Source organism: Ahaetulla prasina, chromosome 1, assembly GCF_028640845.1.
Source record: "Ahaetulla prasina isolate Xishuangbanna chromosome 1, ASM2864084v1, whole genome shotgun sequence".
Lineage (NCBI taxonomy): Eukaryota > Metazoa > Chordata > Lepidosauria > Squamata > Colubridae > Ahaetulla > Ahaetulla prasina.
This window is the reverse complement of record NC_080539.1, coordinates 257,323,895-257,395,983: the sequence shown is the minus strand read 5'-3', so window position 1 is coordinate 257,395,983 and position 72,089 is coordinate 257,323,895. Positions and strand designations below refer to the sequence as shown.

Below are 72,089 nucleotides of genomic sequence, written 5' to 3'. Positions count from 1 at the left end.
TGATTAATTGACTTTTAAAATGGCGTCTGAAAGTGAAAGTAAAATTTTTTAGTACAACAAAGTAGCGTTATTTGTGGATTGTTACAAATGGAGTTCTCTTATACTGAAAGGAGTAAAGGAAAGTTGTTAAGTTTAAATTCCTGATTCTTTTGAAGACAGAATGGCAGCTAAACCTTTAAAGCCTTCTGGAAGAAGGGGATCTGAACCAAGTCTTGAGGATATACCCACAAGATCACAAACTTAAAGAGGCTATAAAAATATTACAGAGTCAATTTAATATGTTAATGGCAGACCAGGTGGCAACGAATATACAATATGCTAAACATAATACCTTTTGTAATGCAAATAAACCTGGGAGATGGTTGGCATATAACTTAAGGAAAAAACAGAAAGCACGTGTCATACAAAAAATAGAATATAAAGGCAAAGAGATATATCAACAGGATAAAATTAAAAAGGCATTCTCAGAATTTTACACTGCTCTATATGCAAAAGACAAAATATTGAATAGGGACATTTATGATTATTTGAAAGATTATAAGGTTAATATTCTAACATTAGAACAGAGGGAGGAGCTGAATCGGCCGATAGCTACTGGAGAAATAGTGGAGGCAATTAAACAATTAAAAATGGGGAAAACCCCTGGTACAGATGGTCTTACAGCAACTTATTATAAAAAAATACAGGATGAAATATTAGGCCCACTTAAAGAATTAGTTAATCAGATACAACTAGGGTGGAATACCCCATCATGGAAAACATCTTTTATTTCACTGATACCAAAGAGGAGCAAGATTGCTCTAAACCCGGTAACTACAGGCTGATTTCACTTTTAAATAATGATTATAAGATTTTTGTAAAAATAATAGCAAATAGATTAATGTTAGTTTTACAACAAAGAATTCATACTGATCAATCTGGTTTTATAAAAGGGAGGCAGATGAGGAATAATGTTAGACAGATTATTAATATATTGGAATATTTGGAAAGGAAGAATACTTCAGCAGCACTTATTTTTGGATGCAGAGAAAGCCTTTGATCGATTGCATTGGGATTTTTATTTAAATTAATAGAGGAAATGCAATTTGGAGATTGTTTTGTTAGAATAATCAAAGCGATTTATGGAGAGCAAACAGCACAGATTATAATAAATGGTAGTTTGACAGAAGTTATTAAGATTGCGAAAGGAACGAGACAGGGATGTCCCTTATCACCATTATTGTTTGTTTTGACTCTGGAACCATTATTAGATAAAATCGAGAATTAATGAAAATAGAGGAATTAAGATTAGACAATATGAGTACAAAGTTAGAGCTTTTGCAGATGATGTAGTGGTTACTTTAACAAATCCTATAAATTCAAGTAGATTTTTGTTGGAAGTAATTGATAAATATGGAAAGGTATCAGGATTTAAAATAAATCAGAATAAAACAAAAGTGATAATTAAAAATATGTCTATACAACAGAAACAAAAACTAGAGGAAATGACAGGATTTGAGGTAGTAAAAAAGGTTAAATACTTAGGGGTTTATATTAGCTCATCGAACAAGAAACTTTATAAGAATAATTATGACTTGCTATGGCAAAAAGTTCAGAATGATATGAGTGTCTGGAAAAATTGCAGTTATCCCTATTGGGAAGGATTGCGGCTATTAAAATGAATGTGTTACCTAGATTTTTGTTTCTGTTCCAGATGATACCAATAATTAAAAAGGATAAAAATTTGGAAGATTGGCAGATTGGGATTAACAAATTTATATGGCAGGGTAAAAAGGCGAGGGTTAAAATGAAAATAATACAGGACGGGAAAGAGGTGGTTTACGAATGCCTAACTTTAAACTATATTATGAAGCAGTAGCCCTTTCAGTAATAAGTGACTGGTTTAATTTAACAGAGGAAAGAATTTTGAATATAGAAGGTTATGACATATGGATGGCATGAGTATTTATTTTATGAAAAAAAAGTGGATAGGGCTTTTAAGAATCATGTGTTGAGAAGTGCTCTTTTGCGGGTCTGGAAAAAATATTCCTATAAATTAGATTACAAGATTCCTATATGGGCGAGCCCCAGACATGCAATAGAGAATATAAATATAGAACAGAAACAGGAAATGATTACTTATAAAGAACTTTTGTATGCTGAAGGAGGTAGATTGCAATTAAAATCATTACAGGTATTAAATGAAGAATACTTGGTTTCAATATGGGCAAATAAGTGCTAGATGGAAAGAAGATCAAAAAATTGGTATAATGCAAAGGGAGGAAAATTTAATAAAGCAAATTAGAAATCAGACCCAGGAGCATATAAAGAGATTGTATAATGTGTTGCTTGAAATAGATTCGGAAAAGGATTTGGTAAAGGATTGTATGATAAAATGGGCACAGAATATTCAGGAACCAATAATGTTGGAAACATGGGAGAAAATCTGGGTTAGAAATGTTAAGTTTACACAAGCACAGAATTTAAAATTTTTATAAGATGTTTTATAGATGGCATAGATCCCAAAAATTATCATGTATGTATCCTAATATCCAAGCGAAATGTTGGAGGTGTGATTGTGATGATGCTACATATTTTCATATTTGGTGGACTTGCAAGAAAATTAAGGTCTTTTGGATAAGAATTTGGTGGATTATTCAAAATGTACTGAAGAAGAAGATAAAGTTCCTGCCACAATTTTTCCTTTTGGGAATTATAACGGATTGTACAGGGATTGAGACTAAATTGATTCTGAATTTAATAACAGCAGCAAGACTGTTGATTGGACAATACTGGAAGAAAGAAGAATACTTCAGCAGCACTTATTTTTGGATGCAGAGAAAGCCTTTGATCGATTGCATTGGGATTTTTATTTAAATTAATAGAGAAAATGCAATTTGGAGATTGTTTTGTTAGAATAATTAAAGCGATTTATGGAGAGCAAACAGCACAGATTATAATAAATGGTAGTTTGACAGAAGTTATTAAGATTGCGAAAGGAACAAGACAGGGATGTCCCTTATCACCATTATTGTTTGTTTTGACTCTGGAACCATTATTAGATAAAATACGAGAATTAATGAAAATAGAGGAATTAAGATTAGACAATATGAGTACAAAGTTAGAGCTTTTGCAGATGATGTAGTGGTTACTTTAACAAATCCTATAAATTCAAGTAGATTTTTGTTGGAAGTAATTGATAAATATGGAAAGGTATCAGGATTTAAAATAAATCAGAATAAAACAAAAGTGATAATTAAAAATATGTCTATACAACAGAAACAAAAACTAGAGGAAATGACAGGATTTGAGGTAGTAAAAAAGGTTAAATATTTAGGGTTTATATTAGCTCATCGAACAAGAAACTTTATAAGAATAATTATGACTTGCTATGGCAAAAAGTTCAGAATGATATGAGTGTCTGGAAAAAATTGCAGTTATCCCTATTGGGAAGGATTGCGGCTATTAAAATGAATGTGTTACCTAGATTTTTGTTTCTGTTCCAGATGATACCAATAATTTAAAAGGATAAAAATTTGGAAGATTGGCAGATTGGGATTAATAAATTTATATGGCAGGGTAAAAAGGCGAGGGTTAAAATGAAAATAATACAGGACTCACGGGAAAGAGGTGGTTTAAGAATGCCTAACTTTAAACTATATTATGAAGCAGTAGCCCTTTCAGTAATAAGTGACTGGTTTAATTTAACGGAGGAAAGAATTTTGAATATAGAAGGTTATGACTTGTTATATGGATGGCATGCGTATTTATTTTATGAAAAAAAAGTGGATAGGGCTTTTAAGAATCATGTGTTGAGAAGTGCTCTTTTGCGGGTCTGGAAAAAATATTCCTATAAATTAGATTACAAGATTCCTATATGGGCGAGCCCTAGACATGCAATAGAGAATATAAATATAGAACAGAAACAGGAAATGATTACTTATAAAGAACTTTTGTATGCTGAAGGAGGTAGATTGCAATTAAAATCATTACAGGTATTAAATGAAGAAGGGAGGAATTATACTTGGTTTCAATATGGGCAAATAAGTGCTAGATGGAAAGAAGATCAAAAAATTGGTATAATGCAAAGGAGGAAAATTTAATAAAGCAAATTAGAAATCAGACCCAGGAGCATATAAAGAGATTGTATAATGTGTTGCTTGAAATAGATTCGAAAAGGATTTGGTAAAGGATTGTATGATAAAATGGGCACAGAATATTCAGGAACCAATAATGTTGGAAACATGGGAGAAAATTTGGGTTAGAAATGTTAAGTTTACACAAGCACAGAATTTAAGGAAAATTTTTATAAGATGTTTTATAGATGGCATAGATCCCAAAAATTATCATGTATGTATCCTAATATCCAAGCGAAATGTTGGAGGTGTGATTGTGATGATGCTACATATTTTCATATTTGGTGGACTTGCAAGAAAATTAAGGTCTTTTGGATAAGAATTTGGTGGATTATTCAAAATGTACTGAAGAAGAAGATAAAGTTCCTGCCACAATTTTTCCTTTTGGGAATTATAACGGATTGTACAGGGATTGAGACTAAATTGATTCTGAATTTAATAACAGCAGCAAGACTGTTGATTGGACAATACTGGAAGAAGAAGAGGTACCTACAATAGAAGAATGGATACTGAAAGTCATTAATTTGGCTGAGATGGCTAAAATCTCAGCTTTTTTAAAAGACAATACGCAGGAAAGATATTTAATTGAATGGAAAAATGGATTGATTATCTACAAAATAGATATCAGATTAAGAAATATCAGATTGCCTTTGAATAATTAGAAAGTTATTTTATGTAATGGGGAGGGTTGGGAGATGAAAAGCTTTGGATGTGGTTAATTGGATTGGAAGGAAAATTTTATTCTATGTTTGGTTTATGTATAACAATACCTTGTGATTGACCCGGGAAGCCGGGGGCGGGAAGGGAGGGGGGAAGGGGTTTTTTTGGGAGGGGGGGGGGGAAATAATAAAGAAAAAAAAAGCTGTTCAAAAGAACAGAGCTAACAAAACAGGCAATAGAGTTGTATGTAAAAGATCACTACATCTCTACAGAAATGCATAAAAAAGGATGAAAGCTTCCTAGAATGCATAATATAAAAGGGAAAAAGAATGATAGTGCCATACAGATATATAGGACCAGTGGTGGGTTTCAAATTTTTTTACTACCGGTTCTGTGGGTGTTGCTTGGTGGGCGTGGCAGGAGAAGCATACTGTAAAAGCTCCATTCCCACCTCACTCCAGGGGAAGGTAACTGCAAAATCCCCATTTCCTCCCAATCAGCTGGGACGTGGGAAGCAGAGAATAGATGGGGGTGAGGCCAGTCAGAGGTGGTATTTACTGGTTCTCCGAACTACTCAAAATTTCCACTACCGATTCTCCAGAACTGGTCAGAACCTGCTGAAACCCACCTCTGTTTAGGACCTAAATAGGCCACATAGGGCCACCCAACCAAGCAGAAGAAATAGATGAACTTAATAAAATGTATGTAGGAAACACATCATGGTAGTAATGGGGGGACTTTAACTATCCTGATATAAACTGGAAGACAAACTTTGCATCAAGTGAGAGATCAGGTAGGTTCCTGACTAACCTAGCTGACAACTCATCCAAAAGTTTGGTGGGGGGGGAGATAGAGGGACAGCTATATGGTCCTAATTTTTACTAACAGAGAAGAAATGACAGAGAGGGTTGAAATTGCAGGAATTTTGGAGAAGAGTGACCATATCATACTGGAATTCAATATAATGCAGACATTTATTTATTTATTTATTTTATTATTCATATTTGTATACCGCCCTATCTCCCGAAGGACTCAGGGCGGTTCACAGGCACATAAAACATTTATATACAAGTTAAGATAATCATTAAAAAACTTATTCTAATGCCAGATTATTAAAAATATAAATATAAATATTAAAACCAATTTAAAACCCCTATAAATTTAAAATCTAAGCCAGTCCTGCACAGATGAATAGATGTGTCTTGAGCTCGCGACGGAAGGTTCGGAGGTCCGGAAGTTGACGGAGTCCTGGGGGGAGTTCGTTCCAGAGGGTGGGAGCCCCCACAGAGAAGGCCCTTCCCCTGGGCGTCGCCAGACGACACTGCCTAGCTGACGGCACCCTGAGGAGTCCCTCTCTGTGAGAGCGCACGGGTCGGTGAGAGGTATTCGGTAGCAGTAGGCGGTCCCGTAAATAACCCGGCCCTATGCCATGGAGCGCTTTGAAGGTGGTTACCAGAACCTTGAAGCGCACCCGGAAGGCCACAGGTAGCCAGTGCAGTCTGCGCAGGATTGGTGTCATACGGGAGCCACGAGGGGCTCCCTCTATAACCCGCGCAGCCGCATTCTGAACTAACTGCAGCCTCCGGATGCCCTTCAAGGGGAGCCCCATGTAGAGAGCATTGCAGTAATCCAGGCGAGGCGTCATGAGGCGTGGTGACCGTGCATAGGGCATCCCGGTTCAGAAAGGCGAACTGGCGCACCAGGCGGACCTGGTAAAAGCTCTCCTGGAGGCGGCCGTCAAATGATCTTCAAAGACAGCCGTTCATCCAGGAGGACGCCCAAGTTGCGCCCCCCTTCCATCGGGGCCAATGACTCGCCCCCAACAGTCAGCTGAGGACTCAGCTGACTGTACCGGGATGCCGGCATCCACAGCCACTCTGTCTTGAGCCTATTTCTCCCCATCCAGACCCGTACGGCCTCAAGCACCGGGACAACACTTGATAGCCGTTGGGGTGGCCCGGTGTGGAAAAGTACAGCTGGGTGTCATCAGCGTACAGCTGGTACCTCACACCGAAGCCACTGATGATCTCACCCAGCGGCTTCATATAGATGTTGAACAAAAGGGGCGAGAGGATCGACCCCTGCGGCACCCCACAAGTGAGGCACCGCGGAGTCGACCTCTGCCCCCCTGTCAACACCGTCTGCAACCGATCGGAGAGATAGGAGCAGAACCACCGATAAACGGTGCCTCCCACTCCCAATCCCCCCCAACCGGCGCAGCAGGATACCATAAGCAATAGAACACAATCAAACCATGTCTTAAGCTTTAACAGAGCTGATTTCTATAGACTTAGAAAGAGCTTAGGAAGAATTCCATGGATAAAAATCTTAAAGGGAAAGCAACCCACAAAGCTAGGAAAACTCTAAAAGCAAGATTATAAAAACCCAGTCCAATACAATACCACTCAAAAAGAAAAATAAGAAATCCAAGAAGAAACCAACGTTATACAAAGAACTCTCTGATAAACCAAAAGACAAAATAATATTTAATTAAAATAAATATTAATAAATAAATACTGTCTACTATTGACCTCACCCCATTCCTAAGAGGTCTGTAAGGGGCGTGCATAAGAGCACAAACGTGCCTACCGTTCCTGTCCTATTGTTACCTTTCGTTATACCCAATTAATATAGTTATTACATACTCATACTCATATATATGCTTATATATTGTATAGTTATTTCATGCTTATGCTTATATATACTGTGTGACAAATGGAAAAAATTTAAAAATGGAAAGAGGGAAACATAACGAGGGCAGAATACCAGTATATAGACTAAATCTGCAAAGACGAAATCAGGAAATCTGAGGCTCAGAATAAATTAATATTTGCAATAAATGTCAAAAATAATTTTAAAACTTTCTTTCAACATATAAAAAACAAAACAAAAGTCAAGAAAACAACTGGTCAACTAATAGTAGATGATGGCAAGGAAGTAACAGGCAGCAGAGAGAAAACAACTGCTTAATTCCTTCTTTGCATCTGTCTTCATGCAAAAAAGAAAAAATAGCCCAAACTATCAGAGACAGAATGTAAAAAGACATTTAATTTGTATTAAATTAAAATAAACAAAGAAATTGTAAGAGAACATCTGTCCAGTCTAGAAAAGGTCAAATCACCAGGTCATGATGGATTGCATCCCAGAGTTCTAAAGGAGCTAGCAGACATGATCTCAGAACCACTGAACCATATTTTTCAAAGATCCTGGAGCACCAGGGAAATACCAGAGGACTGGAAAAGAGCTGATGTGGTTCCCATCTTCAGAAAAAGGGGAAAAAACAGATCCGGGAAAAAACAGATCCAGGAAATTATAGAGCAATCAGCCTGATATCAATGCCTGGGAAGATCCTGTAAAAGATAATCAAGCAATAGTCTGAGAACACCTGGAAGTAAGCAAAGTTATAAGCAGTAGCCAACATGGGTTTGTCAAAAATAGATCATACCAAACAAATCTTATTACATTCTTTGACAAAGTGACTAAATTAGTGGACCAGCAAAATGCTGTGGACATAATATATTTGGATTTCAGTAAGGCATTTAACAAAGTAGACCACAATCTACTTCTTAGTAAGGTAGAAAAATGTGGCATAGATGTATTATCACCAGATGCAGCACTGTTTTGCATCATCTGACTTGTTACATAGAATGCATAGATTGGAACTGAAATATTTCTGCTTTTTTTAAAAAGGTATAGAATATGTTCCATAAATTGAAATCTGCAATTCAGTAAAGGCAACTCAATAAACGGTGATTTTCTTTTAATACTGCAAATTAATGCTTTTCTGGCCTAATGTGTGCATAGATAATGTCATTGAAATAAATATGCTCACACTGAATAAGCAAAACAACCAGTCGCAACAGATCAGGTTGCTTCCTGAAGAATTCCAAGCTAAATTCAGTATAATATAGTATAATATGACAACAACAGCTTTTGCTGGTTTATTATTAGGGAGTCGTGCTTAGCTGACCTTGAAGGATTTCAGAACCTAAACAGGGTCCCATCCAGTGGTGAAATCCAATTTTTTTACTACCGGTTCTGTGAGTGTGGCGTGGTGGGCATGGCTTGGTGGGCGTCGCAGGGGAAGGATACTGCAAAATATCCATTCCCACCCCACTCCAGGGGAAGAACATGGCAAAATCCCCATTCCCTCCCCACTCTTGGGGGAAGGATATTGTGAAATCTCCATTCCTTCCCCACTCTTTATTTATTTATTTATTTTATTTGTCAACAAATACAAGAAAACAAGTAACAGAGTCGACACAGACATGGACATATGAAAAAATTTTGGCACCAAAAAAAAAGGATATAAATTGGCAAAATATAGCCATAAACACATAGTATGATTACATATAATTGGGAACAGTAGGCCAGGGACGGTAGGCATACTGGTGCACTTATGCACGCCCCCTGAGGGACCTCTTAAGAAACATGGAAGGTCCATGGTAGACAGTTTATGGTAAAAGGTATGGATGGGGATTGCACAGACTAACAGGATCAGGTAGATTGTTCCAGACATTTACTACTCTATTGCAAAAGTCATATTTCCTACAATTAAGATTAGAGCAAATTACATTGAGTTTAAATCTATTGATGGCCCTTGTATTATTATGGTTGAAATTAAAGTATTCATTTACAGGTAGAACATTTTGGTAAATAATCTTATGAACTAAGTATAGGTTGAAACATAGACGACGTAGTTCGAGGCTTTCTAGACCTAAGATTTCAAGCCTAGGGAAATTTATAGGGAATTTTATTTTGAGCAGATGATTTGGGAACTCTCCCAGTAAAATACTCTGGGGCCAGCCAGAGGTCATATTTGCCAGTTCTCTGAACTACTCAAAATTTCCACTACTGGTTCTCCGAACTGCTCAAAATTTCTGCTACCGGTTCTCCAGAACTTGTCAGAACCCGCTGGATTTCACCCCTGGTCACATCTGATTAGTAGTTGGAGAAGAATTATCTTTTAATCCCAGGGCTAGAGACTGGGAAATCCCTCTTGCACACACCCCAAAATAGAAGAAGACTGAAGTAACTCACTTCAATATGGTTGCTAATCTGGACTTGAACAAGACTTCACTTTTTAAGACAGATCTATTTCTCTGCTTGATGCCTCATCAATAGGGACCATCTGTCACTCCTTTAATGCAGTGAAAGAGGATGCCATCTTCTACCCACTCCAAGTCCATCATAAATACACCTCCATCAATGTTTGAAGCTCTGCTATAAAACTGCCTAAAACTCTGTCCTACAATGATTTAAGCCAGTCTGAACAGATGGGCTCTTCATTTTAGTTTAGTGGCAGCCCCAGATTTACAACATCTTGCATGGAATCTCCCTTCCAGTAGCTGCTCTCTTTAAGTTGAAATGTGGGCATGTGGCAATTACAACGCAAAGTTTCCATGAATGCTACTTTGCTTCCATGAAGATGAACCACTAGTTCTTAATTGTACAAAAGTTCCATAGTCTTACAGTGGAAGCAACTTATTCTCTTTGTTCAATAATTTTACAATCAAATAACAATGACATAATCAAGGTGGAAAAGAAAGAAGAGGTTTGAGTTAGCATCAAAGAAGGTAATGTAGGAAGGGATTTGAAGGGATCCACATGTTCAAACATCTGGGAAAAGTGAAGAGGGAACAATTCTGCAAATAAAACACTGCTCTGGGAGATTAGCCATACAAGGGCTAGCAAGCTTGCCTTCCTTGCAAGCCTGGGAAGGACAGGAAGTGGGAAAACTACCAATCTGAGTTCCTTGTTGTGTACCAGTTAGGCCCCATTACTAAGGCACTGTAATCCAGACTGGCATTTTTGTAGTCAGCTTCACTGTTTGTTTGGGCTGTGCTTGCCAAGATGCTTTAGGTGGCTGATGAAAAAAATAATTGTAGTACAGTAGCAAAACTTTGCTATATACAGGATACATTTCAAGCTTAGTTATTTTGTCATTTTCCTTCCTTTCCTTCCAGACACACAGTCATTCACATTCTGAAATGCTTCTGAATTGTAAAATGCTTCATATCTTTCAAAGCGCTTTGTCATCATTGTCCCATAAGGTTGACAATCCTTCTGCCTATACTTCTGTTTTCCCCCACCATTATCCTGGTCTGTTCATGAACTGACATAACTAAGCGGTCAACCTCTCTTCTCTGTCCCTTTTGCTATGTCCTGTGTCTCAGCGTTTGAAGTTTTGGAAATAATTTAGTAAAAGTAAACAAAAAGACTTTGAAATTTTGTTAAAAAGACTTTGATTAAGGAATGTTCTGCATCCTATTTCATCCTAACTTGTTAACAGAGTGCTGCTGTTACTCTAAAATATTCAAAGTTGAAGTGGGGCTGTGTGTTATCAGCTGCAAAGTCTTATACTAATATAGCTAGGCAAGGTACATTGTCAAAAGGTCATTTAAAAAAAATTGTTTTCAGGCCATCTTCTGCCCAAATCATAGATTCCATCATGTCTAAAGGGGAATCTGTTTGTGAGTTCTCATGGTCTCAAGAGTTAGTTCTTCAACAAGATTTATTTTAGATATTTTAACCTCACTTTTACTGTTTTTTCATAAATAGAGAACATATCTACTACTCTTTCTTCCTATTTTTCACACAACCACCACCCTGTGAGCTGAGTTGGGCTGAAAAAAGTGACTGACCCAAAGTCATCCACCCAGCTTGCCTAAAGTGGGACTAGAAGTCACTATCTCCTGGTTTCTATGCCAACACCTTAACTGTTAGACCAAACTGGTTCTCACGGTGATTTCACTGGGATTTTTTTGAGGGGGGGGGGGCTGAAAAATTGGACTAGGATGTAATAAACAATCAGGAGAACTAAATATGAATTTTGTATCCTTGATCAAATCTTGACTACTTGTAATCTCCCAGGAGATTAAAAATATCAGTAATAGTTGTTTCTGTTGAGAATTACATTACCAGCTTCCTGTCCTAAAGGTTGCAAAGCAAGTTGTACAAAGCCTCAAGCATGGAAATGTATAATAAATTGTAACAGCTCATTCTTTCAACTTGTTTTAGCTTGTACATATAAAGGAGAGAGCAGGCTGACAGATTTAAAGGTCTGTAGGCATTATCAGTTGTCAGAACCTTTTAAAATTTTTAATTGGCATTTTGAAAGTATACCTTAATATTTATTGCAGTTATGACACTTTTTTGGGAACTAGTGTTAGCATAGCCTTTAATCACTTCCTTTGATATGAAATTGGTTAGAAGAAAAGAAGTTTTTTTCTCAGAGAAGCTATTAGCTTCTCATATTGCCATCATAATCAGAAGTGAGCTATTAGGGCTCTGTAAGGGGGAAAAAAACAGGATTTTTTTTCCTCTACTCCATAGGAATGTTATCTTACTTGGACCAATAAGAAATCCAGAAAAAAAAAGCATCTTAGCACTTCAGTCTTTAGACATAATCTGCCTGGCCTAGATCATTCAGGTTCTAAGTCATTCATTTCTCCTTGGTTAAGTAGCTCAAACTGAATAGATGGATCAGCACCAAATTGTTGGCCTTAAGAAATTGCAGAACTAGAACCAATAACAAGCAAATTTGTAACACATTGAATTAAATTTATCAAAAGACAACCAGAGAGGCTTTCTCTGGGAAAATGAGATGATGTGAGGAATATTGGAAAAGAAAAGAAAAATCACTCTCTTTGATTTCCAATTTTGTATGAATAAGTACATACAGCAGGATGGAAGTGTGAGAAATCTGATTAGAAGCCTGGTAAACCAGGTGTTACTTGGAAAGTATACTTGCTACACCCTATGCTTTCGAACATGGTTCATGTGAAACGAATTTGGGATGTGAAAACAGCTGACCATATGGACAGGACAGGACAGGCTTTGGAGGTAATGATCCAGTTTCTAGGTCACAGAAGCACTATGGATAGGAGACTCACTTTGTATAAGCAGCAAAGGGTTTCAGCAGACCATAGCGCAAAGGACATCTCCTGCCTTAACCACCTATTGTACCCAGCTAAATATTTAACATAGTGCAGGAAGCACAGGAAATAACAATCTTAGCAATAATCTGGCTGTCTTGATATTGCCTTGATTTTCTTTAATTCATTCCTTAATTCAGGTTTGGGGTACAATCTGATAGAATGGGAAATGTGGATAGAAGAAAAAATCCGTTTTCCATTTCCTGATTGATAGACAGGTTTATTAATTGCTAGTCAGCCATTAAACTGGTTTGTTCTGGAAAATATTTTGCATGCAATTTAAGATCACAATATGAAATAGGAAGATACGGAATTATTGAAAGCTGCTTTGTTATAGGGAAGCCACTCCTAATAAGAAGTTCCAAAGCTGCTTGCACTATGAAAAATACTTCTGTTCTTTTTTTTTTAGGTGGCATGTTTGTCAGATGAGGGCAGAGGGATGGGGATGAAGACGAGAAAAACAATGCAGGTTTTTGTTATGAAATAAATTGCACACTAGTTTATTAGTCCTAGACTTACAGGCACAACTGGGACCAGAATTTCCATTGCTAAATAAGGAGAGTAAGTCAATTGCATCCTTTTGTACAACTTTTTTTTGCCATGGTTGTTAAGTAAATCACTCCAATTGTTAATGAATCAGGCTTCTTCCACTGAATTTGCCAAGTCAACTGGGAAGGTTGCAAATGACAATCACATGACTCCGGGATTCTGCAAACATGCCAGTTGCCAAGCAGCCAAATTTTGATCATGTGACCATGTGAGGGTCATAAATGTGAGGGTTGGTTGTGAGTCACTTTTTTCAGTGCTGTTATAACTTCGGTCACTAAATGAATGGTTGTAGGTGGAGGCCCCCTTGAAATTAAATAATATGCAACATAATATTTTACATATTTCTCCTTTATTACCTGTAGACTTACACATAATAATATTCTATAGACTTTTTAAAAACCATGCAAGAACAAATAAATTAAACAACATAATCTCTGGGTTCAAATATCTTTGATTCTTAAATCAACTTCTTAGTGGGTGAGTTTGCACATGATACAACCACAAGTGAAGTGATAATGCCAAGTGGGCAGCCTATGCCAGATTCAGAGCCACTAGTGTTTTCAAGAGAAGAACTTCTACATTTGTCTCTTGATTCCTGATTGCTTAATTGTAGCCTATGACTATCATTAAGTGTTGTATCATTAAATGTTAAATTTGTACCCTAGGACTATCATTAAGTGTTTTAAGTGTTGTACCTTGATGAAGGTATTTTTTTTTATTTTATTTAATTTTGTCATAACAGTATACATAAACATTGTCATAATTAAAAACATATCATGAATATATATATATATATATATATATATATATATATATATATATATATATATATATATATAGAATATACATTAGCTATATTAATTTGATATAATAAAGGGAACAATAGGACAGGAACGGTAGGCACTTTTGTGCTCTTATGCACGCCCCTTATAGTCCTCTTAGGAATGGGGTGAGGTCAATAGTAGACAGTTTTTGGTTGAAGATTTTGGGATTTTGAGTAGAGACTATGGAGTCAGGTAATGAGTTCCAAGCATTAACAACTCTGTTGCAGAAGTCGTATTTTCTGCAATCAAGTTTGAAGCGGTTGACATTAAGCTTGAATCTATTTTTTGCTCTTGTAATATTGCGATTGAAGCTGAAGTAGTCATTTACAGGAAGGATATTGCAATAGATGATTTTGTGTGTTAAACACAGGTCATGTCGAAGTCGACGGACTGGTAAGTTTTCTAATCCCAGGATTTCAAGCCTGGTGGTATAAGGTGTTTTGTTGTTTTCGGAGGAGTGAAGAACTCTTCTAGTAAAATATTTCTGGACGCGTTCTATTGTATTTATGTCAGAGATGTGGTGTGGGTTCCAGACTGATGAGCTGTATTCAAGAATAGGTCTGGCAAATGTTTTGTATGCTCTAGTTAGTAGTGTAGAGTTTTTGGAAAAGAAGCTGCGTAAAATTAGGTTTACTACTTTTAGAGCCTTTTTTGCTATGTAGTTGCAGTGGGCTTTGGCATTTAGGTCATTTGATATGAGAACTCCAAGATCTTTGACAGGGTGAGGGTCGTCAGTAAGGTAATGACCATCAAGTTTGTACTTGTTGATAGGATTCTTTTTTCCAATATGTAAGACTGAGCATTTGCTGGTAGAGATTTGGAGTTGCCAAGTTTTAGACCAATCGGAAACTAAGTCGAGGTCTTCTTGAAGGGTAGAAGTATTGTTAGTGGTATTAAATAGTTTGACATCGTCAGCAAAGAGAACACAATAACTTGAGATGAGGTCGCAGAGATCAGGCCAACTGAGTCGAAACTGGGCCCAACAGGAAGGAGGAAGGGGCATGGTCAAAAAACTATGACTCATATTGTTCCCTTCATCATATCAAATTGATATAGTTGATGCATATTTTTATACATATATGTATATTTTCTTCAAAATATGTTGTTTTATCTATGACAATTGTTTGTGTATTCTGTTGTGACAAAAGAATTTTTTTTTTAAAAAAAAAGAGAAACATCTCTAGCAGATCTGGCTTCCAGCCCATTTCCGTTCGATTCTTTTAGAGTCACTGTGAGTTTTTTGACCAAAAAAATTACTTTTTTTCTAATCAGGAAACATACCGGACTACCAGGCTTGCTTCAGTCTAGCAGAGCCATACTGATCTACTTGCCTTTTTTGGCAAGCGCACCGGTCTACCTTCTTTAAAAAATAGAGGCACCGGTCTACTAATTGCCATTTTTTTGGGGAGCACACCAGTCTACCTTCTTTAAAAATAGAGGCACCGGTCTACTAATGGCCCTTTTTTGGAGTGACCGGTCTACCTTCTTTAAAAATAGAGGCACTGGTCTACTAGCTGCCTACAGCGCTGATCAGCTGTAGTGCGGCCCTTTGAAGCACAGCAGCAGATGCAAGACCGTTTTCATGAGGATGCGCAGCTGTGCAATGCACAGAGGCCAACCAACTCCAAAGGATGGGGGGCGACAGGTGGGTGGGGTTACATTCGGTGTATAAAACGCACTCAGATTTTCACCCTCTTTTTTGGGGTAAAAAGGTGTGTCTTATACACCGAAAAATATGGTATACAAAAAAGGAAGTCTGATGCCTAAGAGCTACAAGCAGGCTTTGAAAATTGTTGTCATACCATCTGAAGCACCTTCACAAATTTTTTATTAGTTTATCAGAATATAAAATATAAATGAAAATGAAAATATGGGAAACTAGGGAAGGGGAAAGGGGGAAAAGGGAAAGTATAGGATAGAAATGGGGAAAAAGATTGATTTCTGATTTTTAGCACAGTAAATGATAATATCATTACAACCTCAACTTTTTATTTTTTTTGCAATAACATATACTAACCGTTTTTATTCCATTTCTATCTAATCAGCAAAACCAAAATCAAAGTTTAATTTTTCCATCACAAACACAAAATCCAGAAGGTTTCCGAATAAAAACATAATTAGATATAGTCCTTTCTTTGAATAAAGCAATCAATTTAACCACCTCTACTTTTTTTTCTTGCTGTGTAGAATAATATATATTTCTACTTGCACTTATTAAACTTTATAGACTATCATTTACTTAAGCAAAATTCACTACACTCCTTCAAGTTCTTTAACCTTAAAAAGAAAAAAAACCTTTTTACACATATTTTAATACTAAACATTTTACATTCTTTTAAAAACTAAACATCATAGTAAAGATTGGTATCAGATTTGTATTCCAAAATTTCAGTTAAGTCCTTTGCAGTGTCATCTACTTATGAAATTACCTCAGTTATTTGGTAACTTTCTACACAGAACTGCATCTCTAAATTATTCATATTTCTTCCAATTATTTGAGTAGCTTTTATAACATCTTTAGGACATAATTGATTCATAACGTGAAAGGTTCTATTTAAATATTTTTTGAACACAATTGGTACAATTTGTTGAAATCTGTGCTCTTATCTTCTTAGCTCTCGTTTGTGATCACAGAGTAGATTTTTTCTAAATGAAGTAATAATTCCTGACCAAACAGAATTCATAATAATTGGAAAGTTTTAGCCACCCACAGCAAAGCAAAGCAAGCTACAGATTACTTAAAAATAGTAAAAGAAAACCACAATTTTCTCTCCTTAGGCTTCTCCTTCGAAGTAAAAAAAAAAAAGATACTTCACCCTTCCTTATTTTAGCTTGCCTTCAACAATCCTCTTCCTTGTTGTTTAACAATAAAGAAATTCCAAAAATGGGGCAGATCTTCAAAAAGGAGTAATAACCTATGGCTAAAGAGAGTCTCTTTGAGCTTAATAAAGATAATAATTCCCAAAAGTGATTAAGAAATGAAAGACACATTTGAAAAATCAATCCGAAAATGGCTTGTTTTTTCAACAAGGAAGAGATTGCAGCCCCATCCCCCCAGTGGAATAGCTCACTGGCTGGGCCGAAGCAAGGCCCCTGAGGCTTTCTGCAGACCACTGCTGTGTGGAGGATCTTTTGGGATGATTCTAGGACTCTCTCTAAGCTAGGAAAGGTATATAAATTAAAGGAAAGCCTGTTCCTTCTCTTCGTATGTTGAAAAAGCCACAGTCCAGAGAAAATCACTTCAGGGTGCCTCAGGGAGCCCTCCCTGGCCTTGTTGTCAGTTGGCCATCTTCACCAGAAGTTCCATCTGAAGCCCCTTCAAAAGGTGTCACCAAATTATATTTTAAAATGTTTTAATTATAATTTGATTGAAAACTTTTCATAAATAAAAGACAAATCCAAAGAAAAAAATAAAAAGAAAGAGAAAAGAAAAAGTACAAAACCAGGGAAGGAGAGAGGGAGGGAAGGAGGGAGGGAGAAAGGAAAGAAGGAAGGATTTCTGAACTTCTTTTCAACCAATATTAACAAAGTGAGTATTACTTCTCCCTCTTTAATATTACAGAAATGTCCCCCAATCTCTTATTTATTCCTTTAAATAATCAAGTAAATCACCACTTTTTTCTATTTTCAGCAAAAAGCAAATAAAAGGTTCCCAATCTTTTTTTAAAAAAAGTTCTTATTTGTTTTGTTCCTCACCAAACAAACTTGTTTTCCATTTCTTCCAATTCACATCTTGACAGGCCATTCCTCTATTGTGGGAATTTCAATATTCCTGTATCGTTGTGCATATAATAATCTTGATCCAGTTACCACATATAAAATCAATCTTTTTTTAGTCTTTTCTAATTGCCTGTTCTTAAGTCCCAACAGAGTTCTGGCATTTTCTCAATATTTTTAAAAGATAAATATTTAGAAAAAGCCAGAAATCTTTCTAATTTCTTTGTATCATTGTATGTATTTGTATTTATTCCCCCCCACACACACAGGTCTATCGTGCATTGTAAAATGTCCCTTCATGTTTTTCACATTCCAATACTTGAAGTATCTCTATACACCTTTGATAATTCCTCAGGTATCATATACCAACAATACATTATTTTTTTAAAATCCTCTAAAAATATAACAGAGTGTGAATTTTATGTCATTTACCTATATTCTATCCTATTTATTTATCGGTATATGAACCAAAATTAATAGTCCATTTATCATGTCATCCTTGACTTGTTCCTCTTCAATTTCAAATCTTAACAAGTTTTTACAGTTTTGCAATTACACCATTAATACCTAATACATTGTCAAATTCTGTCTTGTGTTGTTTCAGTTCCAATTACCTTCTTGTCTATGTTAAATCTTTCTCTTAATTGTGCATGAGAGTTATTGAAACTATATACTTTGCAATCAGTTATTCCCCTAATATTAATTTCTCCATCACCCTACATTAATAAATCTTGACATGTTAACTGTTTTTCTTTGTTGTTTCTTTTCTATAAAATGCTACCTGTGTTGGGACAATAAAATAAAAAATATTTTATTGTTTATTTATTTATCAGATAAAACTTGAGTTTGTATTTGTTCCATATTCTGAATATGGCACTCTGACATCATTTTTAAAATCTACATTAACTTTACCAAACCATAAAAATCCAAGCCAACTAAATCTCAGGTTGTGTTTTTCTAATTGTAACATCCTTTTATTTTTCAGCAACCTCCACTATTTTAACAAACCAAATAGCAGACTGTGAAATACCATTTAAAATGGAATAATATTAAACGTTTTCTTTTGTGTCTTGAAGAATTTTATATTTAACCCTTTGTTTCTTACCCAGATATATAAATCTGAGCATATATTTTTTGCCATTGCTTTCAAAAAGGTATTATTTGAAATAAAAGCATTATTCTATGTAATATGGACATTTTTACCACAGAGATTCTTGCAGCCATGATCGTTGTAACATTTTGCATCTTAATAAATCTTTCTTAATTTGATTTAATATAATTTTGAAATAATGTCCAATTCATGTTAGGCATAGTAATATTGTAATATCTGATAAAATATAATATATTTTTTCTCTATTTGAAAACCACCAATTATACTCTTTAGGGGACTGAAAAAGGAAATATTAAAAGCATAGAAGTTGTCATCCCAAAGGTGCTTTTTCAAAAGGCAACTGGACTTTCTGGTTTTTCTTTCAAGACATTTCGCTTCTCATCCAAAAAGCAAAACATCTTCAAAGAAAAAACAGAAAGTCCAGTTGCCTCTGGAAAAAGTACCTTTGGGACAGCCATGACCTGGATGACTGAGAATCTCCATAGACGTGGAAATTGTCACTTTAACGGCATTAATTTCTTTAATTATCATGCATAAGCCACGTAAAATAAATTAAATTTAGCTTTTCTTCTCTGACCTGGACACATCATTTTTTAAAAGTACGGCTTCCAGCATGCCATTTAAAGACCAAGTAAGTTCTACAGCCTGAAGAGAATTAACTTGGGAAAATCTTTTACAGATTAGCAGAACCCAAATATTACACTCATTTTGATGGACACAATCTCAATGGGGTTTTCTTTGGAGTATTTCTCTGCTTCATGTACCAGCTTCTTACTGGAGATTATCGTATCAGGAGCATAATCTACAGTGTGGAAAGTCCCCATTGTGTAAATCATGTACAATAATAACATTTTGATTTCAAGGTATGAGAGACATAACTATTGTATTAAAAAAAATCCAACTAGGTTTCTGTTGGCTTGTACAGAATACACTCAAAGATAAACTTTGGGTGGTCTTGGAATTAATTATTTCAATTTTCCATAAACCTTTATTAGATTGGGTGGGTGAGGGGAGACATGCAGTCATTCCCTGCTATGAGTTCTATTAATCTATTTTACTTGTTGGCTAGATTTATACCATATTTTCCCTCAGAAGGTCAATAGCGCATTCTCCTTTAATTTATCCTATAAAAGCCAACCAGGTTTGGACTATGTTGGATTAAGAGAGAATGAGTGACTCAAAGTTATCCTGTAAGCTTCGGAAAATGTACATTTCTACATTTTTTAAAAAATAGAATAAACAGGAAAAAGGTTATTGAAACTTTGATTATAGACAGTTGAACACAGATTAAGAGTCCAGATAAATTTAAAATAAATTTTGAATTAATTGTAAAGAATACTTCCCATGGAAAATGCTTTTGTTTTGATTTAATTTTTAAAAAAATGAATACCAGAAGGAACTAGAAAGAATCAAGAGTATCACTAAAGAAGAAGAACACATAAATTCAGCTTACAATTACAAAATGAAATAAAATAATCTAACATCAGGCATATTGAATGATATTTTTAAACAGTGTATCCAGACATTATTAGTGTTTACAGAAGTTATTAGTGTTTACAGACTCTTTCAGTAGAGACAGTGTCTAAAACATCTTTGGAAAAGGAACATATTCTACCCTACAAGATTGAGACTAAGTTGAAAGTAGGTTTTAAAATGGCAGGCTGCAAGAATGACAGGGAAAAAGATGTTATACTGAACATAAAAAAGAAATCAACTAATTTCTTAATAATTAAGAAGGTCCTACAAAATGAACCAAAAGCGATCTGGATAATTGTCCTATATTGGACAAAAAGAAGTTTGTTAAAGTTGTGGAAATCTTGTGAAAAGGGATAAAGAAATAATGAAACCATGTTCCACAAAATTACTTAAATGGATTAATGATTAAGTGTAGGAAATACATTGCAGGATCTATGGGCAGAATTACAAGAGGGATCAATCTAGAATCCCTACATAGCTACAAACAAAGTAAGTTTAACCTCCCTTGAATTTTTTTGACTCTTATGTAAGCAGATGCTGTCAGTTAAGAATATTCCTATACAAAGGCATCTGCAGCAATGAATCATTTTAATTAGACCTTCATGTCTAGACCTGACTTTTTGTGTCTGACATTAAGATTGATTGAAACAACAGGAAAAATATAAAGTTGGTTTATTTGATCAAAGTTAAAATAGATATGATGTGCTTTCTTGTACCTGACTTTTGCTGACATCAGGTTTGAAGTGATGGTGCTTTGTGGATTTGTTTATAGAAAATGGATGGGGTATAGAATAGAATAGAATAGAATTTTTATTGGCCAAGTGTGATTGGACACACAAGGAATTTGTCTTTGTGCGTATGCTCTCAGTGTACATAAAAGAAAAGATACGTTCATCAAGGTATGGGAACAAGACATTATTTACTATTTTTAAAGAAGACAATGTCACTAAAATTGTTTATACTTTTGATGAAGGTGGGAAGTCACATCTTTATGTATTTCCTTTTTTTTTCTTTACTAAATTTTACCTTCTTTTCTATTGCTATTTCATTTGTTTTCTGCATCTTCCACTATTCTTTTTTTGTTGTTTATATTAACTGTTATAATAACTGTTCTTGATTATGCATTTTCTGTGGAATGCTACTGTGGCTCTTCCCAATATATAGAAATAATAATAGATTTTATATACTGATATATTGTGCTGTTTATTTAAAAACTCTGCTGAAAACTATGCTTATTTATCCTGTTTCAAATGTTAATCAAAATACACATTGTGCATAGCAAAAGACTCTTATATCATTATGGAGAAATGCAATAGGAGGGAGGTTGTTTGTCTGGGGCAATAGGAAAATGAGGGAAGTGTATGTGATTCCTGAAGTCTATATAATGTTAACTGCAACATCTAACAGAAAGAAGAGTTAGAGTTGCCTCATCTTTCCACAGGATAAGCAGCAAACCTCAGGAGTTAACAGAGCAGTAACTCTCAGTGCTTCTAGCCAGGATGCCCCCTCAGTCAGGAACCAGTGCAGAGAAGCCAAAGGTTGAGCCAGGGGCCCCGCAGCTCTTCACCTGGGAGGAAGTTGGGCTCCGCACAGGCAAGGGAAACTTCAAGGAAGAGAGATGGCTGGTCATTGACCGAAAGATTTATGATGTCAGTCAATTCTACTTGCAGCATCCAGGTGGGCCTCGTCTCATCAAACACTATTCTGGACAAGATGCCACGGTGAGTCCTTGTTGAGGGGAAAGAAGACCTTGGAATGATTTGAAGGCTGCACAAAGCACTTGCTTTGCATGCACACATTCCAGGTTGAGGTTGTGTCTTCACTAGCAGAATGAGGGGGAAAGCATTCATTTTATCTGAAGCCATATGGAATTTCTGACATTAAAGAATACAGGCAGTCCTTGATTTACAACTATTTACAATGGCCCTGAAGAAACTGGCTTTCTTTTTTCCAGTTTTGCCTCAATGTTTGCCTGCAATTAAGTTGTTTAACTTTATTGACTTCTAGACGGTGGGAATAAAATGCAGCTTAGGTTTAAAGACCTGCTCAGAAAGTGTTTATGCAAAAGCATGGATACAGCTTACATATTGCCTAAGCAAAATTTAGTCAGGAAGACTTCTCAGTAGAAAATATATATTGATAAAAGAGAACTGTAGCCTCTATCAAGTATTGCAGGATTTTAGCATTTTTTCATAAATACAGCGAGGACTGAATTCCAGATAAGTTTAGGATCTTTAGTCTCTGTTGCATAGTTCATCATACAATGGTTTATACAACCAGAATTTATTGAAAAGAAATATTTTGATTCAATGTTTAAATAAAGCTATTTGAAGTAATCACATTATAGCAATAGGTGTTTAAATGCTACAGTTGGAGCACTGAGCTGTAGTTCACTTCATCAGATGCTAAGAGTGGCTAAACTGATGCAGAATTTATGTGCATGGAATATGACAATGTGAGGAGGGAAAAATGAGAAAGGAAAGGGAAAACTAGGAAATTAGCAAATGAGGGTTCCTTGGGAAATAGGTTAATAATCATAATGGGTCCACCATCATTATATTTATCCCAATATCATTTAACATGTTTTCAAGATCATCACAGGTGATAAAATTGTACATTTTGTAATGCAATGTCAGTTATTTCATAATACAATGGTTTAAAGACCCAGAATATATTTATAAGAATTATGTTGAGTAAAAGTTTAATTTTATTTATATACTGTATGAATAAAAATATATGCTGAATATATCCAAGCGAAATGTTGGAGGTGTGATTGTGATGACGCTACATATTTTCATATTTGGTGGACTTGCAAGAAAATTAAGGTCTTTTGGATACAAATTTGGTGGATTATTCAAAATGTACTGAAGAAGAAGATAAAGTTCCTGCCACAATTTTTCCTTTTGGGAATTATAACGGATTGTACAGGGATTGAGACTAAATTGATTCTGAATTTAATAACAGCAGCAAGACTGTTGATTGGACAATACTGGAAGAAAGAAGAGATACCTACAATAGAAGAATGGATACTGAAAGTTATTAATTTGGCTGAGATGGCTAAAATCTCAGCGTTTTTAAAAGACAATACGCAGGAAAGATATTTAATTGAATGGGAAAAATGGATTGATTATCTACAAAACAGATATCAGATTAAGAAATATCAGATTGCCTTTGAATAATTAGAAAGTTATTTTATGTAATGGGGAGGGGGTTGGGAGATGAAAAGCTTTGGATGTGGTTATTTGGATTGGAAGGGAAAATTTTATTCTATGTTTGGTTTATGTATAACAATACCTTGTGATTGACCCGGGAAGCCGGGGGGGTGGGTTTGGGAGGGAGGGGGGAAAAAGGGGGAAAATGTTTTTGTTTTTTAAAACTCTTTCAATAAAAATATATATATATATGCTGAATAATAAATTCCCAGAACAGAGATGGACATTTTTAATTTACCTTTTGTAAAATTCATATACATGAATCAGAAGCTGTGGCTCAGAAACATCTTCTGTGCTCAGGGCTTTCAATCATGGAAGAATCTGCAGCATTTGAAAAAAGATCATTCTTTCTACAGACATTCTGTAACTTCTAGACATATCTGATATTTCATGATATATTCTGCCCTGAGATTAACCTCTGACTCAAGGGTCTCTTTAAAATACACCATCTATTATGGGATATCCAGGCATTGATGGCTTACTTGTGACCAAGACCACCTCTGATATGATCAAAACTTCTACCTTGTCATTAAATCATAACGCTTTTGGCTTTATGAAAAAGAATTATACTGAATGGAAGAATCCATACGCAGTCACTCTATGAATGTGAATATCTTCAAGGATGAATCCTCAGCCAGCAATATTAATTGCCTACAAAAACATCACAGTAATGCAATTTGTATTAAACAAAGCACATAATAGCAAGTTTAGTCTAGTTTAGTCTCCTGGATGCCTGGTTTAACTCAATCGGGGTCAGAACAAATTTAATTATAACATAAGCCCTGGATGTGGATTGTGTATTTGATGGTATATTCTGAATGGAAAAAGGAAACATGTATTTATGCACAATGACCTATAAGCTTCCTGCTGTTTATGTGTCCTTTATGTAGTTTATGTGTCCATTATGTATTTATTATTAGAAAATTGGACTTGTTTTGGGATAAGTCTAGGGTTAGACTGATGATGGGATTAAAGTATTGAAAGTGTTAAGTCTTGATTCTATTTAAGAAGGGTCTGTTTTTGTGGATATAGATCATGAAAATATTGTCAATAAATTTCATATAAAGGAAGGTTTTCAGGGGATAAGGAGTAAGAAGATTTGAAATCTTCCATGAACATGTTGGCATATTGCAGAATCATGTATGTGCATGTAGGTGTTTCACTGATGTGCAGATATATTTATTACTAATGTAAAAATAGTAATGAGTGAGTTCATGAAGTCTGATGGCAAACTGTACTGTGTAGTCATTGGTTATTGTTTTCTTGATAATTTGAAGTTCATGTTTGTGTCAGATGTTGCATACGGTGCCTCAGCATCCTCAGTAGCTGATTGTGTTGTCAGGGATGTTGCCAGTGAATTTCAAATTTGTTAGGAAGTTTTCACCCTTGTATAGGTCGCTCTTGTATAGGAACACTGGTAGCATAAGGTTCTTGAAACATAATCTTCCAGATAAAATGTTTCCAGCACTTGAAACATGGGACAGAATTGCCTGTTTATGTATTTTGGGAAGAAGGTAGAAGATGCCTGATCAGGGTTACTGCAGGTTCTGCATATAGATTGACTGAGGACATACATACCTACAGTTCTTTCCTTCCTTCCTTCCTTCCTTCCTTCCTTCCTTCCTTCCTTCCTTCCTTCCTTCCTTCCTTCCTTCCTTCCTTCTTTCTTTCTTTCTTTCTTTCTTTCATGTGATGGTGCAATGCTTTCTAATAACTCAGTTTGGGATCTGAGAACAGGAGTTGGAACAATGTTGGAAAGTTGCCTTTAGCTTTGTTACCTTAATCAACCACATTCAGAATAACAACTGCCTCTCCATTGTTATTTTAATTACAAAATCATTGTTGCTCTGAAGGCCTCTCCTTTCTTGTCTTGCTTAATTATGAAGTCATTGTTCTGAAAGCCTTTGATGGTATCTTTTTTCTCTCTGCTGAGATTGTTGCATATAGGCTATTTTTTTCAATCGATGAATATGGCTCTGATTTGTTGTTGAAAGCACTTGATATAGAAATCCAATTTAGGGCTGTATTCATTTGAATGCATCCCTGAGGATTGGTTTGTTTAAAAATGTATGTTTGTTGTAGTTTTGTATTCTCCCAGCATTTGTTGGATTTATGATGTCTATACAACTGTATCCTAGTTCTTGTCTTGTCTAGGAAAGTATTCCTAGAGTTTCAAGCAGTGCAAAAATATCTGAAGATTCTGACAGAATTGTATCAATTGTTTGGGTTTAGTGGGACAAAAGGAGAAACCTGATAAAAGAATGGTCTGTGCTGGGTGGCTGGATAGGTTCACAATATTGTGGAGGGTCTCTGGACTTCCACTCCGTAAGCAAATCTTTGTAAAAGCTTGAATAATTTGTTTTCTTTCTTTTCTTCAAAGAGGCGAATTTTATAGTACAGGTTTGTTGTCTTGCCTTGGTGAACTCCTGATATTATTGGAGTTCCAGACTATTGATGACTTTGGTAGAACATGTACAAACAATCAAGCAACCTTGAATCACAAGGGGCAAGTACACCCTTCTAGGGAGACCTAAGAAATCAACTTTCCAGCAAACACAGGAAAAGTTCATTTGGACAAATCTGAATGAAGGATCTACATTGCAAGATGTAGACTGTTCTGATTCCTAGAAAATCTCACTGATTAGGGAGTTTAGCTTCTTGAATGCCTGTCTGGCAAGCTAGATGCCAATGGATAATTGCCAAAAGGTTTAACAGTTGCCCTATCAAGTTCTAACTCTATTTACTGCTTAAGGTTACAGCCCATGTTATCTCAGCAGAGGTCATGGGATTTTGCCCTGAGGTCTTACAAATGTGCAAGTGTCTTCTAGACAAATGACAAAATTAATATTTTATCTTATTTTAATATTTTAATTCTTAAAATTGTTTACCATTTAAGTGCAGCTTATCCAATTATTTACGTGCAGCTTTCCACTTATTTAAGTGCAGCTAGGCAAGGATGGCAAAGAAGTAAACAAAGCAGATAGCTTCCTCTATAGCAGGGGTCACCAACCTTTCGGACCTCAAGGACCACTAAATTCATAATTTAAAATCCCGTGGACCACTAATATGATCTGCCTAATGACCAGCTGGGTGGGCATGGCTAAGTGGTCATGTGACTGGGTGGGCATGGCCAACTCGATGCCACTCGTATCGAGGGGCGCCTCACTGGCCTCTACTTGCCCCTCCCCTCCCAACCACTCCTCCCCTGCCTGCCTGGGCTCCTTAGGGCCCCAACAGGAAGCAGTTGTTGGAGCTGAGCAGCCACCATGAGAAAGAGTTGGCAAAACAGCTGTCTCAGTTCAAATTGGATCTGACCGAGAAGGAGGCTCAGCAGAAGCACCTCACTGAGGACTAGGAGCATAGGCTTTCCAAGCAGAGGGAAGACCTGCGAGAGTGCAAGGCCAAGTACCAGCGCCTGGAGGCTCAGAGGGCTGAGATGGTCAGCCAGTTCCAGGCCATGATGCTGTCCCACTGGAATGAGGCCCTCCAGCTCTTTGCCACCAGCGGTGCTTCCCTCCAGCCTTCCCCCAAAGCCTCACATCAGGAGGCTGAAACAGACCCCAAGTCAGAATTTCTGCCCCCCACCGACCTACACAAAAAGACACCAAAGGGGGAGATTCTCTGCAGCAATACAAACGTTCATTGCACGTATCTGTCCAAGGGGCCGTAGATATTAGAAAGAGTGGCAAACTAGTTCCCCTCAACTCCTTAGCATCATGGAGGGTGGGGAAGGGTAGACTTGCAACTTTGTATTCCTATTGCCTATTTCAGTGAAATCATCCTGTGGAGTCAGTTTCCTTTTCTGTCTGTCTTGGTGGGCTGACTGATTCTTTCAAATAGTTTTATAAGTTTCGTAGGCTCTAGCTACTTTTTTATGCTATATAAATTTACATATACAAATATGTACATACATAACGTACGTACATACATATATACATACATTGAAAGTGTGTTTGGTGATTAAGGAATCAGGCCAGAAACCAGGAGATTGTTCTAGTCTCAAAGCCTAGAATTGCTTAACACAATGTAAGCCACCCTGAGTCTTCGGAGAAGGGCGGGATATAAATTCAAAAAAAAAAAAAAAGCCAACTGAATGGCCTGGGGCCAGTCCCTCTCTCTCAGCCCTAGGAAAAAGGCAATGGCAAGAAGAAATGGGCAAACAGATGATTTAACAACCTCCACCCACCCACCTCCACTCTTCCTGAGTTCTTGGTTAGCTCAATCAGCATAACTGGTTCACAGTTCGCCTTGAGGCACTTGTGGATGTGAGACTCCTCTTCCTACAGCCTCCACCTCCCATGACCCAGGTTATACTGCTTTTGGCACCTTCTAAATATTTTCTTCTCCTCCTCCTTTTTGGAGAAAAGAGGAAAAATGCTGCTTCTTCCAGAAGAAAGACCTCAACACTGAAAGGGGTTTGTGTGCCTCCATGGGATATTAGAAAACCACATTTTCTTCTTGTCTTTACCTTCCCACTTTCTCCATCCTTTCTTCTAACGCATAACCATGTAGTTAGACCTTTTTTTCTTTTTCTCACAGTCATCCCTGAACTCCTTTCTCCTTTCTTTCCAACTTCAGGCCTGAGAGCTCAGGAGCAGCTACACTGCCAAACCTTCTTTTTTGGACATAAATGCTAGATATGCTTCTGTTCTTTTTAAGGAAATAACCATAATGGGTTTCTCTGATGCTGGATCCCATAGAAAAGATGTTGCATATAGAATGCCAAATCAGATCTGCTCTTAGACTGTACTTCCTTGATACACCCCTGTTCTACCTCCCCATCTCCCTGCCTATCTTGCTTGGAGAACAAGGCAGCCCTTTGCACCCAGGTGGCTTTTCACAATACTGTAACAGTGGTGGGTTGCTCCGGGTTTGGTCCAGTTCTATAGAACCAGTAGAAAAACTGGTGGGAGGCTCCGCCCACCCACCACGACATCATCATGGGTGATCTGCGCATGCGCGTGTGATCCTATTGCAAACCGGTACTAAAGGTAATTAGAACCCACCCCTGACCTGTAACCATGGTTATGTGCTGTGGGAAAGAGCTCTGTATGGGGCAATTGTGAGGAACATGACTTGTGAGCGCCTAGCAGATGGAAAGTACATAAGGAAAAGGTTTGATGAGCATTTGTTTCATAATTAGAAGGTTTAAGATTAGACTTGCTGATAAGATGTCCTAATTCCCTCTCTAATATTGCTAGGATATAGTAGATATTTAGCAAGATCTTTGCAGTGGCCATTCTGAGAAGCAATGTGCACCATGGCAAAGCCAGGAGGGAACCAAAACACTCCAAGGGGCCAACATTGCAGGGGAGGAAAGTCCTGCCTTGCTCTTCGATCAGATAAACCAAAATAAGTCTCAGCCCCCAAAATGAGCCATTGTTATGGAGCTGGATGGAACATCCTTCTCAGTGCACATGAAGACGCACTCAGGATGTTTCATCTTTTTGAAATGACACCAAGCCACCTACCCCAGAGTTGTTTTTAAGGTGGACAACTATACAAATGTCATAAACAAATAAACACATAAATAAATAGCCAAATCTACCATATCAGTGCAACAGTCTTTCCCTTTGGACACCTCCTTTCTTTCTTCACATCAAACTGCAGTGCCATAAAGCTCTCTTATGTTGCAGGGGGGGTAGTGGCAAAAAGCACCCCAGAACTGCATTGCCAAAAAGTTATTTTGTACTGTGAAATAAAAACAACAACAACAAAAGCCAAAGACAGTCCCAGAGCTGTGGTGCCAAAAAAGTCCTTCACATTACAAAAATAAAGCAGTTGTATCTACCACATCAGCCCAATAACCTTTTCCTTTGTACATTCCTCCCCCCAAAAAATTTCTTAGGATCCCTTTACAGCTTTCCACAAAGATGAGGATCTGGTAAAGAAATACTTGAATTCTCTCTTAATTGGGGAACTAACACCGGATCAACCTAGTTGTGAGCCCACCAAAAATGTAAGTATTTCTCAACATTATCTTTAAAACTCAAAGTATATTGATGTGTGTCTGCATCTGAGAGAGAATAAAATCCATGCATAAATACACAAAATCCTCTATTACAGATAGAGCATGGGTTAGACAGAATATAATCCACAAGTAGTTGTGCTAAAAGTTGCCAGTTGCTAGTGACTTCTTCAGAGTTCTACTATTTGCAGGATAATTTCTGCCTTCCTGGGCAATGAACGATAACAAACCATTTGTCTTTTCCTAATTTAAACAACTAAAATGAAGAAACCTGTCCAAAACTAATATTTGCATATGGAAGAAAATGTGCTTGATGCTAACTCCCGTTTTGGGACTGAAGACAAATTCCCACATGTGTTCATATTTTGAAGGTGCTTGAATTTATGGAGAGGAAATAAATATTAGCTCTGTGTAACCTGTTAACCTCTAGTTTATCAGCTGATTGGAACTGATGCACCTTAATAAATCTGAAAATCGTGCCATTTATATATCACATGTGAAAACACATAATTAACTGTCACCATTTCTCATAGGAAATGCTGATACATGATTTTCATGAATTACGCACAAAAGTGAAGAAGATGGGACTCTTGAAGTCCAGTGTTCCTTTTTTTATCTTCATTTTTCTGCATGCTTTCCTGCTGGACGTGGCATCTTGGTTCACCATCTGGTACTTTGGAAAATCTTGGGTGCCTTTCCTTATTGGAGTAGCAATGTTCACTGTTGGACAGGTAAACTCTTTGTATTGCGGAACATACCAGGGTGGTAAAACAATCTTTAGCATACTTGATTTAGTAGTATACCTGTAGTAGTATTCACCACTCCACAAGTAATCAACTAGTGTCGTGTCCCCCTCCCTCTCCGACAACCGGGTCTGGGAAGTCTGTATCAAGCGTGGCCACGAAGCCTCTGCAGCTTTGACAAATCCCTTTCAGATTTCTCAGGGCAGGCAGGAATCCACGGTGTGACTTCAGCAAACCAGATGAGACTTTGCTTGACTCAAGGAATGTCAAAAAGCAGATCCTTTATATAGGCCATGGGATGTGGCTTCATGACTCAGCACTTATCCAGGCCTGCCCCTCCCTTCCTTCTGCTGACGTCGCCTCTCAGATCTCCGGAAGCGGGGATCCATCCACTGTGAATTCCCTTCCTCTGGATCTGCTGCCAGCAATTTTAGCACGTGGCTGGCTTCGTGCTCACACGCTGTTGGAGTGAGGCTTGTTTGTTCATTCCTGACATTCTGTCCGGGCATGGTGCCAGGGCTGGGGGCTGTTCCTCTTCATTATCAGACTCTGAATCTGATAGCAGGCCCGACAGGAGGAGGGAGGGGCCCGGCTGAGGAGAGGAGGGTGGGCGAGGCACAACAACTAGTGAATTTCTATCTCTTACCATGCAGACCAGAATCAATTGCAATTCCCATTGGATCCATTCATTCAAAATCAAGAGGGGGGTTTTGAATGTTAATCGAGTTTTTGGCACAAATATGCTTGGGCTACCATGGGGAGAATTGGCAAATAGAATCCCCTCTCGTGTGATACATCTACACCGCACACCTAAATATTACAGTTCAGCTGTTGGAGACCTTTTTTGTTAACTTCAACCTGCCTCACTGCTATAGCTTATAAAGGCTAACAACAATGTAGTGGGGTCAGCTATCTCAACATTTATCATAAATGGAGACCTTACTTGCTCTGAAAATGGTTACTTTTATGCTAAAAATTTGTGGATCACATCCTGTTCATATGGCCAGAGGCCTTATTTTTATGTCATCATCTCCCCTAAAAGATGACTTTGGACAGAATGATGCTCCCATCCTATTCCCATTATATTTAAAAGTTTCATTTAAATGTGTAGATGTCTTTGAAATGTAATGCAAAGCATTCTGCAGGACAAGCCTTACTGGGAGGTATAACTCTTCCTTCTTAGCCTTCTAGGAATCAATAACACTTAGGATAAATGTGCTTACAGTTCTGTTTAATTTTCTTTGCTAACATTGGTACGTAAATAGCTATTATTCCATTTATAAATGTAAGTACTTCCCAAATGAATGCTTAAACAAAGCAACCAGGCCTTAGAAACCGAGATCTTATTTGGGGGGAAAAAAATCATGAACATTTGGTGTTGCTTCTTGCTTTCCAGAACCAATATGGTTTCCTTCCATAGGATGAAGATACTTACATTTCCTTTGCTAATGTCATTGTATAAAATAGCTCCAATTGTGCTCCCCAATTTAAATTCTTCTAAAATAAATATCTCAGAATCTGGTTGCTTAAAATGAGCAATGAGTTCTTTAAAACAGAGAACTTAGCCAAAGAAAAGTCTCATATTATTTTTGCTTTCTAGACCCAATATGCTTTCTTTCAACATGATCTTGGGCATGTTTCAGTCTTCCAGAAGCCTAAATGGAACAGACTGGCTCACATTTTTGTGATGGGAGTCCTGAAGGTAAGAGTTTAAAATTGAGAGTGGGTTTTCTCAAATCAGCTTTGCTGAAGCTAAATTGTTGTGAGTTGCTCAGAGTTGTTGTGAATCAGGCTGCACAGGTATTTAAATTATTATTATGTTGTTTATTATTTTATTATTTATTATTTGTTTATTTGTCAAACATGTATAAAATAACAGATATAAGTATAAACATGATTATGAATACAGGAAATTGATATGAATAAATGAGGACAGTAGGACAGGGATGGTAGGCATGTTGATGCACTTATGCACGCCCCTTACAGACCTCTTAGGAATGGGGTGAGGTAAACAGCAGACAGTCTAAGGTTAAAGTTATGGGGGTTTGGGAATGAAACCACAGAGACCAGTAGTGCATTCCAGGCATTGACCACTCTGTTGCTGAAGGTGTATTTTCTGCAGTTGAGTTTGGAGCAGTTAACCTTAAGTTTGTATCTATTGTGTGCTCATGTATTATTGTAGTTGAAGCTGAAGTAGTCATTGACAGGTAGGACATTGTAGCAGATAATTTTGTGTACTACGCTTAGGTCAGACTGAAAGCGGCATAGTTCTAAATTGTTTAAGCCCAAAATTTCAAGCCTGGTGGCATAAGGTATTTTGTTATGAGCAGAGGCGTGGAGGACTCTTCTCGTGAAATATCTCTGGACTCGCTCAATTGTATTAATGTCCGATATGCCGTGCTGGTTCCAGACAGATGAGCTGTATTTGAGAATTGATCTAGCAAAGATTTTGTATGCCCTAGTTTGCAGTACAATATTATCGGAGAAGAAGCTTCGCAAGATTAGGTTGATAACTGTTAATGCCTTTTTGGCCATGCTGTTACAGTGAGCTCTGGCACTTAGATCACTAGAGATGAGTACTCCAAGGTCCTTGGCAGAATTAGGGTTGTCTACGAGGTCATATCCATCCAGCTTGTATTTGATGTTCTGATTTTTTTTGCCAATGTGTAAGAGAGAGCATTTGTTGGTTGAGATTTGGAGTTGCCAATTGTTTGACCATTCTGACACATAGTCAAGGTCTCTTTGTACGGCAGTAGCATCATCAGCAAAGAGAACGCAGTTGTTTATAATATGATCACAAAGGTCATTTATGTAAAGTATAAAGAGTGTGGGTCCTAAAACACTGCCTTGGGGGACACCACTGTTCACAGGTGCAGGGTTTAATAGGGTGCTCCCTATTCTGACTACTTGTTGTCTGTTTGACAGGAATGCAGCTGTCCACTTATGCAGTGATCCGGAAATGCCATAAGATTTTAGTTTTATAAGTAGTTTGTTCTGTACTACTGAATCAAATGTTTTACAGAAATCTATGTAAATTGCCTCTATTGCTTTGCTCTGGTCGAGTTGTGTAGTCCATATGTTTTTGCAGTGTAAAAGTTGCAGATTACAGGATAATTTTTTCCTGAAACCAAATTGCTTGTTAGAGAGTAGGTGGTTTGTCTCTAAGTGGAGGGTAATGGATTAGTTTATGATTGATTCAATGACTTTGCAGGTGATGCAACATAAAGAGATTGGTCTGTAGTTTTCAATTAGGCTGGGTTCACCCTTTTTGAAGATAGGGATGGCCACGGATAGTGACCATAGGTTGGGCAAGGGTCTGGTCCTGAAAGATATTTCATAGATTATGCTATGGCATTGGAAAAGTTTTTTAAGAAGTAGGCATATAATCCATTAGGTCCAATAGATAGAGATGGTTTTAGGCTGCATAGTGCCTTTTCAATGTTGTCTTCTGTAAAATCAATATGTAGTAGATTGTTGCAATTAGTTGTGATATGACTAGGAAATATGGGGCATGAGCCATTGCTGTTTACAAAGACTGAACCAAAGAATGTGTTAAAGAGGTTGGCTTTAGCAGCTTCATCATTGCAGTCTTTCCTGTTAGATCCTTTTAGGCGTGGGGTGGATCTCGAGTCTTTAAGTTTATTGTTTACAAAATTATAGAAAGTTCAGGTGGATTTCATGCGTAGAAGGTTTTCCTCTTGTTTGCTATGGTAATTGGTACATTCTGCCTTTATTCTGCGGCATAAGGTTTTGTAGCGGCTTTTAAAGTTATCTAAGTAGCCAGTTTTGTTTTTTCGCCAAAGTTTTTTTTATATTATTGAACCCTCCTTATTGTTATGGGTAATTCATTTTTTCTGGTTTTTGGGGTTATTAGTCCTACATATAGTTTAATGACTCTTTTGACTTCAGCAAAAAAGTGTTATAATGGTCTTCAGCGGTATTATAGCCAGTGAATAGAATTTGCCAATCAAGAGATGAGAGATTGGTATTTATGAGATCATAGTTGGCTTTTTTAATGTTATAATTGGGGATCCCATCATTATGATCATCTTTATAAGGATGTAAATTGAGATAAAAGTCAATCATGCTGTGGTCACTGTTGACAAAGGGTTCTTTTATTTGTAGACCATAAATTGAGTTGAAACTGTTGCAGAAGATGAGATCAAAGCAATTGTTGAGTCTAGTCTTGTTTGTTACTAGTTGATCCAGTCCCAGATTAGTAACGGCATTGTACAGGGTTCAGTTGTACATTCGTTTAGGGTCCAATTAATAAGATGTAGATTGAGATCACCAAGAAAGATAAGAGGGTGTGGGCAGGAGGCTGCCCACGTTAGTAGTGAAGTTAGCTTGTTCACATGTATGAGGTCATAATCAGGGGCTCTGTAGCATAGTAAGAAATGAAATGTATTTAAGGACAGCTCGCAGACAATGATATCAGGAAGAGTGAGCTCCTGTGTAACTTGAATATTATTTAGATTTAGGGATTTTTTACAGAAGATAGCAATGCCACCTCCTCTACAGATTTTGTGATCAGACCGGTAAACATGACAGTCTCTTACTGTGATAATGGAGTCTGGGAGGAATGCATTTAGCTACATCTCGCAGACAAATATGATGTCGAATATAGCTGCATTTAGTAAGAGGAGGAAGTCAGGCATTTTGTTTGCGAGGCTTCTTGCATTAAATAGTTTGCATTTAAAGTCTGTAGTGATGGATCGAGGAAGTTAGCGACATGCATGCCTAGTTTTGGATAGTGGGGGTGGTTGTTGGGACATGGGCTATCAGACTTACTTTTGATACAGTCAACACATTAGTCAATGTATAAGTCAGTCTCTCCTTGGTCTTGACAGCTTTTAAATTCTTAGGTTTTTTAAGTTTTTAAGTTGACATCTTTTAAGTTTAAGATTGGGACAGGTCAGGGGTGTCACACTTAATTTCATTGAGGGCCGCATCAGGGTTGTGGTTGACCTCAGGGTGGGGCATGGCTGGGGGGCATGGCCAGCTCAATGTTGCTTGCATTGGGGGGTGCCTGTGATGCATGGGGCTGGCAGATCCATTGTCTCCAGTGGAGGAAGGTGAGACCAGGGAGAGTACCAAACCCTTGTCCACCAGAAAAGCCTCACTGTCCCTCTCAGGCCACACGGAGGGCCCCCAGACAGCGGCATAGGTTGCCCAGAATGCTGGGCAGTGGATGGCAAGCGCCCAGCCCAGCCTTCCACAAGTGGGTGCCTGGCTGTGTTTACCTCCTCTTCAAGGCTGTTGCTGCTGTGCTCGCTCTCCATGGCCAGGTTGCTCATGGTGTGTGCTGGAGGGCAAAGTGTGTGGGTCAGAGGGAGGCCCACTCCCTCTCCATGCAAGGAGACCCAGCTTTGTAACCAAAGCATCTTCAGTGATAGGATCGGAGACCCACCAGAGATGTCATGAGGAGGGGACAAGGGGATGGCAAAAGAACAGCAGGGCTGCAGGTGGCCAAGTGCTAAAATAGGACTTTCTCAGAACTCCCCTCCCTCTCATTATAATCTCCCTCCCTCCCTTTTTTCTTTCTTCCTTCCCTTTTCCCTTTTCTTCTTTTTCCTTCCCTCTTCATTTTCCTTTCTTTCTTCTTCCTTCCCCTCTTTCCTTCTTTTTCCTTCCTTGCTCTCTTCCTCTCTGTCCTTCTTTTTCTTTTTCTTTCTCTTTCCTCTTTCCCTTACTCCTTTCCTGTCCCTTGTTGGATGCTCAAATGCAAAAGGGGAAACTTTCTCAATGCCTTCTTGCCTTGTGATCAAATGCCACTTTTGCTAGTAGTCTGAAGACTGAGAATAAACCAGGCTCAGTTTCTCTCATGGGGGTGTCCACAGACAACAGTATAGCACAACTGTCAAAATGGTGGCTGTGATAGTTGATCAGAGCTCATCTTTTTTTTATGTGCAACAGCTTTAGCGTTTAGGAACAAAGGTAAGTTAGTTGCTTTACTATTAATACATAATCCTTAAAAGTGCTCTCCTGTAGGGACCCTGCCATGGTCTAATTCAGACTGGAAATATAGCAAAGGAAAAGAAGGTTCCCCACTCTGTCCTATTTTCCCCACTTGAAATGGCTGTTTGCAACACACAAAGGAGGGGATACTTTCCTAAGAGCTCACAAACCAAGAATACCAGTGTTAACTTGGATTGTCAACAAAGTTGTGTCTGTGACAAAATGGAACACAAAATTGCTCTCTCCTTTGAGCCCAAGTCTCAATGGATCCAGGATTGATGCAGAACTGCGTGAACTGGGGCATCTCCAACCCTGTTGCCGCTCCTCACTCACTCCTTCCTTCTGTACCTTCTTTCTTTCCTTCCTTCCTACTTTCCTGTTTCCCTCCTGCCTTCCTTCTTTTTTTACCCTTCCTTCCTTCTTTCTACCCTCCCTCCCTCCCTCCCACCTTCCTTCCTTCTTTCCTTCCTTCTGCCAATGGAGGCAGGAGGCCCCTCCTACTGGTAGAGGGAGCTCCACAACTTTTCACCCTCAGACAATGGGTGCCGCTCGGGCTCTCACATGGCCTTCACCCACCCGCACCTGGGCAAAGGGAGGCAGGCAGTGAGGATTCCAACCCACCCGCCTCAAAGCCTTTTCCTCAGGGCGGATTTCCTCCCCCGACTGCACAAAATTATGCTACAAGCTGGTAACTGTTGCTCTTGCCTGCCTAGCTGATGGGCCATATGAAGAGGCCTCGAGGAGGCTTCCATTCACCTTTCTGCCATCCGAGCTCCCTTCACTGAGGGAATCCTTCATCTTCCCAGGGTTGCCACTGTTCTTTTTCAAGGGCCAGCACAGCTCCACAGAACGCCAAGTGTGGCCAGCTTGGAATGGTTGGAGAAGGAGTGGCTTCAGGGGCACCTACCGGCAGGGCCTGAAGCAGGGGTGAAATGCTCCCAGTTTGGACTGGATCAGCCAATCCAGTAGTGATGGTGGTGGGTGGTTCAGAGAACCGGTAGCAAAAATCCCTGCCCCCCCATGCCCACCCACTACCCCGCTTGCCCCTTCTTTTAAAAAATGCTTTTAAAAGATTAAAAAAGAGGCTCTGACAATCACAGCTGAGCCGCGCGATTGTCAGAGCCTTTTAAATTTGAAAAACATTTTTTAGCAACCTATTCGGCCAAATGGGTTGTAAAAAATGCTTTTAAAAATAAGAAAAGATTGTGCGCGACAGCTGATCACACCACCGCCCTGTGCGCTGTTCTACTTACTTATCCCTCCTTTTGGCGTACACTGCGCATGTGCTGCACACCTTGCATTTGGTGCGTGGTGCGCACTGGACGCGCAGAGCGCGCATGCACAGCCAGCAAACCAGTAGTAAACAGGTTGAGATTTCACCACTGGCCTCAAGTCAAGAGCTTGTCAGGGTTCCATTTAACAGACCTAAAGCAGTCAAAACCCTGAGCCCATTTTGGGAGCATCTTCAAGGCTGCCAGAGCTCTGGCGGCAGCTGGCACACCCAGCCATGTTTGCTGCATTGGGCTCAGGTGGGAGCCACCACCATTGTGCTGGGCTGCAGGAACTGCCTTTTCCCACATGGCTGCCTAGGGCCACCTTCCTCTGGAGTGCGTGGATGGGAATCTGGGTAGCCTGCCTCGCCTGGCTGCCTCTGCCTCCTTTTGCCCCTGCCTAGCACTGGAGGAGCATCCAGGCAAGGTGAGGAGAAGATAGCTGTAGCTACCAGCCTTGGCTTGCTTTTTAACTTTCGCCCCCTGCCCTGACTCACCCAACCTGGTCAGGATTGGCAGACACGGAGTAGGCCCCGTGGATCTAAGGCTGACTGCATTCCAGCCTTGATATCCGCCATGAAGTTGTAGACCAGTGCCATGCCCACCACCAGCACCTCTATGGCCCACTTACCAGCCTAGCCTCACAACCCATGAGGCTTCCCTTTCACTAGGACTGCCCCCACTCCCATGTGAGAAAGCCACGGATGGTGGCAACATGGCCACTGGCAGTACTGCCAATCTCAGTCAGCCTGCAGGACAAGACGGTCACCAGGCTCCACACACTTGCTGCCTCTTGTGCAAGCAACCATAGGGTGGGGTGGGGTGGGGTGGGGCCTTGCTGGTTTGAGGGAAGCCCCATGTAGCTAAGGCTGACCATATTCCAGTCCATATGGCTGACATCAGGTTATAGATCAGCACCCGGTCAGCCTGGGCCAGGCCGAGGTGCAATAGGCTGGTCCTTCACTGTTTGCAGGGCAGTCCCACAGGCCAAATCCAGAGGTGGTATTCAGCCAGTTTGGATTAGTTCAGGTGAACAGGTAGCAGAAATTTTAATTGGTTCGCCGAACTGGCAAATACCATCTCTGGCTGGCCCCACACCTGCCCACCCGGTCGCCCTGCCCACCCTGCCCACCTCCATCCCACCCCACCCTATATATGTTGCCTTCGCCACATGGCCCAGTTAATCGCCTTGCCTCACCTCCACACCTTGCCCGACCTGCTCACCAAAGGTAAGCATGTTGCCCGTTCACCTTTCACCTCAGGTCGGGGCCCAGGGATGCGCCATTCCCTGAGGCCCCAGTTGGAGCCTCCGCCCACTTGCCGTCCACCTTGGCCAGGTCAAGGAACACACCATTCCCCGGCTCTGGCCTTCTCCGGCCTCTCCCCACATGCCGCCTGCTCGCTCTCTGCCTCGCTCATCTTCGTCCATGCCTTGGTGGGGATCCTCGGCGAGCCTCCAGTCACTGGTAGTTTTCAGCTGCCTTCCAAGCAGTTCCACTGCAACGCCATCCCTCCGATGCAGCAGGCCGTTCTTCTGCCCAGGTCTGCTGTGAACAGCACCGGCAGGCAATGGAGTGCATATAATATATAACAACAGAGTTGGAAGGGACCTTGGAGGCCTTCTAGTCCAACCCCCTGCCCAGGCAGGAAACCCTACACCATCTCAGTCAGATGGTTATCCAACATTTTCTTAAAATTTTCCAGTGTTGGAGCATTCACAACTTCTGCAGGCAAGTCGTTCCACTTATTAATTGTTTTAACTGTCAGGAAATTTCTCTTTAGTTCTAAGTTGCTTTTTTCCTTGATCAGTTTCCATCCATTGCTTCTTGTTTTACCTTCAGGTGCTTTGGAGAACAGCCTCACTCCCTCTTCTTTATGGCAACCCCTGAGATATTGGAACACTGCTATCATGTCTCCCCTAGTCCTTCTTTTCATTAAACTAGACATACCAAGTTCCTGCAATTGTTCTTCATATGTTTTAGCCTCCAGTCCCCTAATCATCTTTGTTGCTCTTCTCTGCACTCTTTCTAGAGTCTCAGCATCTTTTTTACATCGCGGCGACCAAAACTGAATGCAGTATTCCAAGTGTGTCCTTACCAAGGCATTATAAAGTGGCACTAACACTTCACGTGATCTTGGTTCTATCCCTCTGTTTATGCAGCCCAGAACTGTGTTGGCTTTTTTAGCAGCTGCTGCACACTGCTGGCTCATATCTAAATGGTTGTCCACTAGGACTCCAAGATCCCTCTCACAGGTACTACTATTGAGCAAGATACCACATATCCGGTACCTGTGCATTTTGGTTTTTTTTGCCTAAATGTAGAACCTTACTTTTTTCACTGTTGAATTTCATTTTGTTAGATAGCGCCCAATGTTCAAGTCTGTCAAGATCTTTCTGTAACTTGAGCCTATCTTCTGGAGTGTTGGCTATTCCTGCCAGCTTGGTGTCATCTGCATCTATCCCCTCGTCCAAGTCATTGATGAAGATGTTGAAGAGTACTGGGCCTAAAACAGAGCCTTGGGGTACTCCACTGCATACTTCCCTCCATGTGGATGTAGTTCCATTGAGGACTACACATTGAGTACGGTTGGTCAGCCAGTTACGAATCCATCTGGTGGTGGTGCTGTCTAACCCACATTTTTCTACTTTATCTATTAGTAGGTTATGGTCTACTTTATCAAATGTTTTACTGAAGTCCAAGTAAATTATATCGACAGCATTCCTCTGGTCTACTAATTTTGTCACTTTTTCAAAGAATGCAATAAGATTAGTCTGGCATGATCTTTTTTTTTAATTTGCATTTATATCCCGCCCTTCTCCGAAGACTCAGGGCGGCTTACACTATGTTAGCAATAGTCTTCATCCTATTTGTATATTTATACAAAGTCAACTTATTGCCCCCAACAATCTGGGTCTTCATTTTACCTACCTTATAAAGGATGGAAGACTGAGTCAACCTTGGGCCTGGTGGGACTTGAACCTGCAGTAATTGCAAGCAGCTGTGTTAATAACATACTGCATTAGCCTGTTGAGCCACCAGAGGCCCTGTTTTTGATCTGTTTTTGACAAACCCATGTTGGCTTTTGGTTATTACCTTGTTTGTTTCTAGGTGTTTGGTGATTCGTTGCTTGATTATCTTTTCCAGAATCTTCCCCGGTATTGAGGTCAGGCTGATAGGTCTGTAGTTTCCTGGATCTGTTTTTTTTTTCCTTTTTTGAAGATGGGAACTACATCAGCTCTTTTCCAGTTTTCTGGCAGCTCCCCTGTGCTCTAGGATCTTTGAAAGATATAGTTCAGTGGTTCTGAGATCACGTCTGCCATATGCACGGCTGGTGCAGAGAACAGAGTGGCAACAGCAATGGGTCTTCTTCAGGCCTCCTTTTCAGCCTCTAGTTTTTAGCGCAAGAAGCCTGCAGCAGCCGCCCCATTTTTGGTGTGAGAAGCCTCTAGCCACCGCTGCCGGCTCAGTTCTGGGTGGCAAAGAGGCTTTTCACAATTTTTTCAAACTTCACCAGATTTGGGTATGTAAAGGCTTCCGTAATTGAGAGCCATTCTGGTATTTTCCAATATATCTTAAGTTTTATTTTTTTTTTCCCTACAATAATAGGGGAAAAAATAGTGATAATAGTGAGTTTCTTATGTAGTGAATTTGAAAGTATCTGTGAATTTTATTCTTCTCATATCATAAGACGACATGCCTTCCCAGTTGTAAATCATATCCTTGTAAATATAGCAATCTCTTGTGCCTGAAGGTTATCCATTCTTTTAGCACACATGCTTGCTAGTATAGAAACCAGTCTGGTAATCCAAGCCCTCCATTTTCTTTAGATTCTTGTAATGTTTTCAGTTTAATTTCAATATCAGTTTATTCAAATGATCAAATAATTTCTTTTCAATTTTATAGGTACTGTTTGGAACAGGAAAAACAGTTTTGGTAGGATATTTATTTTTACAGTAGCAATCCTTCAAAAACTTCAAACAAGGATGAGAGATAATGGATAGAGATAATATTTTGTAGTACTGGGATGATATTAAAAACTAGTAGAAATAAATAGAAATATAATTTGGGAAAATAGTTATATATATATATATAAAAATTTACTATATTCAGAAACATACTATGGTTAAGAGGTGGAAGACTGTGATTAGGCATATTTAAATGTATTATTATGATTAATGGTGAGCAAAATATATTGGAATTTATAGCTTTAAGGATTACAAATTTAGGGGACCTAGAGACATAACACTGGGGCTGATTTTTTATTAATAAATGTTTTTATTGGTGTCTACAGAAAACTGATATATTGGGATTTGGTGGAATTTGAGTAATATTTTAAATATTAAAATATTGGTGATCTAATAGGGGTCAATAAACACATTGTAAGACATGTAATTGATATTCAAATATATATGTGGAAAAAGCGATAAAGAATCATTAAGAGAGAAGAGTACTGTTTGAAGATAAAAAGATGAATCTGGAAGAACCCCAATAAGTGGGAGGGAGGAGTATAAATTGGGAAAATAATATTATACATATTTATATATAAGATAATATTTTATAATTAAAATGAGTTTATTAAGGTTAGAAGTTGGAAGAAAAAACTATGTATATGTAATTATATTATTATTGTTAGCACTGTGAAAAAATGTATTGACCCAGTCATTACACTGTCCACAAAATATGTTGGTTGTAAAAGGAAAAACTGCAAATAGAATATATACAAAAGAAAAAAAAAGAAAAAAAGATTTTTTTTCAGTCTCTCTGCTATTATTGAAGCAAAAATTTTTATAGTCCACATTTAGTAGAGATATTGGTCTATAATTTTTTATCTGTGTCAGATCTACATCCTCCTTTGGTATTAGCATAATATTTGCTTCTGTCCGTGTATTTGGTAATTTGGCTTGTGTTAATAACTTGTTACAAAGTTTTTTTTTATTTTGTCACACAGTATATATAAGCATAAGTATGAAATAACTATACAATATATAAGCATATATATGAGTATGAGTATGTAATAACTATATTAATTGGATATAGCAAAAGGAAACAATAGGACAGGAACGGTAGGCACATTTGTGCTCTTATGCACGCCCCTTACAGACCTCTTAGGAATGGGGTGAGGTCAATAGTAGACAGTTTTTGGTTGAAGCTTTGGGGATTTTGGGAAGAGACCACAGAGTCAGGTAGTATATTCCAAGCATTAACAATTCTATTACTGAAGTCATATTTTTTGCAATCAAGATTGGAGCGGTTAACATTAAGCTTAAATCTTCACTGAAGTTCCTTCAGTGGCGAGCTTAACATGTCTGAAAAGCATTTATAGAATTCTGCCAGTAGCCCATCTGGGCCTGGGGTTTTAACCATTTTTCTGTCTTTTTATTGCTTTGTCTCTTTTCTAGTCTTCATTTGGTCTTCCTTGTAGGCCCGTTTGATCCCTCTGATATCCAGTAAGCCTTCACAGTGTGTACTAGCTTCATTGCATCTTCTTCACTGTCCTTCAGTTATTCTTCCAAATGCCTTTTTTGTTTTTCAGCTATCTAGTATTACTTGCAATATCCCATGCCCTTGGTAGGTAGAGTCTGTCACCTTTGCTGTGTGAATAAAGGGCATAATTCATTGTCATTATTTTTCTGATCTTCCTATCCAGACTTTTAGTTCTGGTTGAGTCCAGTCCAGTGTTATTATTATTAATTGTTTCACAACAACGTGCAGGCACAGCTGCCAGTTCTTTAGCTAGCGTGGATATTCATATACATCAAGTTCTTCCTAAGGGCCTAGGATGTTGTAATGTATTGGTGTAATATATGTATGCAGCATAGCCCTTTGCAATTGTCAGATGGAAATGTTCTCAATGCCAATTTTCTGAGTGCCATGCAAGAATATTTGTTATGGCACCCAATGTGCAATAAACACTGGAACACCATTGCCAGTTTATGCCATAATTTTTCAGTTTTGATTTTCAGATCTTGATACTTTGTGATCTTCTCCCGTTCTATTCTACTTTTTCCTGGTATTGCCAGATAAATTATCCAATTATCTTTCTTATTTTCAATTGCAGTTATATTTGTTATATTATGATCCAAGACTATCAATCCATATTTGAAAACCTCACAATATTTTAACATGCTCATTTCAACTTCTTTTTTCAACTGTATCATGTGCCACCAATTCCTCATTATTGGCACATGATAATTTTTACAGATATTCCATTCAATCATTTTGGCAACTGTGTTATGTTGTTGTTTATAATCAGTTTGTGCAATTTTCTTGCATGAACTGAGTATTTATTCTACTGTTTCTTTTGCTTCTTTGTACAACCTGCATTGTTTGCATCAATGCATCATCAAATCATACATTTGATGATTTTTCACTTCTGGCCTCAAATGCATTAGTTTAAATATCTTGCTCTTAAATAGCCAGTCAAACCTTTAGTTTCTTTTTTTTTAATATTCCAGTTGTAAGCCATCATCAGGTTTTATCTTTAATCACTTTTACCTTAATTTTTTGTAGAAATTAATCATGCAATAATTTTGCTTGCTAGCATTCTATTTTGTTTTATTACACTAGCTTGATATTCATGTTTTGTTTCCTGTACTTCTGTAAGTTCCAACTTTTAACTTGCACCAATGCTTGTTCTTGGCTGTTTTACATAATCGGCCATTTCATGGTTTTCATCTTTGACTGTTTTTTTTTGTGTTTTTTTTTATTTTTTTATTTAGTTTGTCAAACATGTACGAGATAACAGATATAAGTATAAACATGGATATGAACAGGAAATGGGTACAAATAAATGGGGACAGTAGGACAGGAATAGTAGGCACGCTGGTGCACTTATGCACACCCCTTCCAGACCTCTTAGGAGTGGGGTGAGGTCCACAGTAGACAGGAGATAGTTTAAAGTTAAAGTTATGGGGGTTTGAGGATGTAACAACAGAGTCAGGTAGTGCATTCCAAGCATTGACCACTCTGTTGCTGAAGTCATATTTTCTGCAATCCGTTTTCTCACCATTTGAATGTATTCTTTACTAATCACATTTTTAATTTGTCTATATGGATGTTATTCAATTTAAAGGGCACAGATATTTGTAGGCTTCATTCTGATGGCTCCTGTTGGTTGGGACATTTGACACTTCCATTTCTTTACTGTTTGTGATTTTACCCCACTTTATTGCCACTATAGCACATATCTATGCTAAAAAAATTACAGTATTTGTCAATCAATGAGAATAGAACTGGAAGGGACCTTGGAGGTCTTCTAATCCAACCCACTGCTCAAGGAGGAAACCCTATACCATTTCAGATAGTTGGTATCCAGTCTTTTCTTAAAAACCTCCAGTGGTGAAGCCCCTACAACTTTTGAAGGCAAGCTGTTCCACTGATTAATTGTCTTCACTGTTAGGAAGGGTTTTTTTTTCTTAATTCCAAGTTGCTTCTCTCCTTAATTAGTTTCCATCCATTATTTCTTGTCTTGCTTTCTGGTGCTTTGGAAAATAAGATGACACCTTCTTCTTTCTAACAGCCACTCAAATACTGGAAAACTGCTGTGATGTCACCCCTAGTTCTTTTCTCTAGATTGGCCATACTCAATTCCTGCAACCGTTCTTCATAAGTTTTTGTCTCCAGGCCTTTAATCGTTTTAGTTGCTCTTCTTTGCATTTTTTCCAATGTCTTAACATCTTTTTTGTAATGTGGTCATCAAAACTAGATGCAGTATTCCAGGTGTGGCCTTACTAAAGCTTTATAAAGTGGTACTAATACTTCATATGATTTTGATTCTATGCCTCTGTTTATACAACCAAGGATTGTATTAGCTTTTCTGGCTGCTGCCACACACTGCTGGCTCATGCTTAGGTGATCATCCACTAGGGTTCCAAGATCTTATTATGTATATAACAATGTGAAGGCAAAGCTGCTAGTTCTTTAGTTGGTGTTCTTCTTCATACACATCAAGTTTTACCCAGAAACTTGTCAATGTATAGATTTTCTATTATTTCTATATCTGGCAAAATCTAACATATGTTCCAGCGAGAGGACAGACTGTCTGCAAAATGGCAGCATCTGGGCCAATGGTGGGTTTCAAAAACTTTCGCTACCGGTTCAGTGGGTGTGGCTAGGTGGGGAGCCCATGTGACTGAGTGGGTGTGGCCAATTTCTTGTCACTCATGCCCATGCCCACTCAGTCACATGATCCCCCACCTAGCCACGCCCACAGGAAAAGGTAGGAACATTTTTGGAATTTCCACCTATCAACCCCCACCCTCCCTTTGCCAGTCACCCCTGTTTCACCTCTTTAGCGGCCCCAGCCCTAGCCCTGCTTCCTTCCTTTCCCACCACTGCCTCTTTGTTCGGGTTGCTTACCTTCCACAGCAGCTGGAAGGCAAGCTGACCAGAGTTTTTGGCGGCCCCCAGCCAGCCACTGCAGCTGCAAAGCAACTCTCAAAGAGGCAATGGCAGCTGGTCACAGGCCACCGAAAACTATTGAAGGTCATAGAAAAAACTGCTGCCGTCGGCGCCATGTTCTTCACACATGTGCATCCCACTCAATTTGCAAGTCAATGGGATGCACGTGCGTGAAGAACATCGTGGCGATGAACATGGCAGGTGGAGTGAGTGAGTGGTGACCAGGGAACCGGTTCAGGGGCGTGGTCAGCTGTCCATCACTACCGATTCAGCGACCTTGGCCAAATTTCTGGCAACAATTCATGCCAACCAATGCGAACCGGCTGAATACCACCTCTGATCTGGGCTGCTGGTACACTGTCCCTTTAAGACTTCTCTCCTAGCCATCTGAGCAACTGGTGTCTATAAAACCTGATCAGAGAGGCAAATGGATGTGGTGGTGTTGGAATTGTGGTCTGGATGGAAATATGGTTTGTGTTAGGATAACTACAACAGCCTGAAGATGCCTTGGGCAAATAGAAGAGTTACTGTTCTCCAGAAATAGGGTTCACAAAGAGAAGTAATGGAAGAACAGAAGCTGTAGTAGAATAGGGGAAGAATCGTATAGTAAAAGTGAATACGAGCCTATGAGTACTTGTGGGTGTGTTAACTAGAGACTTATTGGGGTTGTGTTGCCTCTCTTAAAGTTTTGGAGCCTGCCAACCTGGGTATACCTAAGAGAACCCATGGCAGTCGTCTAAAAGAAAGATAAGCAATAAAAATAATACGTATATAAAAGCTTCACTTTTATATTTTGAAGATGACTGCTGATTCCTCCTAATTTACATTGAAATGGAGACAGAACAATGATTTATGGGATTTGAATGATGAGGATTCAATTACTTAACCTAATGCACCTTTGCAACTGAGCTAACTAATGTACTGATCTTGCACACACAAACAGATTAACTTTCCCCAATACATAGAATTAAGTTTTTTGGGGGTGTGTGCTCGATGTTTGAAGGCGATCACGCACCCCGATCCCTCAGACTTCTCCCGTTCCCTGGATGGTCAAGACCCTCAGAGCCTAGGCCTAGGCCTCTGGTTGATGTTGTGCAACGCACGGTCCGTGGTTAACAAGGCCCCCTTAATTTGTGATCTTATCCAGGGGGGTTCCGCGGACCTAATGGGCGTTACGGAAACCTGGTTGGGCACAGAAGGGGGCGTGCCCCTTGTTGAAATGTGCCCACCGGGTTTCCGAGCATTCCATCAACCGAGGACCCAAGGTAGGGGTGGGGGGGTGGCGGTTGTTATTAAGGAGAGTCTAGAGCCGAGGGAAACCACTGTACCTCAGATTGCCGGCTGTGAATCCCTTTTTGTGAGGTGGGGTCATAGGTGTCAGATAGGCTTGTTGGTCACGTACCTGGCTCCTTGCTGCGTGGCAGCAGCCCTGCCCGAGCTCCTGGAGGTGCTTGCTGGAGTGGCGGTTGAGACCCCCAGACTTATGGTCATGGGGGACTTTTATTTGCCATCGACCGGCATGTCGTCGACAGCAGCTCGGGAGTTCATGGCTTCCATGACGGCCTTGGACCTGACTCAAGTAGTTGATGGCCCTACTCACATTGGGGGAGGCACACTGGACCTGATTTTTATCTCTGGACAGTGGTTGAAGGATCTGGACTTGAGAGATTTAGTCATTGAACCTTTGTCATGGTCAGATCACTCTCTCCTTCATCTAGACTTTCTGATCGCCACTCAACACCGCAAGGAGACGGGACCAATACGTTGGTTCCGTCCCAGGCGCCTGATGGACCCGGAGAGGTTCCGGACAGAGCTTGGGCCATTTCCTGAGGGTCTGGCTCACGGCACGGCTGAAGAACTAGTCGCGGCTTGGGAACTGGCCACGGCTGGGGCTCTAGACCGTGTCGTGCCTTTGCGGCCTCTGACCCGGCATAGGTCTCAACCAGCTCCTTGGTTCTCCGAGGGGCTGAGGGAGATGAAACACAGGAGAAGACGCCTAGAGAGTTCCTGGAGATCCAGTCGTTCGGAGGCTGATCGGACACTAGTTAGGTCATATAACAGGACCTACCTAGTGGCATTGAGGGAAGCGAGACGTCGGTACGTCTCCTCCCTCATTGCGTCGGCAGATAACCGCCCGGCCGCCCTGTTTCGGGTGACTCGCTCTCTCCTTCAACAGGGGGAGCGGGATGACCCGTTGCAGGGACGTGCCGAGGAGTTTAGTGGTTATCTATACGATAAAATCGTTCAGCTTCGGGATGGCCTGGATCAAAATTGGGTGGATCCAGGTGAGAGGTCAGAGAGCCGTCTTGTTGAGACTGTTTGGGATGAGTTTGACCCTGTGGCTCCTGAGGACATGGACGGGTTATTGGGGAGGTTGAATGCCACCACATTTTTACTGGACCCATGCCCCTCCTGGTTGGTACTGGCCACGCAGGAGGTGACACGAGGCTGGCTCCAGGGGATTTCGAATGCTTCTTTGTTGGAGGGGGTCTTCCCTGCCGCCTTGAAAGAGGAGGTGGTGAGACCTCTCCTCAAGAAGCCTTTCCTGGACCCACCTGTTTTAGGTAACTATCGTCCGGTCTCCAACCTTCGTTTTGTGGCGAAGGTTGTAGAGAGTATGGTGGCACGTCAATTACCCCAGTATCTGGATGAAACTGTCTATCTAGACCCGTTCCAGTCCGGCTTTTGGCCCAGATACAGCACGGAGACAGCTTTGGTCGCGTTGGTTGATGATCTCTGGAGGGCCAGGGATAGGGGTTATTCCTCTGCCTTGGTCCTATTAGACCTCTCAGCGGCTTTTGATACCATCGACCATGGTATCTTGCTGCACCGGTTGGAGGGATTGGGAGTGGGAGGCACCGTTTATCGGTGGTTCTCCTCCTATCTCTCCGACCGGTCGCAGACGGTGTTGACGGGAGGGCAGAGGTCGACCCCGAAGCACCTCACTTGTGGGGTGCCGCAGGGGTCGATTGTCTCGCCCCTCCTGTTCAACATCTATATGAAGCCACTGGGTGAGGTCATCAGTGGTTTCGGTGTGAGGTACCAACTGTACGCTGATGATACTCAGCTGTACTTTTCCACACCGGGCCACCCCAACGAAGCTATCGAAGTGTTGTTCCGATGTCTGGAGGCCATACGGGTCTGGATGGGAAGAAACAGGCTCAAGCTCAATCCCTCCAAGACAGAGTGGCTGTGGATGCCGGCACCCCGGTACAGTCAGCTGCAGCCGCGGCTGACTGTTGGGGGCGAGTCATTGGCCCCAATGGAAAGGGTGCGCAACTTGGGCGTTCTCCTGGATGGATGGCTGTCTTTCGAAGACCATTTGACGGCCGTCTCCAGGAGAGCTTTTTACCAGGTTCGCCTGGTCCACCAGTTGCGCCCCTTCCTAGACCAGGATGCCCTATGCACAGTCACTCATGCTCTCGTGACATTTCGCCTGGATTACTGCAATGCTCTCTACATGGGGCTTCCCTTGAAGAGCACCCTGAGGCTCCAGTTAGCCCAGAATGCGGCTGCGCGGGTGATAGAGGGAGCCCCTCGTGGCTCCCATGTGACACCACTCCTGCGCAGACTGCACTGGCTACCTGTGGCCTTTCGGGTGCACTTCAAGGTTTTGGTAACCATCTTCAAAGCGCTCCATGGCTTAGGGCCGGGTTACCTACGGGACCGTCTGCTGCCACTGATTGCCTCCCACCGACCCGTGCGCTCTCACAGGGAGGGACTCCTTAGGGTGCCGTCCTCCAGGCAGTGCCGACTGGCGACACCCAGGGGAAGGGCCTTCTCTGTGGGGGCTCCCACCCTCTGGAATGAACTTCCCCCAGGACTTCGTCAACTTTCCGACCTTCGAACCTTCCGCTGCAAACTTAAGACACATTTATTTATTTGCACAGGACTGGACTAGAATCTTAATTTTAAATTTAGTTTTTAACGGGGTTTTATTATTTTAATTATAATTTTAAAATTCGGCCTTATTCAATAAGTTTTTAATTAGTGTTTTATCTTGTATTTATATTTGCGTTTTTAATAGGCTGTAAACCACCCTGAGTCCCTCAAGAGATAGGGCGGTATAAAAATGTGATTAAATAAATAAATAAATAAATAAATAAATAAATAAATAAATAAATAAGTTTCCAGACAGTAGGCCCCAAAGACCTGGAGTTATAAAAAGTATAGTATATGGAATCTCTGCAAAATTCAGATATAAATGGTGTAACTACAGGAATTAGCAACCCTTGGGAGTGACATAATTCTGTTAGCTGGCGAAGTAAATTCACCATCTCTAGTGAGAAAAGAATCGGATGTTTTTGGGATCCATCTTCCTGATTATTTCTAACATAGCATTTTCATGCTGGAATCATTAGCTGAAGATGTTGAATAACTATGACCTTTGTCCAGTGATGGGATTCTGCCGGTTCTAGGCGGTTCGGCCGAACCATTTGTTAAATTGCCAGTTCTCCCCGCCCCTTGCCCCTCCCTCCCCACCATTACTTACCGGCCTCCCAGCACAGTCGTTAAATTGCTGGCTCACACTCTCCTCCCCCCCTGAGAGCACACCTAAGAACCGCTTGTTAAATGTCTGGCTCAGCCGCACCATGCCCGGCCCCGCCCCACCACTATTTATTGGCTTCGGAACACACCGAAGCATTTTTAAAATTGCTTGCTTGCCCACCCATCGCCCCGCCCCACCACTATTTATTGGCCTCACTCGCAGAGTTGCACAGTTTGCCTTAGTGACACACTGAGGCATAGCTGTAGCTATCCCTATCCTTTCCTCGTGGCCCAGCGTTTCCTACTTTTGCCACCGCCACTCTGTTCCCCATCTCAGACGGCCCACCTTGGACTGCCCCGACTGCTCCAGCAGCAGAAGGTAAGTACAGCCGAGTGCTGCCCCTGGGGAAGTGGGACTGGGAAAGGTGGTTGACCTACCCCCATCCAAGCACCTCACTGGCCATGCGGCCGCCGACCAAAGCCTACCTCCATCCAAGCGCCTCACTAGCCACCCATCCAAGCGCCTCGCTGGCCACATGGCCGCCAACGGTGGCCTACCCCCATCCAAGTGTCTCACTAGCCATGCAGCCACCAGCCACTAGTGAGGTGCTTGGATATAGGTAGCCTACGGTTGGCGGCCGCGTGGCCAGTGAGGTTCTTGAATGGTGGCGAGCGAGACGCTTGGATGGGATAGCCAGCAGCTCATGGTCGCTGCCCACCCGATCCATGCACCTCGCTGGCTACCCCATCCAAGCGTCTCGCTAGCCACCCGTTCCAAGAACCTCGCTGGATAGTTTTATTCAGCCAACATTTGACTCCCTACAGCTATTTTTTCACCTTCTGCCCAAAATCCAGCTCTCTGCAAAAGATTGAATGTTTTAGCCTTGTTCTCACTGGCTCTGTCACTTAATATGATGGCTGTACTAATAAATTAGCATCTAAAGTTGCAACAAAGGGGCTGCAAGACAGAAGGCCTGCAAACAGACCTTGCAGACTTTGGATGCTGGTTTATTAATATAGCCCCTGGATACAGAAATGAAACCAGCCTCTGGGATATATCCTAAATGAATGGACACTTTGTTGAGCTTTATCCAAAATATACTGGGCATTGTATTGATAATATCTATCTATCTATCTATCCATCCATCTTTCTAGTTTTCTATCATATTGAGCTGAATAAAATTGCTCATAGTGTCATCCTTTCTGTGTCAAAGTTGACACAGCTCATTCTCAAATGCCTATAGTGCACTCCTAATTTTGAATTCACTTGCTCAACTGTTTTAAGTATGCATCAAAAATATACTGCTCTTTTCCAGTTCCCATTCATACCATGGCTAAATGAAAAGAAAAAAACCTTGAAGACAATCTTTTCTCCCAAAACAAAGAATAGAATTACCATATTGCCAGCAAATGTAAGATGGGACATGCAACCTATCGCCCTCCAATTTTAAAGAGAATTTTTTTCAGGAGCAGCATAGATTTCTTTTGGTTATAATGCAGCCATAACTCTGAGATATGTTTTTATACCCAAGAGCTAATGGCTAATCTACCAATTACTGCAAAGACAACAAAGCACAACTCAGTATGATAACTCTATCCCAATTGTGGAAGAACTGAGATGAATCTCTGGGCAGGTATAATTGACAATTACTGTGATGCATTTTAAATAAAAAATCGTACATAACTGCTTGATAGGGAAAACAGTGTCATTTTATGAGACTCCATAACAGGATTCATCCACAGGAAATTCTCAGGCAAGAAATTTTAGAATACCAGGGCAGGGCCAGCCTACCCTACTCCGTTTGGAGAAAGAGAGATAGAGAGAAAGGGGGGGGGCAGAAAATGATGAAGGAGAGAAAGAGAGATAAAGGATAGAAGGGGGAGAAAGATGAAGAAAAGAAGGGGGGAGAAAGATGGAGAGAAAGAGCGGGAGGGAGAAAGAGAGATTATGGAGAGAAAGATGGAGAGAAAGATGAAGGAGAGAAAGAGAGATGAAGGATAGAAGGGGGAGAAAGATGAAGAAGAGAAAGGGGGGAGAAAGAGAAGGAGGGAGAAAGAGAGATTAAGGAAAGATTGAGAGAAAGAGGGGGGAGAAAGATGAAGGAGAGAAAGAGGGAGGGAGAAAGAGATTAAGGAAAGAGAGAAAGGGGGAGAAAGAGATGGAGAGAAAGAGGGAGGGAGAATGGATTTGTTCTGGTAATTGGTTTAACAAGCATGGCACTGAAAAAGTGACTTATGACCGTTTTTCATACTTAAGAACATTGCAGCAAAAAATCATTAGGGCAAAGAAGCTATGTCACATGACCACCTGGACATGCCCACCCGGTCACATGAAGCACCGCAGTTGTGACATGGTTATTAAAAATGCTGCAACAGGGATAAATGATGACCGGTCATAAGTGTGAGAACTGATCAAAAGTGCGAGAACCTGTCAGAAATCACTTTTTTCAGTCCTCTGGGTAGTCCCTATGTGCATATGGCACTATGTGCCTGTTGCAGCATTTTGTGCATAGGGACTACTCAGAGGGCTGAAAAAGTTATTTTTGACCTGTCCTCACACTTTTGACTGGTCCTCACACCTACAACTGTCCTCACATTTTACATTTTGCACCCTATCTTGTAACCGTGGTGAAGAGAAGCAGTTGTGAAATGAGTGACATGGTTGTTAAAAATGCTGCAATGGGCATAAATGTGAGGATGGTCATAAGTGCGAGGACCGGTCAGAAATGACTTTTTTTAGCCCTCTGAGTAGTTTCTATGCCCATAGCCAGGGCTCGCCCACCCAGTCACATGACCACCAAGCCACACCCCAAAATAAGCCACGCCCACAGAACCGGTTGTTAAAAAATTTGAATCCCACCACTGCCTTTGTCCCATTAGCCTAATGCCCTTGAAAATGGAAAGGATGGTTTCATAGTTTCCCTATTTGCTGTGCCAGCAATTGAGGCAGAGGAAATGGGGGCATTGGAAAACAGCTAGATCAGGAATAACTTAGATGGTAATAGCTCTTCCAAAGAACAAATGAAGACTGGAATGTATGTATGCATTTCAACATTTTCTATGCAGGGTATACCAAGTACCTGGTGGACTGACATGCATAACCAACATCATGCCAAACCGAACTGTTTCCTGAAGGATCCTGATCTCAACATGCACCCATTTCTCTTCAGCTTAGGGAAGTCTCTCTCTGTGGAGGTGAGTAACGTTTGGGTAATTGTATTCAAAAAATTATGAATGCCTGAACATTTTGCTATCAGACATAGGTAGCCAAGGGCTTGTGAACTGCATGCAGTGCCTAATTCCCCTTATTCTTTTTCTTTTAACAAAGATGATTAGGGGAATGGAGAGTAAAACATATAAAGAACGGTTGCTGGAATTGGGTATGTCTACTCTGATGAAAAAAAGGACCAGGGGTGACGTGATAGCAGTCTTCCAATATCTCAAGGTTGCCACAAAGAAGACGGAGTCAAGTTATTCTCCAAAGCTTCTTGTCCTGCCTGATGATAGGACAAGAAGCAATGGGTGGAAACTAATCAAGGAGAGAAGCAACCTAGAACTAAGGAGAAATTTCCTGACAGATAGAACAATTAATCAGTGGAACACCTTCCCTCCAGAAGTTGTAAATGCTCCAACACTGGAAGCTTTAAGAAGAGATTGGATAACCATTTGTCTGGAGTAGTTTAGGGTATCCTGCCTAAGCAGGGGGTTGGACTAGAAGATCTCCAAGGTCCTTTCCAACTCTGTTATTCTATTCTATTCTATTCTATCTTGAAGTTTCACAACCCCTTCAATTTTCTACCACTAAAATTCAGCAACATAGCGCAGTAAATATGCTTTGTCATTTGTTGCAGATTTTCAAAAGACAAATAAAATTTCCTAAAGCTGCCCGATCTGAAATTTCCCTGCTAAATGCAAAAACATTTGAAAAGAACATGGTTGTTCTAATCTAGGGGCGTCAAACTGAAAGCCCGGGAGCCAGATCCAGCCCGCAGGGTGTTTAGATCTGGACCGCGGGGCCACCCTGGAAATAGCGAAGGACCGGCCTGGTGCCTCTGCCAACAAAAACGTAGCTTGGGAGGGCTGCCCACGGTCCTCCCAAGCTCCGTTTTTGCTGGCAGAAGGTTGCAGGAGGTCATCACAGCTGAAAATGGAGCTCCCGAGCCCGTTTTCTCTGGAAGAGTGCTCAGACCACCACAGGCGCCCCTGACATGAGTGACATCAAGCTGGCTACACCCACCCGGGCCCCCTGAGGTCAAACACAACCCTGATGCGACCCTCAATAAAATCGAGTTTGACACCCCTGTTCTAATCTGTATGGTATTATGTCATTCACAATATTTATGAGCTTTCGGAAACAAAAATATTACTGCACTCTTCATCTACTAGGCATAGTAAAGTTTTCCTATCCCTGGAATCCACTTTTGTCCAGATGGGATCAATCAGGTCACTTCATATTTAAGACACAGAAACAAGTTATGTAGAAATTTATAAAGAGAACCATCCATTTCATAGCAATGACTTTCATGATGCCAAAATTAGTATTGCAAATAAGCACTCTTCACCCTCCAGGATTAATAAAGCTGCTTATTCTATTTTCATTTTAGCCCAGATGGGATAGATCAAGTCACTTCATATATAAAGTCACAGACAAAATCTGCCCTTAATGAGGAGAACCAATCACTTTTTACAGTTTTTGAGCTGAACGGTGGAGAAGCTATTAAGTCTATCCTGAAAAGTGGTTTATTTTGTCCTTCATTAAACTGATGTGTTTCTGTTATAGCTTGGAAAGAAGAAAAAGAAATACATGCCTTACCAGCATCAGCACAAATATTTTAGCTGTGAGTACTTCGGCCATTTTGCACCCAAAAGTTAGTCTAACTCTAAACACCAGGATCAGTTTATTTTTATTATTTTATTTTATTTTTGTCACAACATTATATACAAGAACATATATTGAAAGGAAACAATAGGACAGGAACGGTAGGCACTTTTGTGCACTTATGCACGCTCCTTATAAGTTCTTCCATCAACCTTGGGGATCCCATGGAGAGCCTTAAAAGGGGCTGTCTGGGGTTAAGTGGTAGTTGTTCTCTTGCTGGTTTGGGGATTTTCATGGTTTTATTTTTGTTTTTATTTATATTTAACGTTTCTTGAATGGTTACGTGGTTTTCATGGTTACTATGTTTGTATGCTACTCAGAACCACATTTTGTGAGAAAAGCAATTATATCAATTGGCTAAACCAATCAATCAGTAGAAGCTTAGGCGAAAAATAGCTTAGAGAATATCTGGAATCACTTGTGTTCTTCCTTTCATTTTTTCCAGTCTTGGCACCTTTAGCATTCGTTGCTTTTGTGCAGTCAATCATATTTCGCTATGTTATTCGGAAGAAAATGTGGAGTGTAAGTAATTGACGGACATGCAGACACAATACTTTCTGTTATGGTATAGTATGTATTGGGAAACAGGAACAGTGATTGCATCATCATTGCTCACCAAAAGGGAGATGCATTAAAAAGAATGAGGCATTGTCTTGATAATGGAGATGCCATTCCATTTTTTTCCAGGCATTAGCTGTATATATTTCTACTATGTGCTCTCTTACCAAGTGCCACAACCAAGTTGCTCTCTCTCCTCCTTCTAAAATGTAAATTAAACTTGCCATGTATTTTTGGTTACTTTGGGTTCTCCTTCTTCTCTCAAAGAGCTATGCTGCAACTGCAAAACACAGTAGTGCTTTCTTCTTAATAGACAGCATGCAGCTCTAAGAGATCTATACCTTTGGAAGGCAATAAGCCACCCATAGAGCAGAGACCTTCTCAGTTATTTTATTCATTGAATGCCTTTTTCTGGATTACTATACAATAAGAAATCTGTTGTGATCATGTTTTTTGGAGCTATTATTGGAAGGGATTGGTACAAGACAAGTAGCTACTAGGGATCCCAAATCTGAACTTGCAACAATGAGAAGGTATATGTATTGACAGTACCTGGAACAGGTATAAGAAAATGAATAGGTGGATGAATCCCCTCCCAGAGGAATTGAAATTCCTTTTCTTGGATGTGGCTTTCTTCTAGAAATCAATTGGTTCATAAAACCTTATGATGATTAGTTTTAAGGCCTGCATGCTCTCATTCGTCATATTCGTTTTAGGGCAGAACTGACTAATGAATTGTTCCGCTGTTGTGCTATGTTACAATGCAATGACCTTCTTTTAAATATGATTATTTCAGCAGGGTGTTTCCCTATTTGTTAAATTAAGTGATCGGATCTGAATGTATTTGATCTTAATTAACTAAGTATCTGATCTGAATTATACAATTATACATTTTAAAACCAACCCAATTGCATAAAGCAATTAGGAAATCTGAAACTGACAAATGTAACATTTTTATAATTTTTACTCCCCCCCCTCCTTTTTTTTTGGCCAGAATCTTGCTCTTATTATATTTTTTAATTTCCGTATGTGCCTCATCTACGTTCCTTTAATGGGATTCAAGACCTTCATGGCATATTACTGGCTTGCCAGGTAGGAACTCTAGAGAATTCTATTTATTTATTTATTTTATTTTGTCACAACAATATATGTAGGTATCACACAAAAGATTATATAGTATATAAACACATATATATAAACACATATAATTCTCAACTGCACTGCTGCCTCCTATACATATAATTGATGTATAAAACGTGTGTTCGGAATGAGGGGGATTTTATGTGTGGTGCTTCATGTCCCCCATGATCTTGCCAGTCTGAAGAAGGGCAACTGCTACAATGTCTGAGTCATGAATCACAGGAAAAAGTGGTTAGGTCCTTGATCTGATTTGCAACGTATTACATATATGATCTTGACACTGTAATATCTTAATGCAATACCAATCACAGCAGAAGGCAGAAATTAATTAGGGCCAAGCCTATTTAATAATTGAATGAGAGACCGCCAGGAAATATCAGATCCTAATACTAGAGTAAAAAGTTTTAAATTTCTTAACTGTTTTAAAAAGCATTTCAGAAGAAGGCAATTCTAAACTATCTCTTTATTGTTCCCACACACCCCTCATCCTCCAAACACCTATATATTCATGGATTCACCACGAGTCAAGTTTACCTAGAGGAGACGACATTCTCTCTTTTCTAAAAACCTGCCTTTCAGCACTGGCAAAATGATGATATATAGCCAATAATATGTTTGCAAAGGCCAGCTTTGGACAGTGATGAAGGTATTGGCCTAGAAGACAAAAGGCAGTGAGTTCCATACCTGCCTTAAAATATGAAAGCTGGCAGGGGGACTTTGGATCATATTCTTTTAACCCAACCCACTTTCTAAGGTAGTTTGGGAAAAATAGGTGGAAGGAGTATTAGGTATGTTCTCCACCTTGAGTTGACATGTTAATAATAGATGGTAACTGGTGAAGGGATGAGATGTTCTCTGACATCAGGACTACTATGGTGCTAAAATCCCCTGGAATTATGGTTCTCTGTGCATTAGAAGGCCTTGAATATTTGAAGTTTAAATAAACAAATGCCTCCCTGGGTAACAGAAGCCATTAGCTACAGAGTGATCCTCTTTATTCCCTCCCTTTTAGTTACTTGTCTTCCACAGGAAGAGAAACACTGGAAAAAGTAGTGGACTTTGTAAGGACAAAGTCAGTAGAAAATTGTAAAAAAATCAGAAAATGGGAAGTTTGTCAATGAAAACAATGACAATAATGTGTTTTCTAATTATTTCTCAAAATTACCTGTTTTCACAGGTTGCTAGAAAGTACATGGTTTCTCTGGATCTCTCAAATGAATCACATTCCAATGAACATCAGTTATGACCAGAATTTGGACTGGGTCTCTTCCCAGGTAAGAACATTTTCATTTTCTGCTCTGTCACTATCTTTCTTTCACTTAATCCATTCATGCGTTGGGGCACATGGACTTTGACTTTCCTGACCATCACTAAGGTACTCTAGTCATCATAACCTTTGGGGGGAAACAAGCACTTCAGTTTTTGTATGGATTGGAAAATAGGCATACTGTATATAGCACGGATTCATATTGTTGGAGTTTGAGTTGAGCAAGATCCATGTTAAAGGATCTGCTGAGCATATGCAAGGTAATAAATAGCAGAAAGCTCCAATTAAAAATTGTTCACAGTATTATTTTCTTGGATGAAGTGTATAATCTCAGCCCAGCTATCAATGTATGCAAGCAGTCAAAGTTCAATTTATGGAAAAAGAAAGTCTCAATTCTATTTTAACTCTGGAACGAACTTCCCCCGGGGTTACGCCAAATACCTGACCTTTGGACCTTTCGCCGCGAACTGAAGACACATCTTTTCATTCGCGCGGGGCTGGCTTAAATTTTATGGATTTTATAGTTTTTATTAATTTTAAATGGGGTTTTAGTTTTCTATATATTTTAAATTTTTAGGCAAATTATAATAAGTTTTTTAATTTTGCATTTTATATAATATTGTCTTGTCTGTTTTTATTTGCCTGTACACCGCCCTGAGTCCTTCGGGAGAAGGGCGGTATAAAAATCAAATAAATAAATAAATAAATAAAATAAATTACACCTTGAAGAAAGGGAGAGGGAGAGAATTAATCATAGGCCACATAAAAAACAGAGGCAACAGGTAAAAAACCTTCTCCTCATCTACCTGTCACCATTTGCCCTAATGGTCAACAGGTGGAAATTGAGAGTACAATTGCTAACAACATTTCTGAATGGGCTGATATTCACACTTGCCTCTGAATGGTGTGCTGGACGTGCCACCTCAAAAACTGTAGGCAGGAATCGGGACAAAACCTACAATTTATTTCATCCCATTTGTGGGGGTGAGGGTGGGGGTGGGTGGGGGCTTATTATCCAGGGAGGTCTTATTTTCAGGACAACACTGTATCAAATTAAGATAACAATTGTTCTTGGACCCTCAAAATGTGCATGACTGGCTTGTAAGATTTCAGTGCCAATCCTTAGGCACAAGGTACATTGTTTATTAGAGCTGGCTGGAGTCAAATGTTTACATTAAAATGTTAAGAAAACCCAGAAGGAACAAAGAGAAACCAAACAGAAGTCCAGATCCACAAGCCAAGAATAAGAGTTACTTGTTACAGAGCTTCCCTATGATAGGAAGCAACAATGGCTGAAAAGAAAAGGGCCAACTGGAGGACTTCACCCACTGTCTCTTTCTCCCTTAGCTCGCAGCAACATGTAATGTTGACCATTCCTGGTTCAATGACTGGTTCACTGGGCACCTGAACTTCCAGATTGAGCATCAGTGAGTATGAGCTAGAGAAGAAACAAGGCCATAGAAGTGTGTGTGGGAGGGGGAGACCTTCAGGGTATAAGGGGAGACCTTATACACCACACATGGCTGATGTTAAGCAGGGCTGCCATGTTTTGGATCTAGCAAAAATTCTGGGATTGTCACCTGACACCCTCTTTTCTTCTTGCAGCCTTTTCCCCACCATGCCTCGACACAATTATTACAAGGTGGCTCCTCTGGTGAAATCTCTGTGTGCCAAGCATGGTGTTCACTATGAGTGCAAGCCCATCCTCACAGCTCTTGCAGATATATTGCAGTAAGTTCATGGCTGAGGGAGGCTCCTCTTGAGCACTGGCTTATCCAGAAAAGATTCCAGCCAGAAAAAGGACAAAAAAGATTGCCTGGTGAAGATGGTCTCACTGCTGTCAATCCCCTTCTCCTTTCTCTTTCTGCAGTCGCCTGAAGGAATATGGGCAGGACTGGCAGGAAGCTTATCTCCATGAATTGGGAGTGGGAGATGTTCAGACAGCAACAGAAGTACATTAACTTGGTAAGAAAGGATGACTTTTAATCATGAAGAGAAAAGAAATGAATCGATCACCTCTCTATTCCCCTTCTTTAGCAGAGACATTAGGATTTGATCCCCTCTATGTATCATCATTTATGTATGGGAGACAACCAGGGGGCTGATTGGAAAGTTGTTTTGATGAAACTCTTGGGAACTCTCATGGCAAATGGCAAAAAAGAGAATTTTGCTTTAAGTAGGTGGGAATGTTGACAAAGGAGCTGATAAGCCTTCAATTACTTCTTTGGCTTGTCTAGTGTTGCCATCACTTTTAGACCCTGATTAACTATCTGTCATACACCCACCCAGGTCATTCCAGTGGGACACCACCACTCTAGTTTGGAGCGAGAAATAATTATACTTTGCAAGATCCAACATTTTGTAATGATCAGCAATCATTATGAAACACTTTTGAATCTGAGTTTCTTTAATGAGTCTTTTTTTCATTCTTGACAGTAGTTCATTGAGTTCTCATGACTGGCTGCCTATATTCATTTGAAGAAGTAAAGACTGGTAAAGACTTTCCTCCAGGAGCTTTTCCATTAGATGTAAAGTCAAGACCATCTTCTTCCTCTGATGCTACCAGAAATGGGCTCCCTTCTTCTTTCTCCCCCTCTATTCCAGAGTCAAATGTTCTGTTTTTTGTTACAGTTTTGGAAAACCATTTGATAATTCCTGTTGATACTTGAATGTTTATATAGTATTCAGTACTTCTACTATTTATGTGAAATATAATTGGATATTGTTTTATTCTGGTTTATAGAGTTTTTTTTGACAACTCTGAGGTGGGAAAGCAGAGATAATTGTATATAAAAAGCTGAGGTGAAATTTGAAGTTGTGATGTTGACCGTCTCTTGGGATAATGAAGAAGCAGGAACAAAACCAATCATTTTGAATAGGTGATGGGTGGTAATAAATAAATAATAAAAATAAATAAAATAGTGACTCAGCCATTTCTTTCATGCCACCGTGCCTAATTCTGCATTACTCCGTTTGCTAAGATAACCAACAGAGATGCTTCCTTTTGGGGATATTCATCCCATTATTCTAACTCTTAATCATAGTGGAGGACATGAAATCTGCCAGGTGAGGCCTTGCTGAGACTCAGAAATCCACCTTAGAGGGTATGGTACCTAACAGGGGTGTCCACAACGGTGTGTGGGGTGATGCTTATGATCACATGCTCTGATAATTGTACAGGCTTCAGCACAGGCATTGCTAGCATCTTGCCTTTTTTAATCCACCCTCCCTTGAGATCACCCCTGCTGACAATGGTTGTTGAGAGTTGTAATTCAACATTATTGGGGCGGGCGGGCGGTATAGTCTTCTCTTTGTTCTGAACAGAGGCAATGGGAGAAAGTACAGCAAATTGTCTTTCTTGTTGACTGTGGGTTGATCTTGAGCTTTTCTCATCATTGCCACAACTTATTCTCCTGCCACATAAATTTCCTCTTTCCGCATAAATTGTGCTGTTTCAACAAATGAAGCCTTTTCTGCGAAGGAATAAAGCCTGTGAGTGATTGAATGCAGGCAAATTATATAAAATTATTGGATTTTGCTGGTTTTGTTCCCTGTTGTACCAAATACCCCATCTGGTCATCAAACATGGATAAATCTTTTTCCTTAAGGTGGTCTGGAATTGAAGAGGAGGAAACATACAAAGAAATAAGTTTTGACTGGTCTCTATGAGGATGGGTTTTTCAGAGCTGCCAATTTGATATTTCCAATTAAGCTATTCTTTGAGGATACCACCTGCCTTGGAGTTTTGCTTGCAATTGATCTATTACTTGGAACCCTGACAGAGCTGAGGCTTGGAGGTTATTCTCACCATTTTTTCCCAGTCAATGGGACCAATAACACAGTCAGAACAGGTATCATAAAAATGAAAACATTACTAGATACCAGGGGGAAAAAGAGAAAGAAGGAAAGGTATGATTAGGACTGATCTCAGGAATGAAACCAAATCAATTCAAATCATAGTGTTACAGTGTTACAGCAGTTAATCTTAATGTCTATGGAGAATCTCAATCATCCAAGTCATGGTTGTCCCAAAGGATCTTTTTCAAGAGTCAGCTGGATTTTCTGGTTTTTCTTAGAAGATGTTTTGTTTCTCATCCAAGAAGCTTCTTCAGCTCCAACTATCTGATTTGATGAGGATATCCATGACAAGTGAGAATGACCATTCTTTTTGTTTGAATTCATCTTTCTTCAAGACAACTCCTTTTAATCCCCAATCCAGGGGTGAAATGCTCCTAGTTCGGACCGGATCACCTGATCTGGTATTGATGGCAGCGGGTGGTTCGGAGAACCGGTAGCAAAAATCCCCCCCCCCATGTCCTGCTGAGCCACGTGATCATCAGAGTTTGTTTTTTTTTACTTTTAAAAGCATTTTTTCTTCGGCCGAAAAAAATGCTTTTAAAAGTAAAAAAAAAACCTCTGACGATTGCATGGCTCAGCTGGGATCGTCAGAGCTTTTTAAAAACATTTTTACAACCTCTTTGGCCGAAGAGGTTGTAAAAAAATGCTTTTAAAAGGCTCTGACAATCACAGCTGAGTTGTTGTTTCTTTCTTTTAAAGGCAAAAAAAATGCTTTTAAAAGAAAACAAAAGCCTCTGGAGATCAGACAACTCAGCTGGAAGCGTCAGCGCCTTTTAAAAGCATTTTTACAACCTCTTCAGCTGAAGAAGTTGTAGAAAAAATGCTTTTAAAAGTAAAAAAAAAAAGTTGGCCACTCTCACCCAGTCACATTACCCACCACCACCAAGCCACAGTTTGATAACACAAAAAGAAATAGCACAAAAAATTAGGATAGCAAAACAAAAATTTTTCGAAAATGCAAATAAAATAGGACGATGGTTAGCTTATAAACTAAGAAAAGAAAAAGGAAGAAGTATAATACAACAACTACAAGGTGAAAATGGTATAATACAATCTGGACAAGAAGAAAAAAAGGAATACACAACTTCTTTGGAAAGCTATATAAGCAGGAAGATATAGCAGAGGAGAAAATTAAAAAATATATAAAGGCGACTAAAAGGAATAAAATTTCTGAAGAACAAAAAGAAATGTTAAATAGGCCAATAACAATAAGTGAATTTGAGAAGGCCCTGAGCAAACAAAAGAACAATAAGTCACCAGGCCCAGATGGGATACCGATTGAACTATATAAAAAAACGCAAGAGATAGTACAGTGGATAATGTCAGAGACGTACAATGAAGCAATAGAAGCAGCAAAAATTCTGGTAACCTGGACTGAGGCAATTATTACCCTTATTCCCAAGGAGGACACTGATACACAACAAATCTAAAGTTATAGGCCAATTTCCCTCCTAAATAAAGATTATAAAACATTTGCAACAATAATAGCGGAAAGATTAAAAGAACTGTTGAACAACTATATACACTCAGACCAAAATGGGTTTCTGACAGGGCGGCAAATTAAAACTAATATAAGGATAGTGATGAATGTTCTTGAATATTATGAGAGTCACCCAGAAAAGCAAGCAGCGCTGGTTTTCCTTGATGCCCAAAAGGTGTTTGATAATCTGAATTGGAAGTTTATTATAACACAATTAAATTATTTGAAAAAAAGGTGGGGAAAATATATTCTAAACAAACAGTCAGGGTAGTTATGAATGAAGGATTAACAGGAAAAATTTATATAATAAAAGGGGTAAGGCAAGGGTGTCCGCTTTCTCCTCTTCGTTTTATTTTTACACTGGAAATCATTCAAACAAAAATCAGAGAAGATCAGGAAATAGGGGCTTAAAAATTAGAAAGGAAGAATACAAGACTCAAGCATTTGCCGATGACATAGTATTTATTTTAGAAGACCCGTTGGAAACAGGTTTTAAATTGATACAAATGATAGAAAAATTTGGAGAGGTAGCGGGACTCAAAATTAACAAGGATAAATCTAAATTGATTACGAAAAATTTAACAAAGGAACAGGAAATTGAATTAGAGGATAAAATAAAAATGAAGACAATGAAGAAAATAAAATATCTTGGAATTTGGCTTACCACGAAATGTTCCTCAATTAAGGAGGACAATTACGACAAATTGATACACCAAATAAAAAAAGATTTAGGAAATTGGGAAAAGTTGCAAATCTCATTTTTAGGGAGAATAGCAACAGTGAAGATGAACAGATTGCCAACAATATTATTTCTGTACCAAGTGAGACCATTGAAATTAGGAAAAATATTTTTTCAAGAATTAAGCAACTTAATTTCTAAATTTATATGGCAAAGGAAAAAGCCCAGGATTAAAATCAAATTACTCCAAGATACAAAGGATAGAGGGGGAGTGGAGTTACCAGAATGGGAAATTTATCATCAAGCGGTGAGTCTAGTCTGGTTAAAAGACTGGATGGCGCTGAAAAACAATAGAGTGCTAACAATAGAAGGACACGATTTACAAGTAGGGTGGCATGCATTCCTGTGGGACGAAAAGTATAAAACACATAAATATTTTCAAACACACTGGATCAGGAATGCACTGCTACAGATTTGGAAAAAGATGATACAAAAACATTATACAAGAATCCCAATGTGGTTATCACCAACAGAAGCATTGATATAGCCAAATTTACTAGAGAAAATAAGATAATTAGATATAAGGAATTGATAAATGACCAGGGAGAGTTGAAAAAGAAACAGGAACTAGAACAAGATATTGGTACGGTGATAGATTGGTGGACAGTCACACAAATTCAATCTAAAGTCGTAAGAGATAAAAAAAGGTATGAGGTACGAAAAGAACCGCAAGAATTGGATAAAATCATTCATGGAACAGAAATTAAATTAATTAGCAATATATACAAATATCTACTTAGATATAAAATGGAAGGAGAGGTAGTTAACGATACCATGATAAGATAGGCAAAAAAATTTGCTACAACATAGAATTGGAGAAATGGGAAAAATTATGGGAAATAAATATTAAATTGACACGATCAACGGCTTACAAGGAAAACCAGGTAAAAATGTTTTACAGATGGCATTATACACCAGTATGGCTAGCTAAAATGTTTCCTAATAATTCATCAAACTGCTGGAAATGCAAAACAAAAAACAAAAAACTCCTGGAACATACTATCACCTATGGTGGACATGTCCTAAGGTGAAAATTTTTTGGTCCAGAATCAGAAACGGGACAGAAGAGCTAAGTGGACATAAGGTGGACTTGAAACCAGAGACGTTCTTACTTGGGATATTAACCAGAACTTATAGTAAAGATATTCAGTATTTGATATTACATATAATAATGGCAACAAGGATTGTCTACGCACAGTTCTGGAAAAATGAAAAGATACCAACAAAGGAAGAAACAATCGAGAAAATTCTGGACTGTGCGGAGATGGATAAACTAACGAAAGAAATAAAGGAAAAGGAAGAGACAGAATATTATCAAACATGGACTGGTGTCACTGGTGCAAAGTGCCATCTATAAAACATCTAATGCAAATTTTCTTTATATGCAGTTGACATCGTTAATTTGTAGTTCCTGTCCCACAATTTCTGTCATTTATCTAGTTCTATTGTATGACCAAATTTTTTTTACCCATGCTATCATTGTCTCCTTCACTTACTTGTTCATCTTCCAGTTTTATGCTGTACAATTTCTTTATCAATCTTTCTTCTGTCCCAGTTAATATCTTATCTAGTTCTGTTAATTCTTTGTAGAAACCATATAATTAACATCTTTCTCATATCTAGAATGTATCTGCAGTTGTGAATACCATGCCATCTTGATCCCTTGTTCATTCAGTTCTTGCTTTGTTTTGAGTTCCCCTTTTCATTTAAAATATCTAACAATATTTCCCATATTTGGGTGAGTCAGTGCCTCCATTCTTGAAAGCCAAACTGGTATCCTCAAATAATGTTGCTCTTTAATTTTCTCCCATACTAACATTAATGCATTTCTTATGTAATGTCTTTGAAAGTAACCATGTATCTTATTTTTCCTATACCACAAGAAAGCATGCCAGCCCATGCTTTTTGGTTTTTTCTTTGAAGACGTTTCTTCAAAGAGAGTTGAAGAGGGTTGTTTTTTTTTTTTTGAGAAGCTAAATGTTACAGCAAGTGAGGCTGTAACAGCCCTCTCATGGTGCCTGGAGCCTGTGGGGTTTGGGAAGGGAAAAACAGGCTTTGGCCAAAATCTAGTAAGATCAAATGTTTCAGGGAGTATGTAACTTTGAGAACCAGGATTTTGACATCTTTAGTTCTGAGTGGCGTTGTACTGCACCTGACAGACACATGGTGCAACTTGTGGGTTCTCTTGGATTTAAGAGTCCTACTCAAAGAGCTTTTGTGGAACTTCATGTTGTGTGTCATTGGCTCCCTTTCCTGGATAGTGAGTCCTTGCACTCAGTCAATCAAGCCCTGGTCATCTAACATCTGGACTATTGTAACATGCTCTACGTGGAGCTACCCTTGAAGAGTTGGAAGCTTTGGAAGCTTCAACTGGCATAGAATGTAGCCATGCAAGCAGTTTTTGGGATACTAAGATAGCCTATATTACATTACTGTTGTATGAGCTGCACAGATTGCCAATTTGTTTCTGGGTTCAATTCAAGATGCTGGCTATCGCTTTGAAAGCCCTTTATGGCATGGTTCCATGTTACCTGAGGAACTGTTTCAGCACAATGGGATTTGGTGACCACAGCAGGACCTGATCATCAGGCCTTGCCCAGTTCTCTTGGGCAGCAACCCCTGATGCCCTGATGAGTGGGATTATGCTCACTGATGTTTGGGCCAGTCTTGGCTCCTTAGGTGAGTGGGAATTCTAGCAGGAGACACAAAGGTGGAATGCCTAGTAAGTAGAGATTTGTTTGCAATATTTGTATGGTGCCAAGCTGCTCAGGGTTTAAAACCCATTTTTCACTTTTCATTTTCATGTGGGTTAAATATTACTCCAGCTAGGTGATTTACTTTAAGTGGTAGTCCTGAAGGTGGTAGGTGGTTGGGGTGAGAATTACACTTAAGCAATTAACAGGTGAGTAAGTACCCTACAGCAGTGGTGGGATTCAAATTCTTTTACTACCAGTTCTTTGGGCGTGGCTTGGTGGGCGTGGCTTGGTGGTCATGTGACTGGGTGGGCATGGCCAACTTGATGTCACTCATGCTGAGGGACGGTTCGCCTGGCCTCTCGTGACCATGGGGATGCTGCAACGGTCATAAGTGTGAAAAACAGTCATGTCACTTTTTGCAGTGCCATTGTAACTTTGAATGGTCACTGAATGAACCGTTGTAAGTCGAGGATTAGCTGTACAAAAATACAAAAAGCTTCTTTGCTTGCAAAAAGCTGCCCTAAATACCAATCAATAGATTAGAAATACCTGGAAACCAGAGTTACAAATCAGGCAGGGTGCCAGAACACCTTGAGGAATTAAAATACTTAAGATGCAATGATAACTATCAGCAGCCAACTCTTGCTCATAAAGTGAAACCTTTTAGCAGAAAGGTCATTTAAGCTCTCCAGAAATAGCACACCCAGGAGAAGGAATCCTTAAATCCATTTGCACCACTTAAAGATACCAGCTGGTCTCACTCATCTCATAAGATATCTTAAGGAAATCAACCAGATTTAAGGAAAGATCACATGCCCCCCCAGAAAGGCAGTAAAAAAATCAGTGACAAGCTTGCATCCTGCCTCTTGGAAGTAGATCCCAAAAGGACAGTGCCAAAAACCACTAAGCAGTGAAGGACGACCACCCATCCAGATAGAAAAAGCACTTGAGATAAGCTTAACTACAAAGAAAGCAATTTGTGCTAGAATGTAATAAAATAGCAAACATAGCAGCTCTTGCTTGTTAAACCAATTACCAGAACAAATAGACACAAGAACTAGCCAGATTTCTGAAGCTGCTTCTTTTCATGAACAGAGATTAACATTTTCCTTCCAAACAAAGCTGAATAGGAAAATTATCCTATCAATAAACACAGGATTAAACATCACTAAGAACAGAATTAAACTTCACCAAAAACCAGTTTTAGACCAAAAGTCAGAAAGGGTATGTAAACTCACATTTGAATGTCAATCTTTCTAGCTAGCCAAGAAGCTTGCTGAATGTCACTCATCTTGGTTCCTTGTCATTAAAAGCTTCTTTCCACCAGCTCTGCTACATTAGTCAATTATTTCTTCAAAGTGCTAATCTTTGCATTGCAGCTGGAAGAACTCCAACAGGGGAGTATTTCCTCCCAACAGCACTGTAAAAAACTTAAAACAACCCTTCCCCTTTAAGAAAGTCAAGCAAAGTACCAGCAAAGAAAAAAAAAGTGTCAGCAAAGGAAAAAAAAACCTGGAGAAGCTCAGACAACAGTAAGTTTAGGCATACTGCCAAGAATGTAATAAGGGTTAACAAGAGGCAGTTTCTATAAGCAGGGCAATAAAGATTAGGCTAGAAACAACACCAGAATGTTGTAATTCCTTACAGGATTAACCCTGTAAAGTGTGTGGGGGGGAGATTTCTTCTAACAACTGGTTCTCCGAACTGCTTAGAAAATTAACTACCGGTTCTAGTGAATAGGTGTGAACCAGTAGAATCCTACCTCTGCCCTGTGGCCATCCTTTTGTGGATGGTGAGAGTTACAGTGGGAGTAATTGGTGTAGTGGATGTACCCTCATTTGCCTGGACCCAGGTGCCAGGCCTAGTATATACTGCCTAATATGTCTGGTTTAACTGGCAAAAGAACCACATCGCTGGGGGCCAGAAGGGTTCTGGCTATACAGGGGTTTGTACAGGGGTTTCTCACTGAGAACACAGCTTTTAGTGCAGGGCAGCTATGTTTCTGACTGTGTATGATGGGATTGGATTTGAGTTATTGTGAATGCTTGGTGCTGACACCCCACCTTATTATATCCAGCTGTGACCAGGGCTGTGCACTCAACACTGTTCAAGAAACTTCCATTCCCTTGCTAGACTTCAACTGTTGACCAAGGAAAGTGGATTGGAGACAGGCCAATCAGCACAGCATAAGAATGTGTGAATAGTGCAAATTTTGTTTTCCTTGCTTGCTTTCATTTTATGTTGTAGTGTTACATATTATTTTGCTTAGCTACGGTATATATTTTTACCTACTTTTGTGAAATCTAGCTGTTGGGGACTTTTGTTTGATTGGGCCTATTATTGCCATGGATGGAGGATGTAATGTTTGAAACCTGTGAATATTGTTGTTGCTGCCGGTGGTGCTTTTGTTGTTATTGTTGTGACTATTGTTCATCATCATCATCATCTTTTTAGCCATTGTCTATCCACTGCAGGACAAAGTCCTCTTCCACATGTTTCCAACCAATATGGTCCTTGCCTAATGCCTGCCAACCACATTTAATACACCATTCAATTTCCTTTATTGTATCATTTTCCATTAAGATCTGTTAGGCAACGTTTATGTAGTGGTCTACTATGTTAATTCTTCTCCAGATATAATTTTTTTTCTTTCTTTAGTGAATTTGTTAAACATAATCTGGCTCTTTTTCAAGTTTATTTTTAAGCCAAATGGTTCTCCTGCTTTGGACAGCTCTTGTATGTGTTTTGTAGCTCTTCTGGGTCTTGTGAGAAGAAAACAACGTCATCTGCAAATCTTAAGTGATTTAAATAGGCACCATTGATCTTTTGCCGAGTCTAGTTTGTGAAATTAAATTAATGAAATTAATTAATGAAATTAGTGAAATTAGTTTGTGAACTAGTTTGTGTAACTAAGCAAAATAATATGTAACACTACAACATAAAATGAAAAAAAACCAAACAACAGAAGCGACGGAAGAGAGGCAAACGAGCTGGGATCTTAAACAGATTAAGAAATCGCATTAAAACTCCTCTGCCTTCAATTTTCCTAACAAATGTACGTTCACTTGCAAATAAGATGGATGAAATACTCCTCTTAAACAAATACTATTCTGATTTTCGCAATTCAGCAGTCCTATGCTTCTCTGAAACCTGGTTAAATGAATCAATTGAAGATAGCAGCCTGAACATTCCAGTGTTTCAGATTGAACGATCAGACAGAATTACAGAAACATCTGGTAAAAAGAAAGGAGGAGGCTTATGCCTTTATATTAACAACAACTGGTGTCAAGATTTAAAAGTAATTTACAAATTCTGTGACAACAATTTAGAGACTTTAATTATTAACTGCAAACCATGCTATTTGCCTCATGAATTTTCCTCATTTATTCTAATTGCTGTTTATGTCCCACCACAAGCCTGTGTGGCATTACGAACTCTAGCTGACCAAATCATGGAGGCTGAAGCCAAACATCCTGATTCACTGGCCATTATTTTGGGAGATCTAAACAAGAGCTACCAAAATACTTTCAGCATGTCAATTGTCCCACTAGAGGCAAGAATACTCTAGACCATTGCTACACAACACTAAAAGATGCTTATCAGTCTTTACCACATGCAGCTGTAGGACACTCTGATCATTGCATGATTCACCTTGTACCTGCTTACAGGCAAAACCACAAAACCAACAATTAAATCAGTGAAGACCTGGACAGAGGAGGCAAAATTAAAGCTACAGGCATGCTTTGACTGCACTGATTGGAATATTTTTGAAGATACCTTTGCAGACCTGGATGAACTCACAGTTACTATAACATCATATGTCAGCTTCTGTGAAGACCTATGTGTACCTACAAGGAACTTGCGAATATACAGTAACAACAAACCTTGGTTCACACCTAAACTTAAGTAGCTACGCCATTCCAAAGAGGAAGCCTATAGAAAAGGTGATAAAATGCTGTACAATCAGGCCAGAAATGCACTAAGGGAGATCAGAGCAGCAAAAAGAAGCTACTCTGAAAAGCTAAAGAATCAGTTTTCAGCAAATGAACCAGCAAACATGTGGAAAACTCTTAAAAATATCACAGCTATGGCAAACCTCCTTCCCAGGCTGAAGGTAATCAACAACTGGCAGATGATCTGAATGAGTTTTACTGCAGGTTTGAAAGGAAACTACAGCCACCTATCTCCACAACCCCCATCTCAGACACACCAACAACAGCCAAGCCTCCTACAACTGACCCCATCCCATTGGGTTCACAACCCCTAGTGATCACAGAAAAGGGAGTGCAGGACCTATTTCACAGACAAAAGCCAGGAAAAGCTCCAGGCCCAGACAAGATAACTCCTTCTTACTTAAAAGTCTGTGCTGACCAATTGGCCCCCATCTTCACCCATATTTTCAATAAATCACTAGAGATGTGCTATGTTCCTTCTTGCTTCAAATGCTCTACCATCATCCCAGTGCCAAAGAAGCCCACCATCAAGGAACTGAATGACTACAGAGCAGTTGCTTTAACATCTGTAGTGATGAAAACCTTTGAAAGGCTAGTGCTTTCTTACTTGAAAACCATCACGGATCCGCTGTTAGACCCCTTGCAATTTGCATACCGAGCAAATGGTTCAACAGATGATGCTGTTAATATGGCTCTGCACTACATCCTACAACATCTTGAATCTCCAAGGATCTATGTAAGGGTCCCCTCTGTAGACTTTAGTTCAGCATTCAATACCATCATTACAGACACTCTTCTAACTAAGCTAAACCAGCTACAAGTACCGGAATAGACTTGTAAGTGGATCACAAGCTTCCTAACAAACAGGGAGCATCAGGTGAAGGTAAGCAAGATCATATCAAATACCTGTACAATTAACACAGGGCCCCCCCAAGGCTGTGTGCTCTCCCCACTTTTCTTCTCTCTGTATACCAGTGACTGCATCTCCAACGATCTATCTGTTAAGCTACTGAAGTTCGCAGATGACACAACAGTGGTTGGTCTCATTTGAGACAATGACAAATCCGCATATAGACGAGGGGTCGAAC

At 39.5% G+C, this 72,089-nt stretch overlaps 1 protein-coding gene across 1 annotated transcript; it reads left to right on the top strand.

Annotated features, from left to right (window-relative positions):
* The first annotated feature begins 21,888 nt into the window (after positions 1–21,888).
* Positions 21,889–60,236, top strand: LOC131185706 (acyl-CoA (8-3)-desaturase-like). Its single transcript, XM_058158531.1, has 12 exons — positions 21,889–22,110; positions 29,450–29,560; positions 30,103–30,300; positions 31,913–32,014; positions 53,498–53,626; positions 55,212–55,269; positions 55,756–55,832; positions 56,863–56,960; positions 58,186–58,282; positions 59,623–59,702; positions 59,881–60,006; positions 60,146–60,236. The coding sequence occupies exons 1-12, from the start codon at positions 21,889–21,891 to the stop codon at positions 60,234–60,236; spliced, it is 1,389 nt and encodes a 462-aa protein (XP_058014514.1).
* The last annotated feature ends 11,853 nt before the right edge of the window (positions 60,237–72,089 follow it).

Coding starts and splice junctions, on each gene's coding strand:
- LOC131185706 (XM_058158531.1), top strand. CDS start 21,889: ATGCCCCCTCAGTCAGGAACCAGTGCAGAGAAGCCAAAGGTTGAGCCA. Junction 53,627..55,211: donor GGAAGTCTCTCTCTGTGGAG/GTGAGTAACGTT, acceptor TTTCTGTTATAG/CTTGGAAAGAAGAAAAAGAA. Junction 60,007..60,145: donor GCTCTTGCAGATATATTGCA/GTAAGTTCATGG, acceptor CTCTTTCTGCAG/TCGCCTGAAGGAATATGGGC.